General features: G+C 40.7%; 1 pseudogene; it reads left to right on the plus strand.

Annotated features, from left to right (window-relative positions):
* The first annotated feature begins 9933 nt into the window (after positions 1-9933).
* Positions 9934-47726, plus strand: LOC116328594 (annotated as a pseudogene).
* The last annotated feature ends 24363 nt before the right edge of the window (positions 47727-72089 follow it).

Genomic DNA, 72089 nt, shown 5'->3' on the forward strand with positions numbered 1-72089 from the left:
AGCTTCCAGTTTGGATTCAGGAGACAGACACTATCTCTACATTCAAGATTAGGCTTCAAACTTTCCTTTTTGCTATAGTTAGGGCTGGAGTTATGCTAGTTATGCTTTAATTTCTATGTTGCCGGAGTGTTTCTTTTTCAGTCACCTTCTTCTCTCACTATGTATTTATACACCTCTCTGCATGTAATTCTTAATTATTATTAAAGACACAGCATGTCTTTGTCCTGTCCTGTGACAACAACCGGTCACAGCAGATAGCCACCACTCCTTAAGCCTGGTTCTAGAGGTTTCTTTCTGTTAAAAAGGAGTTTTTCCTTCCCACTGTCGTCAAAGCGCTTGCTCAAATTGAATTAAAACACTTTTCAACATTGTTTTTCAAGTTTGCATGATTAATAGGTCGGTTTTAACAGACAAACAAAAATCGTTTCTCTGCAAACAGCTGGACTGAAAATGAGTGAAAAAGTATTCAGTGTTGCTTAAGAACAGATTTTGAAAAATTACGAAAATTACCAGCTGCTTGGAAGCAAAACCCAAGACTTGCATCATACTGTTTGACGCTGTATGACACAGGTTTAAGATCCCATGCAATAAATACCTAAACCCCCCATCAGCTGTTCGACCTGCAGACGCCTTCACATTAGAGGTAATCATTGTGATTCAGAACATACTGATTAGTAATTAGTAATGACCGATTAATATAAGTTGAATAAGCTTAGGTTGTATTTTACCGACATGCCAAACAAGCAGATTTTCAGACAACTACGGGATGTTAAATGCGAAATAAAGTATCATGCTTACATTCGGCCCTTATACTTTTTCTATTACAAGATTTTCCATTGAGACACGTCATGTAGGTGACAATTCAATAAAACAGGAGCATAATAATCCTCTCATAATTTGTTGCACCATAATCCTGCTTAAGACAGTCTAAAGTGCTCTGTGTGACAGAAGTCGATTAGTATCAGCAGCCAATGTGAAACTTTCCTGAAGTCAGATTTATGGCTTAGATAAGGTCATATCTGATCAAACAACACATTTAGCGGTGACCAAAAAGGAATGTTGAAAAATTTCCTTGGGTGCTCGGTTCTCTGTGGTTTGACGACAGTCCCATGTCATCATTGGTCACAGTGATCACAATACAAGAAAAAAACAGCGTGGTCACCAGAGCTGTTTATCACCCTTCAGCAGACGGCTGGAGTCAATTCAGTTTTGAAACTTCTAACCACACACTCATTTGCACCACATGGGAAAGAAGAAGCAGAAGGTGATAAAAGATCTTCTGTTTTTTAGTTAGTTTTTTTCAAGCACCCGAACTGCAGAATGCGTTCACACCGATCGTTTTCACGCAGTTAAACAAAAGCCTGAACTATGGGTGAGTGAGCTGAGAGGTGAATTTCATTTTCTAAAGTGCATTTTTTAATTTAAGTGCAAATTTGTACATAACGCACGCACATTTTCCAGATGTGGGTGCCGATCAGATACATGTGTATGAATCAGGTTATCAATGTTTTTCTCTAATCTCACACAAAAACATGGATGATGCAGTTATAGTAGGATTGGGATTTTTACTTGGAGGCTCAATACTTCAAGAAAATCTATTTGGAATAAAACAATGTTTACATTTTTGTGTAGTGTCACATCTGTATGAGCAGCATCTGCATGAGCCTGAAAAGTTTTCACCACTGTTTTTATTTCTCCTCAAACACTCTGACATCCTGTGCTCCCCGTTGTCTTTTACTCGGTTCACCCCTTGTGTTGTCCATGTAAGCACGCGTGCCTGCCATCTGCACCTTCATTTAACATGTAAAATTCAAAACTGGCTAGGGTTTTGTATCCACCAGAGAGGTTTTTGCCTTTCACCAAACAAAACTTGGACCTTGATGACTTTTGTTGTTTAGGAAACAGATTCGTTGCTGAGGGTTTGCTTACAACATTTTCAAATGTCAGCCTGTAAACCGCTAGCAGTTTCAACCATCTGTGGGCATCTGTTTCATATGCAGTGTGGAGCTTACAGGCACAGTTATCCCCCTGAAAAGGAAAACTTTTCACCTTGGCATCAGATCTCCCACAGAGCCTCTCAGTAATTTCATTAGTATATAACTGATATAGTGTGTATTATGTCTTTGTCCCTAATGTAGGGAGCCAAATGTTACATATATCATGTATCATATCATATATCAGGAAAAATATAGATGAACTAATTCTAGGCCAGTAGTGATTGTTTAAAATCAATCCAGTCCAAGTCAGTCTGTGTAATGAAAATAAGCTTTCAGCTTGTTGTTGGTTTTGATGAATTTCCAGCCGAACATAAAAACAGAAACAATGTGTTTCCTTGACCATTTAAAAGGTGTTTCCTCCTTAATTAGTTTGTTTTTTTCCTGTAATTTGTCAGATTTTTCTCATTTTTGTTTCATAATCTTACTCCCCCCCCCTCCCTCCTTTTTTGTGTGTAAAACCTTCAATGGCCCTAAAACACCATTGTGATTTCCTGTTTTACTCCTTCATCGTGCAGAACAAGAAAAGAGCATCCGGTTTTTGTTCATATATTTTTCTTATATTTTTAAGACATATAAAGTGCATTTGTAATGATACAGTTAAATTATTCCTTCAGGCTATTTTTGCATTTGTTATCTCTCTGAAGGATTGATCTTTAAAATTCTCAGTATGTGTAATTAAAGATTAATTTCATACATTTCCAGTTACTTCACAAACACACACACAGAGTTGGGTTTCAGAGTGCTGTAAGGACTCACATTCATGGCTGTGGAGATTTGAACCACCGCTTGCTACATTTTAAGCTCCAACCCAGCTTCCATACTATAAATGAATGACATACCTTCTGGGGACCTTGTTTCTGTTCCCAGAAGAGTGACAGGCGCACAGAAGTGGACTGAAAAAAAAAAACCTACTTTATGTGCCCACAACACGAGTAATACATTTACACGCACATGCAAACACACACACGCTACCGTGGCTATCATCAAAGCTTGCTGAGGCTCCATTTTAGTCACAGAAACTGCAGACAAGTGTTAGCCTATTTCTCATTTCCAGCTCTTTATTAGACTCCACATTATGCTGCAGTCAGACGGGTTTACCTTTTCAGTGCATTCATACGTCTCGGGTCTGTTTGTGCCAGTATGTGTTGCTCTTTATAATCTCTGGTACTTGCATGTTTTTCAAAGAAAGCTTTGGTGGTTTTAGCACCCATCCGCAGAGGCATCTTTCTGTAAACACGTCTGAGCTGCAGCACGTGAGGCCACTCTGTTCCGGTAATGAGAGGAACCTACGAGTGTCTGCAAACATGTTTTTGGACAAATTGCCACATGCTGTTTCTTATGTATGTAGTATTAGCCATATTATTCACATATTAATTAATAGAGATGTTTGCTACTTTAATTGGACGGGTGAACTCATTAATCATAAATAAAAAGCCACAACAAGACAGTTTTACAGAGAAAACCCAGGTTTTGTCTGCATTGTCAAATTAATTTGCTCATATTTGAAAACTTTGGAATTCTGAACCAAACGACACCATCCATCTGTCCGACCTGTCTAACTTTAACTCTTCCCTTATAAACGTGATATCTGATGTCCTCCTCTTTACCTTAATGATGAATTTTGACACAGTAGTATATGTCAGTAAATATGTGGTGTGATGCCCATTACAATAGTTTCAAGGTTTTTCCAGGCTCACTGGCTTCTGATGCACACCCACTCATTTATTTTCTTAAAGGAGGCCTGAAGTATGAAGAGCTTCAAAGGTTACTTCTAACTGGCTTTCAATGGTAGTAGAATTAAAACAAAATGTATCCTTAAATTCAGCTTTACAGCCTGGAAAGCCGGGTTAGTCATTTCCACGTTAGCATGTTTTGTAAATATGAAAATGGCTGAAATGTACAATTCAAAAAAGGACTGAGAAACCAACAGGGTTTTTTTTCACATCTTGGTGGCCTTTACTTCCTGTGGCATACTTTTCTTTACTATTTCAAAGTATCATAACAAAAATAAGAGCCTGTTTGTTTTGATGTAAGAAGCAAAAAGTTGATTCAGTTTTCAGTTTCATTGAGCTCAGAGGACAAAACCAAACCAAAGTTGCTGACCTAATCAGAATTCTACTGATTGATTTCTGTTTATTCAGCCTCTTTTGCGCTGAGCTGTTGTTAAGCACAATTATCAAACACAACTCTCCAAAATACCTCGAGCTTTTAAAATCTCGAGGTCACGCTCGGTCTGTGGGCCGTTTTCTCACTTCCTACTTAGACTTAACTTCTTGTTTTTACTTGAGACTTTAATGTTTATTTTTTAGATGACAAACAAACAACAGATTTGATCTGACTTGGAACGTACATATTTTGTCTATTTTTAATAGTAATACCAAAAAATTGGTATTTCTACACTCACAAACATATGAATGTTCTCTTGCAAACGACAGATGGTTTTTCACTATGAATAAACCAAAACTGAAAGACACCATAAATATACCATTAAACAAAAGCACTCTTGGCTTTCTTTAAAGGCAGTAGTGAACAAAACATTCATTTTGTTTTCTTTATTCTTTAAAAGAAGTTCTACTTTAAGGTAGCATTCATTTTATAATAATGACACTTTCAATTACTATAGTACTTTCAATATATGTTGCTTATAGAGAGCATAATTGTAAGAATTACAACATCTATAATATCTGTCTCTCTCTTTCTCTCTCCCTCTCTCTCTCTCTATGTATAAATATAAATATATATATATATATATATTTATATTTATTATTAAAAACTTTTTGGAGATTCAGATTGAACATAATTCAGATTGAACTGTGAAGTACCAGGTGCATGTTTGTGTCTGTGTGTGTCTGTCTATGTGTCAGGTCAGGTCTTTGACTCCCCCAGGTGTGGGGGTCAATCCCCCCCACACACACACACACTCCCTGCCAGTGGCATTGGTGGTTCTCTGTGTTCAGTGCCGGGTGGTCAGGTGTACTGGCACACCTGCGGTTGCCTGCCCAGGGCCCCTGCTGGGGGTGGGGTGCCCTTGGGTCTCCGGTCTCTGGTGTGGACCACGGCAGAGCCTGTGGGCTCGATGTCACAGCCTCCTGTGGCCTCTGCACTGTGGCTGTTGCTTGTATTATTAGTACTGTGTGCTGTTCAGTAACATTAATTATTTATTATGATTTACTGTTATTTACGCACATGTTGTGGATTCTCTGCTGTGTTTTTTTTTCTTCAGCAGATTCTCAGTGTTTTTTCCTCTCTCCCTCTTTTTCTCCTCTATTTTTCTCCCCCTCTCCCCCTGTAAACGTTCTCCCTATCTTAAAAAATCAGCAGGTTGGATAACCTTCCTCCCTATTTCTTACGCCTGGCTGCAGGTCTTATAGCCCAACCAGTGTCACAAATTTGTAATATTTCCACTCAAACTAATACTGCTCCTGATGTTTGGAAAACAGCTTTGATACTACCCTTAGAAAAGGTGGCTATCCCACCTTAATAAATAACTATCAACTCAGAACTTGGGAAAAGGGCATTTTCTTACTATGCTCCTTAGACTTGGAACAAATTACAACAGGACTTGTAGTTGTGCGGCTTAATTGAACTGAAGGGTTTTAAATAAATTCTAAGGATATTGGAGAAAGCATCATTGTTCCTGTTTGTAATGTTTTATTTCTACTACCTTTTATTTTATTTTTAATTGTATTTTTCCAGTTAGTTGGTTTTATGAATTGTAATGACTACAGTGTGTTTTAACTAGAGATGGACCGATCTGATATTACGTATCGGTACTGACGTAAATTACTGGATCGGATATCGGCGAGAAATAAAAAATGTAATCGATCCATTAAATATCAAAAAAGCACCTCACAAAACTTGCGACACGGTGTAACTCGCCTCATAACCGTAGCATGTCGGAGCAGTGTGCTCACGTGATAGAGCGGCTGTGTGTATTTGTAGCCTCGCTACCAAACCAGCATTTCATCTCTGAGGAAGTTATCCCAGAGAGAAGTAAAGCAAGTGTGTAAGTTCATCTCTGAATGTTTGTAAAGCGTTCCCACGTTAAGCTTAACAACCGATATATGGAGCGACTGCCTCTCTCTCTCCCTCACCTTCCTGCGGCTACTTCAATCGTGAAACTGCTTAACGATCAGCTGATCGGCTTTTCTGTCGCGAGTCCGTCTCTCTTCTTTGTTTTTGGTCCACTTTGCACCAGAAAGAGGAAACCAGCGGAACAACAGCAGCACGTTTAAGCTTGATAAGCTGTTGTTAGAATGTATTTAATATTACTTTCTACACCAGGATCCTTTTCTACGTAGCTGACGGCTGGTAACTGTGCAGGGGCGGATCTAGCAAAGTTTAGCCAGGGGGGCCGATAGGGCATGAACAGGGAAAGGGGGCACAAAGACATACTTTTCTTTCTTATTCTCATTTAAAATATCTAGCTTTTAATAAATAATTATCTGAATCTTACACCCAAAGTTTTAATCTGATGTAAAATGTATAGAAGTCCATTACTGCATATAGTAACTCTTAAGTCTATATATACCCTAGTAAGCTATAGTACTTTTCCTTTGGGAAAGTACCATCTGTGCAGTCTGCAATTCTGTTGAAGAAAGATGTTGAATCTATTTAATTATTCTTGAAAAATAATTTATTTCTGTGCATTTTTTTCACCCTGCATCAAATTAAAGTTGATTACATCGATTAAGCATCATGAGGTGGAGGGTGGGGGTGGTTCCTATTTTTTTTGCTGGGAGTTTGCAACCCTATTAGTTAGGTTGCTTAATATTTCTGCTAAGTACTCTTTAAAATACCAGAATAGGAAGGATGGAGCAGGTTTAAGTTTATTAGATTGATCAGTGTTGCTGAACTATGAAATATTTTGGGTGCAGTATATTTTTTACATGCAGGTATAACAGAATAGTTTTAGTGTTGTTGTTTATTTAAACTTGAGTATGAACTTATACAAAATGCAGCAAGATATTTAAAAAACAGTTTTATTGATTAAAAAACACACTATATCCGATTCATATCGGTATCGGCAGATATCCAAATTTATGATATCGGTATCGGACATAAAAAAGTGGTATCGTGCCATCTCTAGTTTTAACACATTCTATGGATAAAACAGGCTGCTGTTGAAAATGACAGCTTGTGTTTCAGTGAGATTTACCTGTAAAAATAAAGGTGATATAAAAAAAATAAAGCAGCTGTTTTGACTTTGACTAACTGCTCTTATTGGGTCCATTTCACTGCTGCGTGTCATCTTTAGCCCACTCTTTGAAAACAGAGGATGAAGTGTACATTTCTTGTTGTAATACAGAGTTTTTACCACTAGATGTCAGCCTGATACAAAGTCTTAGATAACAGGACACTGTAAAGCTTACAGGTACAGAGCTGACGAAAGTTAAACATATTTAATATAATCTAAGTCCCCTTTTTGATTTCATACAGTGAGACAAGAGTAAGTCGGATCTCACCTCCACACTGACCATCTCTGAGTCTGTCTTGGTTTTAAAAAAGTCATAGAAACGAAGCATTTAGTACTTTTGTCTGTAGCAGGTATGAGTAATAAATGCACAGATTTTGAAGGAACACTTGTTTGGTGTGTTTTTGGTGCCAAAAGGCTCTAAAATTTTGGTGGAAGAAAAACCCCAAAGCTGTTTCTGGGCTTGTATCTGCAAATACACAATAAATAAACAAGCATTTATGACTCTCAGTTGTTGTAAAACTGCTCTGTGATGCTGAGGATCAACACATCCAGATGTTTATGCTGCCAACCTGAACCACAAAGCACCTGACCCCAGTGCCTGTCCTCACAGGTGGTGGGACCACTGCTAAGGACCAGTGGAATCACCGCTTTAAAGTCTCCTTCCTCAATTCAAATTTTCAATCCATTTACCTGCTGTTTTCTATAAAAAATGCATTTTTTATTTTTAATTCAAAAATGTTTTTTATTATTTTTAATGAGTGTTTAATGTTTTGTCTGTAAACCATTGTCTGTACTGTTGATTGATGGATTATTTGTTAATTTAGAAAGATTTATTTAAAATAATAATTTACTTTAATAATGTAAAAATAAATAGAAGGAAATAAATGATTTGTAAATAAATGTATTCATGAATTTTGTCTTACACACTCATTAACTCATAAAATGCTTTATATTGATTTAAATAAGTAGCAGCCTGTAACGTCTGTGGCTTTAAATTACACATCACGTCAGTGTTTATGATTTTAAGGTTTATGTATTGTTTGAGTTTTCCATAAAAGTTAAAAATAATAATAATTATTATTTTATTGTTGCTCCTCAGGATGTGGTGGTCGTGAAGCTCTGTCAGTACAGATGTTTGAAAATGTGGTGTTTAAGAATAGTTTGACCTCCTAAGAGGCATTTTCTCATTATTTCTGTTTTTGATTTCAAACAATGCAAGTCACAAGACATGAATGGATTTAGTGTCATAATTTGACAGACAAAGAAACATTTTTTGTAGTTAATCAAAATCTGATCAAAGTGCAGACTTTGAGCTTTAATTTGAGGGTTGTGTTTTTTTGTTGTTGTTGTTTGTTTTTTACAAAAAAAAAATCACATGAATTCAAGAATTAGATGCATTTTTATGCACTGAAAACAATTTTAAATGTAAGAGACAGAATTGTTTTTAATACTTGGATGAAGACAATGAGTGCCTGCAGTCTTGAACCTGTCACTGTCACCAAATGCTGTAGTAAAGCAGCTCCCTTCTGTTCATTGCAGACAAGGATATGTTTACCTCCATAAAAGTCTTCTGGATGTGGTTACATGTTATATTACTGTTTTTCTTGACCATGGCAATAACTCGGTCATCCTGCTCTTTGGTTGTCTTCTGTAGTCCAGCCTTTGGTGATGCTGAGGAGGCCGGTGCCTTCATCTTATTTAAGAATATGCCAGATTCTTGATTTGGCTACTCCTAAAGTTTGTGCTTTATTCTGGGTCTTTGGTCTGAGGATGTTTTTCCTGCACTGGCCCTGATATCTCTTTGGACCTTATCCTAAGCGTTCCATTATCTGTCAAAAGAATACTTCAATAATATTGAAGTCTGTGCTCTGAGGAGGCCAATCCATGACTGATAGAGTTTCATTGTGTTTTTCTATGCTTTTACTGCTCTCGCAATATGTTTGATAGACTGCTTGTCTACAGTTGCACTTTTCATTTCATGTGTCTGAGGAGGAGAATAGCGATGCAGTCTACATGGAAGGATGTGAACATAACTTTTATCCTTTTGCACAAAAGGGCGAGAGCAGTTGTGGTAAATGGTACACTGCATCCAGGAGCAAAACAGCCACATCATGCTGCTAACATCACTTTGGCTCTTTGCAAGCATGTAAATTCAATTCAATTTTATTTATATAGCACCAAATCACAACAGCAGTTGCCTTGGGGCAGTTTATATTGTAAGGTAGACCCTACAACAATACATACAGAGAAAAACCCAACAATCATATGATAATGTAATTTCTTTAATTTTTTCTTGAAATGCTCCTTTAATTTATTCATTATTCTTTGTTTAAGCTATTCTGTTGCTCTGGTTGAGTTTAATGTTTTCACTGTAGCACAGCAATCTCATTTTTTCTAAGATATTAGTAGCTGTTGATCATATTTTTGTAAACGAGTTTCTCTTTAAAAGTAAAAAATGTGGTTTTCAGAATGTACTTCTTTGCATTTATCAACAAAAGTTACAATTTTGAGGGATATTTTTTTAGATATTGTTTGGCTTTTCCTGGTTCAGCACACTTGAACTTGACTGAGTGTCATGTGGCCTATGAACTAAAATGAGTCTGACACACCTGCTGTGAAAGCTCCTGTGGTCAGGTGCAGCCTGAATAGGGAGGCATTAGGACCCAGAGTGCTCTGTGCTATTAGAACTAATGCCACTGCTGCCTTCAGTTTCTCTCCTGTCGGATACACAGAGTGGCTGCCTGCCGGGTCTCTGCCTTTCCTCTTTTTTCCCCTCTTTTTGTTTACTCTGGATATGGAGTTCAGAGGTCCACCGACTACCAGCATCCAGCAGCAGATGAAGAACCTCCACAGATCACCTGGTGCTTCAGCTGAGTGTGCTTACCTGCAGCAGCTTTGAGAGTAGTTTCCTCCTGAGTTTCCTCCACACCAAAGTCTGCCTATATTTTGCTGTTTATCTTTTTCTGTTGATTTTTTTCCTGTTGTTATTTCAGCCTGCTGTTCAGCAGTTGCCTCAGGCTCTGAAGTCTCCCTCCTCCCCATTTACCTCTGTCACTCGCTCAGCTGTCAGTCCGTCCGTCCCTGTCAGGATATCCCCTTCCCTCTTTCTAGGGTTTCATAATACACTAGGATCTGAGCCAGGTCTGAGCTGTCATTCAGAGGCTGGGGTGGATTTCATTCTTCTGTTTGTCAGAAAACTGAAAGCTGACAAGTAATGAATGTAAACCAACACAGAGGAGTTGTGGAGATAATGGAAGACCACAAGCTACACAGAGCCTAACTTTGGATGACCAGATAGACCCACATTTTATTCTTTTTGAGACTCTGGCAGTGACTGCTTTTTGAGTTTTGTGCATATGTGTGCTTTTTGGATCTATTGGATTGACAGTCATGGGGAATGCAGCTGGAAGCCTTGAGGTTTCTCAGGGAAAGGATGGCAAGCCATCCGGCCCGGGGTCCACGGGGCCCCAGAGACAAACCGCTGGTGCGAAACTCCCAATGCCACCTGAAGAAGAGCTGGAGGAGCGCTTCAACGCCGTGCTGGTGAGTCGTGAATGCATGACTTCGTGCTGCAAGTGGAAAAAACAAGAGTGCCACAATAGAAAGAAACAAAGAATGTGGAATATGTTGAAAATGTGCACGTCCTCGGGACAAGCTTATCGTTGTGCCAGGTACACAAAGCTGCTGTGGAAAGATACATAAGAGCTCCTTTATGCTCAGGCTTACCGCAGCTTTAGGCTCACTGCTCCCTGTTAGAGAAAGAATGAACGAGGAAGTCAGATCTGTTTACAGCTTAGTAAAAGGTGCCTCTATTCTTTACTGCTCTAAGTACTTATACTAGTACTTAATAAATCACTCATGTAAAGTTTTACCAATGAGAGAAGATTAAGTTGCCAAAAATACCCCTGGGTATTGGGAAAGAGACAATGTAGATAAGGTCATATGCTGCATCACCTTCGTTGCTTGATTTTATATTTAGTGAAATACTTCCACTTCTTAAAGTCATTACTTTATTATTCCTGTAGGGGGCGCTTATCAAATCAAGAGAACAAACAAAAGTAAACGTTAAGCTCTGAAGAAGAAGCTCAAAGGAGAGGAGGGTAGCTGTAAGAGAAAGCAAATCAGACAGATAATAATTCAGAAGCTACGTCACTAAAATCTAACGACACTGTGATATTAAATGGATATAGACCATATCATTACAGAGGCAATAAATATATTCTGTCATTGTGTGTTTTTTAGTCCTTTAGATACTCAGGTGTTTTAGGATATCATAAATGATTTTCTTGTGATTTATTTGGTATCACAGAACTCGCCGACAACAACGTTTGTTTTTGGTGTTGGGCTCATAAAAGTTACTCCCTTTGAAAACAGGTCATTCCTCATTACTTTACCTAGCAGTCAACAGTCTAACACTAAGCTCGTCACCTGCCCACATATCTGCCTAAATCATCAAATCTAGAATCTAGAAACAGAAAGTAAACTGAAATGAGCAAAACAAATAAATCCATCTGAAACAGCAGCATTATCGCTCTGATCAAAACTGGTCATGGCACGATGGTAAATACTGAACAGTAAACAGATGAATGTTGGGATTTTTTCCACGTGCAACATAGATACAGTCAGCCGAAGCATGAAGTATCGACATGCAGACATGTGCCTTTGTTTCTTAACTTTTGATTTGCAAAAAAGATGGTCACGCATTGTCCTCTCCATATGCGCTACTGCCTTTCTTTGGACAACACCCATTTTTTTGTTTATCCACACTTAAATTGTGCCTCATTTGTTGCATGGTGAACTTAACATGTCTTAACTGTTGGAAAACATCCTCCTTGAGTTTTCAGCATTATAAACCCCAGCTAGTTCAGATAATAAGAAAGCGGTTACAGGTTAGGACTGGGAGTCGTCCTCAACATCTGCACAGCTTTTATTTTGGAATAGTTCTTTTACCCAAGACCAGATACTGAACGCAAAGATTTAAAATGATTAAAGCACCTCTGCTGATAACATTACTTTGACATTTGCTCCAGAGCAGGTCACGCTTGTGCCCCGACCTCACTACTGCTCATGAGCTTGAGGTGGAGCAAATTCCTGCAGCAAAACCTTAGTGGGAAGACAGAAACCAGAAGGTAGAAGCCTGTTGTTGTGGTGTTTCTTCAACTTCAGCAGCACACTGTGTTTTCATTCCACACCACCCAGTGGGGTGGATGACAGAATCATTAAGTCTTCAAAGCGTTGCTTGAGTGCAACTCCAGCCGTCACTGAGCTGTTATATGTGCAGCAACAGTGACTGAACTCGTGTCTACACAGTGACAGCTAAAGTGAAAGAGAGACAGCAGCTATGATCAATATGTGGTCGGACAGCTTCCTCTATGATTAACCGCATTCCTCTTTTCTTTGAGTCCTATCACAATGATGGGCTGCACACTGAAGAGTTGATAGTGTGAAACACAGCTAACAGGCCCCAGACGTGCTGTCAGTGAGCATACTTAGCAAAACTGGCTCCTAAAGGTGAAAGGCAATCAGTTAACGCCCTGATAAGTGCTGCTCCCTTCCAAGTGAAGCACTTCAGTCAGTGTGTGTGAGCAGAAAATGCTGCCTGGCAGAGTTGTAATTACCTCTGCTGAGGAGATAATGTTTTATTTTCCTTCAGTGGGATATCTCCAAACCACTTCAGCTGATTTCTTTGATATTTAGTGGACAGACGGGATGAAATTCATTTAGCAGAATCATATGAACTGCAGCCCTGAGAGAGTCCAATTAATTTACCTTCAATTCTGAAGTGATGTCAGGGTGTAACAACAGCTCAGAGCAGAGCCATAAGCACTGTTCAAGCAATGCTTTCAAAAGTTTTGACCGAAATCACGAATCTTAAGCTTCAAAATGTGAGTTCACAAACTAATGGGTGAAGCCAGGGGCGTCTGGCAAGCAGGAAAATCCTAAAATCTGATGTAGTATTGTAATGTGGAGAAAGGAAAGACGTCATATGATCATTTCTTTGTGGGCTCCAGTAGATTTGTTTATAGGTAGTGATCAGCTGACCTGCCCTGCTGGTGTGAGATTATCTGGATTTAACCAGTTTATTCAGAAGTTTCATGGCTCTGAATCTAATCAGCATCCGTTTAAATTTAAAGTGTTGTCCAGTCCCCTTGATGTAACTTAACACTGACCCGAATAACACAGTTCACCCTTTACCAGTCCAACATGACGCATTACCATATACTTCACCACAATCCTGCAAACTAGTTTCGCCAGTTTGCATACTACCCTGTATTTTCAGATAGTTTTCGGCACAAAATGATAATAATTCAGTTTATTTTTTAAGATGTTTCACAAAAAAATATTACAGGGTCCCCACCTTTGAAATTATCCAGGTAAACCAACAGCTGTGTGTTTATCTCGCCGACAGATGTGGATCCAGACTGCACTGAAACAGTTTGTGTGTTTGCTGTTGATTTGGTTAAAGTGTTGCCATTGATAAAACGTTTGTGGTTCTAGACTAAATGGCAACATTGTGGGATGACATTACTTTCTGATTTGTTGAGCGAGTATCTCCACAGCATCAGCTGAAAACATCACCGGCCTGCTGCACACAAAATATTACTTCGTTTGATATTATCATCCAAACTAAACTGGTCAGGTAGTTACTTGTTGCCAGTTAACTCCTGGTGATACCATTATGACTGTCTGGGTTTTTTTTTACACATTAAAAACACTGAAATGATGAAAATTCACAAATAGAAAACTTAGACTCTATCTCTCTTTAGAGTCCACACATTTCTTTTAATGGATATCTTCACATCATCAGAGACCCCACAGGCTCCCATGTTGAAATAACCTGATAAACAGGGGTGCACATAAGTGGTCCGCAGGTGCGCATTCGCTGTCAAAATAAAAGACGCGCACCAGATAAGAAGTTGCAACGCGCGTTTGCATACATAAGATTTTCTGGAGGAGGACAGACATTTGTTTGGAACTCATAAAGATGTCGAAGAAGCAAGCTCCTTTAAGCAATTACTTTGGTGTTCCTCCTCCTCCAAAGAAATGTCAGGAGGAGTCCGAACCGCAAAAGAAGCGCGTATTCTCGGAAAAGTGGTTGCAGGAGGAGAGCTGGCTTCAAACAAATGATGAATGCACAGAGATGTGGTGCAGAATATGCCGTGAAAATCCCACTCTAGCAGACAAAAACACTGCCTTTTATATGTACACAAACGCATGTTGCAATTTCTTATCTGGTGCGCGTCTTTTATTTTGACAGCGAATGCGCACCTGCGGACCACTTATGTGCACCCCTGCTAAAAAACCTGTTTATAGCCTGGAATAAAAACATCTTCATAAAAACGGCACATCGGGTGACCTTTTTTGATTAATACTATTTTTCTGTCTGCATCAGTGGGGTCAGGACTGCTTTGAGAGACAGCAGACATTAAGCAATCTATTTATCACTATAGATAATTTGAGTCACTCAACATCACCTCTCAATAGCATTTGTAGTGGTGGCACCTTTTGGCGTGAAATGCTGATATTTTATTAACACTAATTAGCAAGCATCTTTTTCTGTATGATGCACTCGTACCACCAGCAGCTTTAAAAAACCTGTTAGCATTACCTAATAACCTCTTGTATGTTTTTTTCAGTCCTTGTATCTTTTATATACAGTCTATATTGATAACTCATCACCTTAATAAAACTAACCCTGGAGCACTGACATTTCCTTTAATCTGTGAGTCTTTTTGTCTCTTTACATGCAGAATATAATAACAACATAATAATAACACTCCAATTATCAAATAAGTCATGTTGAATCACAAATCTTTTTTTCATTATTCGAATATCTTTATCTAAGCTTAAACTGCGTCTTTGCAGTCTTTGCTTTCATTTGAATGTGTTTACAGTATCAGAGTAAACTCAGCCAGTGTTGCAGTGGAAGGATTTGTGTTAAGATACAGCAATGAATTAATGTGCCAGCAGCAAGCATCTTGTGCCAACTGCTGCAGGCGTCACTGATCACGGAGCTGCAGCACTTTGTATGAATGTTCAGGTGTCTCCATAAAAATAACAGCCTCAATCCTGCAGCAGCTTCTGCCCCCAATCGCTCTGTCTTTTTGCTACATCACCTCTCTATTCTACCAAATATAGATTATCTCTCCCACCCTTATGTCTTCTGCTGAGTGTGCATAATAAATTAAATCTCCTGTGCTCAGTGTTGAAGATACTCTGTCTGCATGCAAACCAGTTTCTGCCTGTCGGTGTGCAAAGCGCTGCTGGTTTCCTTCTGCAGTGGCTCAGAAGGACGAGTGGAGAGAGTGTGTCAGAGGGCTTGGAGATGGGTGGATAATGCTCTGTGTGTTCAGCACATGTGCACATTTGCATGTATTTGTTTGTAAAATGAGCCAGCAGGTTTGTTTGTGAGCAGCATTTATCGATATTTTACTCTCGTTTTGATGCTTTGATGTGAATCCGCAATAAAAGAATCAATGCTAAAGCTGCAGAAACCTGCAGAGAACACAGAGCACAGAATGACTCTGACAAACTGACTGCACAAAGGGTTCAGTCACGTCCAAATTTACAGTGAGTACTTTTCCCTTCAGTGTTTTACATAACACTTTGCATATTTCTCAACAGGGAATGCGGCAGGTGGGTGGATTTGTAAATGTACATCTGCGGATTTGTGTACTGTACTTACAAACTGATGCACCAAATCAGGAAGAAGCAGAGAGAAGAACATTCAGTTTCTTTTTTAGATGGTCTGTACTTTTTTGCAGGATTATAAGTTATAAGTTTTGGTTTCTTGTAAGCATTGATGGGCATTAACTTCAGGGTCTGAGGCTTCAGCTCCAGTGTCAGGCACTTCAATTTTTTAGCAGTAAGTTTCAGTTCTGGACAATTAATCACATTTTAACTCGGGGCACACCATCATCAAAACAATATAGTTAAGATAAAATAGTTATTGTGATGCACTGCTCATTTCACCTTTCAGCACATCCATGTGCTGTATTTTTGCCCTTCTATAAAAGTGTGAATTTTCTTTTTTCCTCATCATTATAATTAAAGCCCAAGTAAAGTTATTAAAAAACAGCAGCTTTTTTGTAACTCCAATAAATCTGAAAAAAATGTTTTAGAATCATTATCTCTCTACTGACCAAAATACAAAGATGCTGTGCCTAGCAATCCGCGTGAAATCCCAGAATAACGAAGATTATCATGGTGGATTCAGTAGTGTTGTGAACTCAACAATTCATAATCACATTTTGGATAAAAAAAACTTGCCAGTATCAATCTATTGTTTCTTATCTGAGCAGCGTTATAGGATAACCAGCTTCTTTTCTTTAATTATTGGTGGGTTTTTTGTCGTTGTTTCTCTTTCTTCATCATCTATCTCTTCTGTAACCCCACTGATATCTATACCCATGATCCCCTGTCAGTTTCAAACAAAATATAGACGACATGGTGGATTTCCATGAGACATTTGTGGAAGTAAATTAAAAGCAGAGCAGATGTGGATGCAATTCACTGCAGCTTGGGATGTCATGCACTTTGCAGAACATTATCAACATCATGCACACTAGCCTAGTTTCCCCATCATCCTGTTATTGTGTGATTATTATATCCTTACAATCAGTTATTTTAAATAACCATGTCTGCTTTGGATGCAACAGGTGCTGAGTCCTTATCCCGGACAAGCCCCCAAATATGTTACAATCACTAAATTCATGACTCCGAGGAACACAGCATATAAGAGGCCATATAGTTGCTCAATTTTTAATTAACCTCCTAGGACCTGGCGTCCACATATGTGGACATCACATTTTGGGTTGTCTAGACCAAAATACTAAATTTTGCTCTACAAGAGCCTGGTATCCACTTACGAAGACATTACACTGCCTCTGTTTTATCAAAATTTAAAATGAATATCCTCATATGTGGCTCTCATTTTTCTTAGAAACAAAAATCGGGTAAAAAAAAAAATCTGGTGATACTTTGTTTTTATATTCATCGGGTCCCAATATGCCCAAATATCAAAGAGAAATTAAAAATGCATGCCATGGAAGAGTTCGGGTCTTAGGAGGTTAATATAAAACAGTTGTTTTAAAAAAAAAGCACTAGGCAGGCTTTTCTTCTAAAATTAGGTTTATAAACCAAACTAATGAAACATGACTACTGGTAACTCCCATATAAACTAATGACTAAAAAATCAAATCTACAAGAATGATGGAAAAAAAGTGTACTTTTCACCAAAACAATCAAGATAAATGATGCATGAGGAAGAGAGAACAGGTTAATAAAGACATGAAAAAGAAATATCATTTGAAGGGATATGTGCTACTACACTGAGACAGGTGAAAAATATTTTAAAGTCTGCATTTATCCATAAACATAATTGTAGTGGTCGCAAGGTAATGTGAAGGAGACCAGATGGGGTGGGGTGGGGGGGACACCACACGAGCTTCTAGTTGTTTTTCAGAGCTCTGATTATTATTTCTTTTACAAGTACAGAGTTCTAACACTCTCACTAACTACACATCTAGAGATGAACAACCCAGCCCCCCAAAAACCCTCCTTAAATAGGCACCGGTCATACCAACACCAATATAATTTAAAAGATTTCCCCCATACAGTCCAGCTACAAATAAACATATAGAGTGAAATACTGCAGTTATTTTAACACACCTCACATATATCGGACTACAAACACACCCCAGCCAAATAATATACAAACTAATTAAATCAAATCAAACTGATGATTCAGCCCACTCCCACCCTCAACTCTCATCTGATGGTTTACCCCACTAACAGTGGATAATTGGGGAACTCCATTCAGGTGAACATCGTTAGGCCGTAATCATGTGTGCACTCCGTGAGTCAGGCCTTCAGGAAGTTGACCTCAAAAGAGGGAATGGTTAGTGGACTTCAAAATAAAAGCATAACAACATCAAAACTCAGTGAGGGAGATGCTTCCCACAACAATTCTCGTATTGCATGTTGTAATTTTTCTCAAACATCTTGACATTTAGGAACTGTGAACAAATCATAAAGTGACAATATTGCAGCAGGTAGTTGATAACAGAATGAAAACAGAATATCAGGAAGTTGTAGGTCAAAAAATACAAATCATCTGAATATGTGATCTTGAACTTTGGAAAATTATTTGGGGTATTTTTTGCCATATTCTACTTTTCTAATCAGTTATTTTGGGGGCAACTTAAAGGTAGATTAGTGAGCAGTGAAGATTGCCTTTAGCATAAGATGAAAGCATATACATCCAGTAGGAAAAGATAGGAAAAGCACAGAATCATGAGTAATTATTCATTTTTCTGTGAACATAATAATTTCACTGATCCATCCTTCTGGGACAATCAGAACCATCAGGGATTCAGGAAGTCAGCATCATGCATCATTTAGCTTTACTCTGCTTGTAGAAATGATACCCTGTCCTCCGTCTCTGCTGCTACTTTGAGCCTCTGACTCTCACCACTTCTCTGGTGGTGTAGTGGCACTTGTAAAGGTCACTGATTTTATTGTGTAACGCCACTTAATTTTAAAACATAGCCGGGGGGATTCGTGAGCCTACAAAGTATTGAGGCAGTTATCGTGCAGGTTGCCATGGAGATTGCCACATGCCTTCACACTTAGCGGGTCTTAAAAAATAAAAATGAGCCGTAGAGGGCACACAGCCAAGAGCAAGCTCGAGATGAAAATTAAACTCATTAACAAGTGAAGCCTGATGACTGCAGCGCCTCACAGATTGAGTTTTATGTTACTGTCACATGTGCAACTCCCTGCTGACCTGATGTTAGAGAAGATCGGGCCTTTAATGGCACACAGGGGAAGTGATTATATGATCAGATGCTAGCACAGAATATTTCTTTGTGCATGCGAACATACTCAGTGGGAAAAAAAGATGATCTTAATTTAGAGAGCATTTAAACATATATGGGGCTTCCTGACAACCTTAAGACTTTCTAGTCTTTTGGCAAACAAGCTGTGCAGCATGCCAGCTTCATTGTTTCTGGCCAAATTGGAGCACACATGTCGAGTAATATTCTTGGTATTATAACTAAATCACATATAAATAATAATTTCGTCCTACTAAGAGAAAAAGTGAACATATACAGCGACAAGCACACATTTGGCACTGTCACAACAGAGAGTTCATGACAAGAATTAACAAAGAAAAAAGCTCCAAGAGTGCCAGGAGTGATACAATAAATACATTAATTCATTTAAATTTAAATTATTTTTTAGAAATTTATTATAAATTAGCAAAAAATATCACAAGGAAGTGTTCTAAACTGAAAAAAGTTAAAAACCGGTTTAAAAAAAATTGAACTGATTTAAAAGAAAAAAAAAGAAAAAGCAAGAAATAAAATACAAGGAGCAAAAAAATAAAAGATATGTAAGCCATAGCGGAGTTAGTTTCATCAGATAATTGAACTTTAACAGCACCTCCTGCTATGCAAAATTTTCAAAAATAGCCAAAATAATAATTGTTTTGTTAATCTAAGGGATTAAAAAGAGGAAACAGGTTACAAAAGCTCTAAAAAAGTATCAAACGGAAATATACAAGAAACCTAAAAATAAAATAATTGTTATAATTTATTTTGGGGTTTATGTTACGTGTAAAACAAGTTCATCCTGTCTGTTGCTGTTTGTTGAAAGGGGAATTTTTATCTCTGGCACCTGAATCTCTCATCAACAAGACTGCCTGTGTCCTCCTGCAGAAGAAAAGGTCTACAGTTACACACTATGTCTGTTTATTAATCTTCCTAGACTATCAGAAGATTTCCATACAGGTTATAATGGCTCATTTATGTAAAGTATTTTTATAGCCTCTCCCTGCTTCCACGTTTAGCACTGCAGGCTGCCTGTTTTCAGTTTATGTTATTAGTTGGGGGCAATGGCTTTAAAGATTTAAAAGCATTTCATAGCTGAACCAGCTGTTATGGAAAAGCAGCTGTATGAATACAGAGGTTAGCATTTTATAGGAATATTATTATTTTACTGCAACAAAATCAATACATAACAACCTCACTCGTGTTTTTTGTGCATGTACGTACAGGGAGTGCAGAATTATTAGGCAAGTTGTATTTTTGAGGAATAATTTTATTATTGAACAACAACCATGTTCTCAGTGAACCCAAAAAACTCATTAATATCAAAGCTGAATGTTTTTGGAAGTAGTTTTTAGTTTGTGTTTAGTTTTAGCTATTTTAGGGGGATATCTGTGTGTGCAGGTGACTATTACTGTGCATAATTATTAGGCAACTTAACAAAAAACTAATATATACCCATTTCAATTATTTATTTTTACCAGTGAAACCAATATAACATCTCCACATTCACAAATATACATTTCTGACATTCAAAAACAAAACAAAACAAATCAGCGACCAATATAGCCACCTTTCTTTGCAAGGACACTCAAAAGCCTGCCATCCATGGATTCTGTCAGTGTTTTGATCTGTTCACCATCAACATTGCGTGCAGCAGCAACCACAGCCTCCCAGACACTGTTCAGAGAGGTGTACTGTTTTCCCTCCTTGTAAATCTCACATTTGATGATGGACCACAGGTTCTCAATGGGGTTCAGATCAGGTGAACAAGGAGGCCATGTCATTAGTTTTTCTTCTTTTATACCCTTTCTTGCCAGCCACGCTGTGGAGTACTTGGACGTGTGTGATGGAGCATTGTCCTGCATGAAAATCATGTTTTCTTTGAAGGATGCAGACTTCTTCCTGTACCACTGCTTGAAGAAGGTGTCTTCCAGAAACTGGCAGTAGGACTGGGAGTTGAGCTTGACTCCATCCTCAACCCGAAAAGGCCCCACAAGCTCATCTTTGATGATACCAGCCCAAACCAGTACTCCACCCCACCTTGCTGGCGTCTGAGTGGGACTGGAGCTCTCTGCCCTTTACCAATCCAGCCACGGGCCCATCCATCTGGCCCATCAAGACTCACGCTCATTTCATCAGTCCATAAAACCTTAGAAAAATCAGTCTTGAGATATTTCTTGGCCCAGTCTTGACGTTTCAGCTTGTGTGTCTTGTTCAGTGGTGGTCGTCTTTCAGCCTTTCTTACCTTGGCCATGTCTCTGAGTATTGCACACCTTGTGCTTTTGGGCACTCCAGTGATGTTGCAGCTCTGAAATATGGCCAAACTGGTGGCAAGTGGCATCTTGGCAGCTGCACGCTTGACTTTTCTCAGTTCATGGGCAGTTATTTTGCGCCTTGGTTTTTCCACACGCTTCTTGCGACCCTGTTGACTATTTTGAATGAAACGCTTGATTGTTCGATGATCACGCTTCAGAAGCTTTGCAATTTTAAGACTGCTGCATCCCTCTGCAACATATCTCACTATTTTTGACTTTTCTGAGCCTGTCAAGTCCTTCTTTTGACCCATTTTGCCAAAGGAAAGGAAGTTGCCTAATAATTATGCACACCTGATATAGGGTGTTGATGTCATTAGACCACACCCCTTCTCATTACAGAGATGCACATCACCTAATATGCTTAATTGGTAGTAGGCTTTCGAGCCCATACAGCTTCGAGTAAGACAACATGCATGAAGAGGATGATGTGGACAAAATACTCATTTGCCTAATAATTCTGCACTCCCTGTATGTGTAGGTGCACATCTGCAGTAGCCTCTGCTAGTGCTTAGTGTTTAGATGAGAGGATCGAATGAAGTTCTAAGCTAGCTCTTCCAAGCTGTGCTCCAAGCTGCTTTCATTAGCTGTTGTCTTTTTCAACTCTTGGGGTCATGGTTTGCCGGACACCAAATATATAAATGCTGCAGATAAGAGTGGGCATGAGACTTTTTCATAGTGAGTAATCCAAACCACACAGCAGCGTACTGACTGACCCTGTGTTGTTGATGGATTGTCTCAGGTCTTCTCTGGACTGAAGTTTGCTTCGTTTTCAGCATCTTTTCAGCATCTTTTCTCTGATTGCATTCGTCTCTGATTGTATTCGTCTCTTTTACACCCTCGCACTGATTTTTGTTGAGGGATAAAAGTCTAAAATTCATCCTCCATCTTTGCTTTCCTATATTATCCTAATCATAGGTCTGTAGGCAGCCACCTAGTAGCACATTAGGTGGTTATGTGCTAGCTAGCTCATCTTCAATAACCCCACAAACATGGCTGCTGTTTAGCTTTCTGTCTTCATTTATGAAGCAATACAGCTGCACATTTCAGTTCTTTATAAATCTCCCAGTCATAATGTGGGATTTCATCCTTAGATGGAAACTAACAAGCCAACTTCCCACTAACTTCTATGTCAGTTTAACCTCTAAATCATTTTTTCATCACTGCCATGTTGTAGAACTTCAGTGAGACACCTGAGAGAGAAGCCACACTCACCATTTTATTGAAGATGAAAGAATTTGGGCCATTTTTAGCTCTCAGTCATGTTTGAGCTTTGAAATCGAAGAAGAGTTTAGACCCGGAAATGGCTGATCACATCACACAGAGATGGATAGAATTTTACTAGTTTTACTGGTCTGATTAATTAACCACAACAATCCACAGAATCCAGAAAAGCACAAGCACAGTGAGCTGTGATGACACACCTGTCAGTGAACTGCAGTTTTTATGCTCTCTAGTTGGCATGAAATTTCAACCACATAGTTTGCAGCCCTCATGCAAAACATCTGGTGATTGTATTGCATGATGGTGGAGAATAAAACACATTAAACCCCTTGCATATTGCTTTAGAAAACAAGTACTGCATGCAGTTTAGGATGATAATCAAATAGGCTGGACTTCCTTCAGAACAGGGCTGGGATTTTGTCTCAGACTGACTATAAGTTTGAACCGTGTCAGGCATTTTCGACTGGTTCATCCGATGTGGTAGATTATTCAGTAGAGACTGAGAAGAGATGACAAAAGGGCAAAAAACCCCACATAATATGATTTAAAGTCTGATAACTTACAAGGCTTTGTGTTTTTGGGTCACATAGGTCACACGCGGGTCTGTGTGATGTTACTATATTGGAGCCAAAGCCGTGTCGTGTCCTGCTGATGTTGTATTTTAAACCCAACACTGGAAAATACCAGTGCTATTTTTCTCTTTCAGTTTCCATCCGGCCACACATAACCAGCACGTATTGACCCACCAGCTTCATTCATTAGGCTTGATTTATCAGATGCACATCCAGCATTGATCTACTGACCCATTTTCCGGATTGGCATGCCTGACAGCAGCTCTCCGCATCTTTTAGCATTTAGCAGGATTCGGCCTCTACTTCTGAATGAATAAAAAGCTGTAACTTACATTTTTGAAAAGTTCCAATTCATACAGTGGTGTGAATTTGTTTGTTGGCGACAGAATAGGGACATTCCTGAGCAGATTGAGTCAGTGTCACTGACACCGCGCTGAGGTTGTGATGCCCGAGTCGCTAAGATACGAGGAGCTGTGTGTCATGCTTGAGCGGGATTCTCCTGTCGACTAACCTAGTTTCACAAGTCTGTGGGTTTTAGTCGGTACCGCTCATGTGTCTGTGTTTGTTGTTTGGGACACCACCCAGTTGTGAAAATGGGAGGAATGTGGTGACAATCTTTTATCTTTACTTCTCAGCAACTTTTACAATCTGATATCAGTTATCATAAACAAAAGAAAGTGTCTGGTTGACAGTATCTGACTCATCTGTCAAACAGCTGACATCAGGAGTATGGAACGAGCAGCATCCTGACTTGCACTTTATCAGAAGGGAGGATCAGCACACAGCTAAAATCACGCTCTGAGACGTAGGTTAGATGTGAGTAAACTGATTGCGACACTGAAGTGTAACATGACAGCATACAGCTGATAATTACAAAGACCTGTGACTCTCAGAGTGACTCACTGCCAGACTTATAACAGGGCCTGCGGCAGAGTCTTTAATTATTGAAGATGTCGTCAGGGGGGCTTGAGAGGACCCTGTGACTGTGACCATGTTGGTTCCTGGAAGATCTCCATATTCACACATTCACATGAGTGTTTTTCAGCACAGAATGTATCTGTAAATAATTCAGAGCACAGAGAGATCAATGAGAATATAGGTTACTGTGGCAGCATGGTCTGATGCCGTTTAAAAATGAGAAATAACGCAGAGTAGCCCTTATTTAACATGCCTCTTTAAGAAAGAGCTACAAGGTAGCATGGTACAATTATTTTTATGGGTATTAGAGCCATTGTAGATAAAAAATAAATACATTATAGACCAGGGGATGTGGGTAATCGACTGTGTAAAAAACAAGATAGAAGAGCAACGTGGGGCTACAGATATCTGCTGTTTAGTGAATAGAATAGAATGCCTTTATCGTCACTATACAGTTGTACAATGAGATACAGAGCATCTCCTACTCAGTGTAAACATGCTGGGGGGTACAGTTCTGCAGCGCTATATACATATGGACAGTATTAACATATGGAAGAAGATGTGTATATATATATATAAAATGTACAATTTACAAGCCGTAAGTAATATGTAATAAATAGTGTTATGTATGTACAGTTGAGTTATTGTACATAGAATTGGTATTGCACCGTGGTGGTCCATAGAGGAAGTGGGAAGTGGGGGGCTGTGTTATCGGTGCATGTGTGAGTTCAGGGTGGTTATGGCTTTGGGGAAGAAACTGTTTTTGAGTCTGTGGGTTTTTGTGTTGATGCACCTGTAGCGCTTCCCTGAGGGAAGCAGGCTGAACATGTTGAAGCCAGGGTGGGAGCTGTCCTTGATAATGTTTGCTGCTCTGCTGAGGCAGCGGGAGGAATAAATGTCCATCAGGGAGGGGAGAGGGCAGCCGATGATCTTTTGTGCTGTCTTGACTACACTCTGAAGCCTCACTCTATCCGCCTTGGTGCAGCTGCCGTACCATACCGTGATGCAGTAGGTTAGCAGGCTCTCAATGGACGAGTGGTAGAAGGTCAGCAGCAGGTTGGAGTTCAGCTTGTACTTCCTGAGGACTCTCAGGAAGTGCAGCCGCTGTTGGGCCTTCTTGATGACCGCTGAGATGTTTTCCGTCCAGGAGATGTCAGCAGAGATGAGGACACCAAGGAACCGGAAAGTGTGGACCCTCTCCACACACTCCCCGTTGATGTAGAGGGGGGCCAAATCGATGTTGTGTCTCCTGAAGTCGACAATGAGCTCTTTGGTTTTCTTAGTGTTCAGTGCCAGGTTGTTTTCTGAACACCAGGCTGCCAGCTTCAGGACTTCCTCTCTGTAGTCTGCCTCGTCTCCCTTTGAGATGAGTCCGACTACCGTGGTGCTGAGTAACAGACCGATAAAATACTAGAATTTGGATGGTTTGTACTACACAATAGTGCTGTTTTTTTAATATGTCTTTTAAAAGCCCACACACAGTGGAGAGGTCCAGTTTAGTGACTCCAGCTAGCGGCAGTGAAGCGTAGTACACACTGACCAATTACAACGGCCTGTGATAAACGAGTGCATTTAAAGTCTCCACATTCTCACACAATAAACGCTTCAGTTACTCCAACATCCAACCAGACGACTACAGAGAGCAGTCTCACCGCACCTTGCATGTATGTGAGCCATCAGCATAATGATCAATATGACAATATTAATCTTAAATAGCATTTCTTTAAAAAGGTCAAATTGTCCTTTTGTACTTAATAGAACATGCACAGAACTATTTTATTTAATTTAATTTATTTTTTTTGTGGTAAATGCTGTTGCATCATGTTAATAGGCAAAGTATATGAACTGTAACTTGTTTGTGTTGAGCAACATTTACCTCGTTTGTACTTGTAATTGTACACTAAGAATGCTGAATTATTGTAAGTTATAAGCAATCTCATGGTAGATTTCAGTGGTGCAGCAGCTCCGACACACCTTTGTTCAAAATACAAATTAACATTTGACTACCAAAATGGGTGATTTCAAAAGGACCTGAGTGTAATTAAACTGTAAATGTGGAACATTTATCTGACTCTAATGATTGTAGTGTATGCATATAAATGTCCATAAGTACTCTTTCCTCTGTAACGGGGTAAATCCCAGTTCTTTTGAGTTTCCTGTGTGTTATTTTCATTTCATAGTTCCCCTGTGGATATCATGTTACAGCCTCCGTTTGCGTTTGTTTCACATGTCATATTCAACATAAGTGCCTGTACATAAGTGAACCATCAACAGCGTTTGTATCTCTGATGGAACTTTCTTTGACTTACCTCTAAATAAAAAGTGAACAATGTGAAAAAGCTCTGCAGGTTTTTGCTTCCAATCGACAGATTTGACTTTTTAACGTTTATTTAATGTGTTTCTGCTTCCAGAACACGATGAATCTTCCTCCAGACAAGGTCAAGATCCTCAGCCAGTACGACAGTGAGAAGAAGTGGGACCTGATCTGTGACCAGGTAGACTTTTAATATTCTGTTCAGGACTTAATTATTAACTGAGTTTTTCTGTTGTAATGGTGTGAGCTGCAAAAAACAAATAAGGCCTACGAGGAGAAGTCGATAAGGCTTAAGAAAATACACGTTTTGGAGACAATAGAAAAAAACTGAAATAAAGATGTTCCTAAAAATTATTATTATATAGCCATAACAGTGAAAGACAAAGACTTTAAAAACCTACAGACCCTCCTACTACAGTACCTGCACACTGGGGTTTATGGGCTTTTACATGAACGCACTGCTCAGCAGGCAGTGATACAGCACAAATTACCACAGCAATGTAAACACTGACAAATGTGAAGTTTCCTCGCTAAGCAAGAAATTCTGCTTTGTAGTAAAGTACATGTTAATAGGCTTGGAGTGTAAACAAACATGAGAAGCAGTTAAAGTTAAATAAAAGAAGAAACGCTAAAGGACGGTTTTAATTAATTAATCAAATTCAACATCTTGTAGATGGCTGAATACCAAACTTAGGATACCAATACAGACTTACGTATACACTAACACAAGGAAGCTCATCAATATTGTACACCACCATGGCAACTACAGGAGAGTCCATAACAACCTGTGTGTTGATGCGAGAGCGATAGAGAAACCCGTCGCTGTCATACAGCTTCTCAAGTAAACAGTTAGGCACATTTCAGAAACTGTTGGTTTTTTGGTTTAATTAAAGGCCGTGAACAGAGAAAAGCTTAACTGCATGTGTGAACGTAGCCGCTGCATGGCAGTCGAATCATTTCAACCATTTGCATAATGGAGTCGGTGTAATCAGACTGCCTGTGCTTGTGAGACCCCGGCTGAGCTCTGCCCTGCCTTCCCCATCGCTGCAGCGCTGCAATCAAACATAATTAGAGGTCTGAATGTTTCTTTCCTCCATCTTTAGGAGCGCTTTCAAGTGAAGAATCCACCATCTGCTTACTTGGAGAAGCTGAAAAGCTTTGTGGATCATGGAGGAGTCAGTCGAAAGGTACATCGGAGCAAACTCAAATCAAACATTTCAATTTCAAGCTTCTCTTTGTTTTCGAAAAAAAAAAAAACATTAACTTTTTGAAAAGGCCTCAATGATTTTTGACCCTTTGATAAAATTCTTGATCTTTTTGAGGCAGGAAATAGAGAAGCACCACAAATATTTTACTGTAAGAAATATTTGTGGGATGAAGTTGGCCCCATGTGTTCAGGCAGAGTTACTTTGTGTGCTGTGATAACTGTTCTGTAGTTATTACTGGATAAGCCAATAGATATATAATAGCCATAGACTATAGAGCCTTGGCTATATGTTTAGAATAACTGAAATGTTTCTATTTAATTCTATAAAAATAATAAATGAAAACCTCCAAACTACCCTGGCTAGTCACTAGGTATACACTGACACATCTCCAGCTAAGCCTTGTGGCAATATACAGACTTTTTTCATCACCTGTAATCTAAAAGTATTTGAAACATTGGTATTTCAGCTGATTTATCTAACAAACTAAGTGCAAACCAAATCCAGTCCTGAGCTTTGTGCATTCAGCTCTGCATGCAACTCAAAGACCACTCGATGGCTCAGCAGCTTGCAGAACCACATTTAACTTTAGTAATTGTTGTTTTTTTGTTTGTTTGTTTTGAATTATCAGTTTCCCGAACCTAAATGACTAAAAATGGATTGCTTGAAAAGGACGAAGAGCGGAGAGGCACATAATGATCAATTACTTAATATATTGATTTGTTAATGAGCATAATAAGATGTCTTTAAGTATTTTTTGACCTCATGCTCACCTTGTATACGCTTTATCAGTTTAGGAGACGCGTCCAGGAATCCACACAGATCCTGAGAGAGCTGGAGATTTCCCTGAGGACCAATCACATTGGGTGAGTCTCTCCCATGTGGGTACAATATGATTTTACCATTGATGCAGATAAGAAGCTGATTACATCACAGAAATTACACCGGAGCATGAAATACAAATGTGAATTCTCCAACCACCTGCAACACATTTAATGAAATATTGTGTCTATTAGCAAAATTGTGACTTTTAACTTATGTAAGTGTTTTTAAAACACTTGTTTACTAACTTTTCTTTCCATGCTCTGCCTAAGAGTTACATTTATTTTGTGTTGTCCTGCTAAAGCTGGGCTCAGGAGTTCTTAAATGAGGAGAACCAGGGTTTGGACGTTCTTGTGGATTATCTGTCTGTCGCCCACAGCGCTGTCACGTAGGTATCAGCTTAAAAGATATCTCAGAGCAGTCACTGCTGAACTGTCTCAGCCACACAGTCACTCACTTAAACACGCTAGTCCAAGAAGGTCACAAAACTTAATCAACAATACTTTTAATGGTGAAACTCACAGATATGAGGTGGAGACTGTGGACAATGGCACGCTGCCCACAGACAAAGGCAAAACTACTGACAAACCAGGGGAAGATCTGAAAAGAAGTGCCAGCAACTCACCCACACACAGCGCCTTGAAGGGCGGCAGGGCCTTCACAGTCAGGTACAGTATGACAAACGCCAAAACCATGGAGATAGATGTATGGGCTACTTTGATTTATTTGACTGATATTACATTAAAATTACTTACTGATGTTATTGATACTCTGAAAAGTGAGAAAAGTAAAATGTTAAACTGACCCTAATCACTAAGTGTTTATCCAAAAACATGCAAAAATAGACACACAGCCGAGGGTATATCGACAGGACGCCCATCCTCCATATCTCACTGCAAAATTTGTTAAGGATTTCTTGAAGCTGGCTGCAGGGACCTATTTCCATTCAGCTGATGTAATCGTAGGAGCTCGCTCTCAACCCAGGGGACTCAATTAGTACCACTTTAAAAAGCTGCCGATGTGGCTAATTTACACATAAAGTGTCCTTTGGAGTGTGTGCTGTGATGCACTGGTTTAATGCATAAGTGAGAGTGATTGGTCACTCCTAACAGGTCGTTTGGGAATGAGCACGTTATGTGAAAAAATCCAAATCCGGGGACTCAAGGTTGGTTTACACACAGACTAATGAAGAAGGACGATAAAGCAGGCTTTGCTGTGGGCACACTGGTTTGGACGTCCCACAGCAGCTGCAGACACGTCCTTCTTATCTTTCTGATGGGAAGTGGCTGCATTCCTCTCATAGCGAGTACGCCTCCATACGTAGGTGTTTGGGGTCTTTTCGTTCAGACGCCGTGTGCTTAGGTGTGAATGTGAGACATGTCGCTAAGTGATGCAAAATACCATTATGAGAGCATGCGCTCAGTGGTTTTGTTTTCATCTGGTGAATGATGGCTGGCATGAGTATTATTTGAAGTATTTACTGCAGAAGTTTTTCAGCTTCTCAAAACTGAGTCTGCAGTTTCTGACGATGGACTTTAAATAAATAAATTATTTCTAAATGAATTCGTTAAGAATCAGTTGGCATATTCTTCCTAAAAAGTGGGTAAATGGCTTTATTTTCAGTGCTATTGTAGGTCTTATTAAAGCTCTTCAGTTAAGCCTGAGTTAAACCTGGCTGATTAACCTCTCTGAAACAGGAAAGCCTTGAGGAACTCGCGTGTTGTGAGCCAGAAAGATGATGTTCATCTCTGCATCATGTGTCTGCGTGCCATAATGAACTACCAGGTACTTAAAACCACTTACACACTTTATATATCTATGTATTATTTATTGATTGATCTTTGGAGTTTAACTTTTATGTATTTCCCATCAGTCATTTTCTAAAGGTAGCAGAAAAAGTCAGATTAGGTAATATAATGTTTTCATGTTGAAATTCAAAATTCAAACTTATTCACTTATTATACACTTGTCCTTTTAAATTCATATTAAGAAAAAGATGCCATATGTAAGGTCAGAGTTCAGTTCAATTTTAAAGTATTATTTCATGTCAGCAGTTCATATTGTTTTCTGGTTCGCACAAGAGCCACTTAATCCAGTCACGTTTCATTTCATTCTTTAATCTTATTTGGAGAACTGCTGGCAGATTTTTGTGTTTTTTTACTTAGTCGGGGTTTAACCAAGTGATGAAGCATCCCTCCTGCGTGAACGAGATCACGCTCAGCCTCAACGACAGAAACCCGAGGTAAACACCACGCACAACCTGAACATGAAACTATATTAAACTATAAGCTGAAAAATGTTATGTTAATTATCTAGTAGGGTTCAGGAGGGACTTTAAAGTAGTTGCTGGGCATTGCACAGTGCATAAACGTCAATCGTCTTTTCAGGACTAAAGCTCTGGTGCTGGAGCTGCTGGCGGCCGTGTGTTTGGTGAGAGGAGGTCATGACATCATCCTCGCCGCCTTTGACAACTTCAAAGAGGTCAGTAGAGTCATTGCAGTGGCTGACAGTCATTTCATCTATTTTTCAGGCGTGTCATTGGTAGCTGCTACTTTAAGAGATCCCTGCTTTCTGTGTGAACATTAATTAACTGAATTAATTTGAGCTTCTGATTGATTTAATCAACATCGGTGAACAAGAAGATGACCAGAAATAAGCTGAGACAGCTTCTAATAGTAATATCAAAACATGCCTGTTAGATTTAAGCTGGGCGCTTGCTGTAAAGGGGATTTCTCCACAAGTTTCTCATTTAGAGCACGAAAGGTTTCGGATTTTTAAGACCAATATGGACATTTAGTGATTTTAAAATGACTATTTTTTATTCACATTCATTATATGTAGTTTTTATGAGTTCTTACCAAAATAATATGAACATATAATTTAAAATATAATGGAAAATATCAGTTAATCCGCTGAGATCTGGCTGAAATTGAAGGTTTAAGTCATAGAGTAAATAATTTGTGCTATTTGAGCTGCAAAGATCTGCCTTGTTTTCCAGTTTTCTGAACCACTTATCCAGTTCAGAGGTCTAGGGTCTGCCTTGTCATTAGGATACATCTTGAATGGACTGCTTGTCCATCACAGGTCTAACATACCTATAGCCAATTTAGAATCATAGATTATCCTAAAAACAGGTCTTTGGACTGATTAGAATACCCAGAGAAACCCCCACAGGAACAAAGAGATCGTGCAAAGCCAGCGATGGTGTTCAGCATTGATGACTCATCTCACATTCACACATTTTTTAAGTGATCAGAAGCTTAACATAGATCCATGGCACAGCACTCACATACCAGCAGGTTATGGGGGAACCCCAGGTCAAGCTGCCCACCGTCAGCTGCTCAGTCCAGCTGTTCCTCCACCAAACAACACTGACCAAAGAGGCATAAGTATGTGAAACACTTGCTGAGCGGCCTCTCACCTCTCCTTGGCCTTCTCCTGTCTTTGATCGAAAAAGCAGCACCTGTTGCTTCCTGTGGCTGTGGAGACAGAAGCATAAACCTGAACCAGGAGAAAACATTCAGGAAGTTAAAAGCTGCTCTGCAACAAGCAGAAATCCATTCAGCTTCTTTCAGTTACTTTCAGTGAGCTAAACCGACTCCTCTTATTAAATTGCTTCTTTGGTCACTGTTATGTTAATTTAAATATTAAAATTTTAGCACATTTCACATTTGAGCTCATCTTAAATAATGCATTTACCCTGGAGGAGTACAAAACACAGAACAATTTTATTTCAATTTATACTTAAAGAGGATCTTTTCTCTATTTCTTGCTCTGTATTTTCATTAAAGGATCTGACTAGGGTAGCTTTGTATCATTCACAGTTTAAAATAATCCCTATTTCTCTTATACTGGGTTTGATTTGTCTTCTGCTTTTAAAAAAAGCTGTCTTAATTCACTCCGTTCGCCAAACATGTGAGTCCCAGTGATCACAGAGGCTATGTTGTCCGGGGCTTTCCGCACTGTCTCCCAAGGCAGATTAGTCCTGGGTGAAGGGGCAAATGAAGAGTCATTCAGATGATGACATGAAAAACAAAGAATCCAGGGTCCAGTTTACCCTGCCTGGCATAGAGTAACTGGGGCACCACCCTGGAGCCAGGCCTGGGGAGTGGGCAAGGGAGAGTGCCTAGTGGCAAAGCCTTAGCCCATGGGGCCTGCAGGGCACAGCCTGAAGAGGAGACATGGGTCTGTCCTCCTCTGAATGGATGGATGGATGGTATTCAGAGATCTTTAGAGTGCTCTGAAATTTCACCTACCATGCAATATCCCTGGGAATTGGTTGGTTGGCTGGTTGTTAAGTCGTTAAGGCAGAAAATAAGATTTCTCTGCGTGTTCATGTCAATCCCATTCTTTTATGTTTTGGTGTTTGTGGAGTTTTTTAAATAAGACTTTTATATCCATGTAAAAAAAATGTGATGAATTAAACACCCATCCATTTGTAAGCCCTCTGGCTGCATCAGCTTTAACCCGTTTGATTAATGTGGCATCGATTATCAGAGCTGTGACTCGAGTGTCACCGTGAGCGGCGCTTGTCGTCGGTGCCGCAGCAGTATCGGCATGTGTGTGTGGGCGAGAGCTGGAGGAAGATGGGGAGAGCGATAGAGGCGGGCGGGCGCAGGGCCAGGAGCTGGCTCATGTGTCCCTCAGCAGCAGAACATGGGCTTTGTTTAGGGTTGTGCTGGCTGTTCGATTGGCCTGCTGCATTATTCAGCGGACATGAGTGGGCAAGAACGGGGCAGGCAGATTACCACACAGCAACGGATGAGACAGGGAACCTGCTGACATGCCAGCAGTTAGGAAAACACAGTCATAAAGAAGCCACGTTTTCACTGCCAGGCAATCATGTGGCACACAAACACCGGGGATTGTTTGCACCTGCAGAGCGAGCTGCAATCATCCCGCGCTGGTTTTATTACAACCATTATTTCTGTTTGTCCCTGAAATGAGCTGAAATTCTCCACAAACAGCAGCCGACAGAGCCTCCTGTCTCTCAACGCTGCGCTGTTATATTAGACCGCATGTTTGCTGAAATCCTGATGCGTCGTTACGGCTGTAACAATGTTTCTGTGTGAGCACACTGCCCCCATGTGTGCACACACGGGGAAGGCAGCAAGCTCCAAATCTCCACGGACGTCACCTATAAACCTGCAATGAGCACAATAAAAAGAATAAGAGGGTTGTATACTCAGCTGTTGTTTGATCTGATGTTTATTATTATTATTATTTTCAGGTTTGTGGGGAGAAAAACCGATTCGAGAAGCTCATTGAGTATTTTCACAATGAAGAAAGCAACATCGACTTCATGGTAAAGCAGCAATTGCATTCAAATACATGCATGCAAAACTCTCTTTTCAGGTTCACAATGTAATGACAACATATGAAAATTTATTTGTAGAGTAGAAAACATCAATATAAAAAAGAAAAGTGCACAGATAACAAAAGAACAGGAGATAAAAACATGACATAGAACCAGAAAAAGAGTGTGATTAATTTGGAAGATGACCAGATTTAAACATCAGGTAAGTCTATAATGTGAGAGCAAGGCCGTGCAAGACTTCAAAGTAACAAATGTTTGTTATTCTAAACCTGCTTTACAAGCTGTGAAGTTTTAATGCGATGAGCTGGAAAGTCTAAAACGATTCAGCAGATCCATAAAAATACGTCACATTTGTCTTTTTGGCAAATGTTCAGTTTTTTGTCTAACAAGCAAAAGATCCCAGGTTTATTCCCAGGAGGAGACACAGATCCCTTTGCGGCTGTGTTAGGAAGAGCATCTGGCATAAAAACTGCCAAATCCAACATGTGGAGCTGCCAGATGTGGAGTCCCCTTAAGCAATCGACAGAGGCAGACAAACCTGTCAGCAGGAATGACGTTTGTGATCTAACTGGTCAGTCTCTGGCCTCTTAATGAGTTTCGATCTTATCCTCAGGTTGAATAAGGCCAGCTCTAAACTGACATTACTACAGTTTAATTTTTGAATCCCTCCAGGTTGATGCTTTGTCAGCGTTATTTCAGAATTAACATTTTATTTGAATTATGCTTTTCTTTTTCAAAGAAATGTATAATCATCAGGGATGTGAAATTCCCTTGGAAATTGTTTGTGTTTATAACACCTGTGATTTAACAATCTCTCCTCATGTCTGTACAGCTGCAGCAGATTATTGTAAATCATTATTGTAAATCATTATTGTAAATCATTTGTTGATTGATTAAGTGTAGATCTGAGATGGAGCTTCAGTTGGAGTTGACTGGTGGTGTTTTTCTAATACTGGTAACTGCCAGAAAAAATGAATAAATCTATTATTTATCTGCACATTTTGCTCTCGCACACAAAAAGTCTGCCTCTGAAAAAAAACCTCCTTTGTGTGAGAATTTACAAAAACAAGCTAAAATAATAAAGAATAGGGGTAATTAGTTTTTATAATTGAAAGCTTTCAGGCTGAGCCTTTCGTAAAATGACAGCTTTTCTTTTAATTAGACAGATTGTGTGCAATTATATATAATATGCAGAGTGCTGTGAATAAGCCCGGCTTGTGTATTTCTAAAAGTTTGTTCTCCACTTTGTTTTAAACAAGATCAGAGCTGTAAGTAGAACAGCTGAGGACGGTAATCCAAAGTCTGCCGCGAATTCAGAATTTAATTTAATGGTGTCGTAAATTTGCAGGAGAGGAGTTTATTTAAGGTTACTTTTGGAGACGGGAGGAAAAAAAACTCCTCGACTAATCAAAGAATCGATCAGGAAACAAAAAAGAAAAATGCTAACTGCAGCTTCCCGGAGCCCGAGATAACAATCTAATAACTAAAGTTAATGAGTTTGTAGTAACAAAAGGAAACGCAACACAATCTCACCCCTGAGAAGTGATTATTGCTGCAGTTGTTTATTGGAGAAAAAAGAACAATTAGCGAGTTTAGTTTTAAAGGTTTTCAGTGTTTCCTCAGTCAGCTGTAGGAGCGGCTGCCAGCTGTCTGGGGCTGCGTTTGAGTCGGCTTGAAATCTGCAGAACTTTTAATTGGCCTCTTTAAACTTAAACTCAAAGTGGGAAACTCTGGACAATTAACAACAACTTCACTGAGAAGCAGATGGTCTGAGGTCACAAAATATGCCTTCCACCAAAGTGAACATTACCAAGCCTGTGTGAAACATTTTATGTCAGCGGTACTTGTTCACATGTCGTGTTCTGAAGCTCGTGTCTAATATTGTGCAGCAGCTGCTCGTGTCAGCAGTTTGGCCTCCTCGCTTTCAATAGCTCTACTGACGTTCTGCTCTCTGTAAGCAGACTTTCTTTATGTTGTGAATGTAAACTTTTAAACTTGTAGCCACTGTGATGTCACCTATTGGTTTGTCAAGTCTTTTTTGAAGCCATTTTGGTTGCTGCAATCCTCAGAATCCTAATCCTAATCTGGTGATGGTGTCGGACACTGGTCTGAGTAGGCGAGGCTGGTTCATGTTGTATAAATTCATTCTTTTTGCCCACCAGGTTGCCTGTATGCAGTTCATCAACATTGTGGTCCACTCAGTGGAAAACATGAACTTCAGAGTCCACCTCCAGTACGAGTTCACGCAGCATGGCCTGGATGATTACCTGGAGGCAAGTGTAACCTTGTATGCTAAATTAACAGCTTTAAACTTATCTTAGACTCAGAGTCACAGCTTTCAGTTAAAATGTGTTGATTATTTTTCACTCTGGTCTTTTTTCTTTGTAGAAATTGAAGTTCACAGAGAGCGACAGACTGCTGGTGCAGATTCAGGCCTACCTGGACAACATCTTCGATGTGGGCGCTTTGCTGGAAGACGCTGAGACCAAGAACGCATTGCTAGAACACATGGAGGAACTGCAGGAACACAACGCGCAGGTCTGGATGTAAATGCATTAAATACAAACTAACCTTAAAGACAGTCTGTATCATAATATTATCACCATGATTTCCATCATTCTGGCCAGAACAGGTTTTCAAATAATCCTGTGAGTGTGGATGAACACGCTCACAGGTGCAATGGTCACATGGACTTCCTCATGCAGTGTCGTTGTCAGAGCCGATATTTATTCACCTTTCAAAAAACACTACAGAATAACAGGAAATACATCAGGCTGAAATAAACCTGAATATTTTCCAACTTTATTGATTTAAAGCAAAACTGCAATTGTTTCTTTTATTAAATACAGCTAGCTTATTAGATAACCCAAATCTAAGTCTAATTGAGACATTTCCTCCATTTTTGTGTTTAAGAAATTAAATAATTTCATGGCTGCCACATTATATCACACAAATGAAGCAGCAGCTGAATCTGTTGAATGATGCAGTTAACAGGAAGCCGATAGACTCATGGCTCTAAAGCTAACTAGCTTAGCATAGCTTATTCGTGTTAGCTTCCTTCTCTAGTAAAATGCATATTTTTTTTAATTAAGCTACCAAAGAAAAAATCATACTATGTGTTAAACTCTCCAGCAGAAACATGCGGTTGCTATTGAGATTATCTATACAGAAAAATGTTTGGGTGAAATTTCATGACCTTGATTAGTGGTAATGAAAACTTTAAACATCACTGTGATATTAATCATGTAGGAATTATGTCAGTTTTTTTGTAAACTCAAAATTACACAAGCAGTACATACATGAGAGAAAATGTAATACATTATAAATCCACTTTACTGTTAGTTTTCTTCTATGTTTGCTGCTCTCTGTGTAAAAATACATTTCCCCATTACCCATGACCACTCTGATGTCACAGCTAAGCAGCAGACTTCAGGAGACCGAGACTGAGGCGATGGAGAAAGCCTCCGAGCTTGAGAAGAAGCTCATTCAGACCACCAAAGAAGTGGAGCTCCTGAAGGTAGAGAACAGCGAGTTCATGCTTACATGTTTTTCCTACAGAAACACAGACAGTGCCAAGCAGTCAGATGGTAACAGAAACATCAGAGCCAACATATCAAACATGAATCCACATCGTGTCACCATGTGACAGATAAATGTTCCTAGCATAAGGTAAATGGGTGAACGTGGCTTGTAATGTAAACGCTTAGTAACAGAAAAAAAGGGCTATATGAAGACATATTAATCCACTTCATGTTTCTGTGCTTTTATTTGTGTGTCTTCTCTTAAACACCAGCAGAGAAATAGTTCATAAGTAATCCCCTTTTTTAAGAGTACAGTACATTTATGGTTTTTACTGTCTCCAAATTAGTTCCACATTAAAAAAAAAGAAAGTATTTGAACTCCTTTGTTTTTAAATTGTGCGAAAGATAAAGTAAAAAAAAAAAGTGCAGTTTTGCAAAATTTAATAATAGACTGAAATAACTGATCAGCTTTTCTAGAACTGATAACTCGGTGTTTATGGTTAAACTCAGAGTTGCTTGAACCTGTTTTTTAGATCAGGGCTCAGTTCAAATCCATTTACTGATAAAGACTTAAAAAAAACCACTCAATTCTGCCTTATAGAGTTTTTGCTGCTTGATATTTTTGTTTGTGGTTCCAACACGAGGAAGGATAAAAGCTCGGCCAGTGATCTTTGTCTTTTTGTTTGTTTTACAGAGAGGAAAAAAATCAATCGCTCAGCTCTGCCAGTATCTTAATAACCTGTAGCCATTCGTTCTTTTCCATCAGGGTCCAATTAAATTTCCCCTGTTTTGCTGTCCCAAAGCTGTGACCCACTATGACGAACACGATAACTACAGTATGCAGAAACCTCACACCTGCACCACATGTCCTCCACATGGAAGAGATGTGATTTGATTTTTAAGCACCTTTCTGCATAAATTTGAATGCTAACGAGGAAAGAAATGCTTCCTGAGATGCTGAATTCTCTTTCTCACTTCAGGCTGATGAGTTCAAATTAATATCAGACATGTAGCGTGCAGAGACAAACGTGTTGGCATTGAAGTACAGCTTTGAAAATGGAGGAACTAATTGGCTTAATTAGGGAGAGACTGATTGTTCTTGTGAACGTTAGTCAAGAAAAAGCACATAGCAGCTCTCTCACCGCAGGTACTCCACCTGGTGACTGTGATCTGATTAGATTTTAGTGTTGCAGCTGCATAAATCTGCATATTAATGAGCCAAAGTGCTGTGAGCACGCATGTTCTTTTGCCATGAAGATCACACCAGATCACATATTTCTTTCTTTCTTTTTTTTAAAGCTGACAGAACAGGTCCAGCCTGATTAAAGTTCTGTATACGACACATCTGCTTCTGTGTCACAGGAGAGTCTGCGGGAGTCTCGCTCGCAGGTGATTCTGCTGCAGCTGCGAGAGCAAGAACAGGAGCTCAGGCAGGAGAGAGAACAAGACACCCAGGCCCTGAAGGAGCTCGAGGTCAAAGTTCAGGCTCTGGTGGATCAGGGTCTTGTCCAAATGGGGCGCTCTTCCTCTGGACACCTAGATGTTCAGGTGGTGCAGCAGAACATGAAGCAGAAAGGTCGGCACTGTTTTATCACACCTTCCTAAATCCTCAGTAACCACACACACACTCACAGCGTGAACAATTCAGGTTTGAGTTTTATGAGCTGGATTCAGAAGTTCCCTTTTTTAGTGACCAGATACCTGTGCTACATCTATCCAGGTAACTGCAGGGTCAACTCTGGGTTTACAGCATTACAAAGGTGATGCAGTGGTGGCACATTTTCATGGTAACTTACCTGCACATAGACTAGGCCTACCTTTGATTTCTGTTTTTATAACTCAAGATAGGAGATCAAAAGATCTGAAACCGCCATCGAGTCTGAAAACTGCATCGTCAGTTCGAGATGATACTTCAGACCTTGGTGTGCGGATAATAAGAAGCTCTTTGTATTTCCCTGATGGGCACCATTATGGGATATTGATTCTTGTAATCAGATTTATTCCTTAATTTTCCTTAATTACAGCTACACTGTAACTGCGAGTTAATATGTAGACTATTTCCTGACAGCTGCAGATCAGGTCGATACAGGAAACAACCTTCAGGCCGTTCCTACAACAGAAGCTCCTCCACAGTCGGAGTCGGTACAAGCTCCTCCTCCTCCTCCTCCACTTCCAGCTCCGTCCTCAACCACAGCTCCACCCCCACCTCCTCCACCACCAGCAGCTCTCCTGCCTTCTGGAGGCGGAAGGACGCAGGCGTCAGCAGATGCGACTGCGGGGACCTCAAGTGAGTCCACAATCAGAGCAAAGTGAAGGTCTTAAAGACTTACTAGTCTTTAAAAACAATCAAAGGTTTAACAATTTTGGTTCATATTTTATTTTCTTGTGCTTTATATCTTAAAGAAAAGACTTTTTTTTTACATCAAATTTGAAAATGAGGAATGATTACAACAAGCAAAAACCTGCTGGAGGTGTCCTGGAGTTTTTCCAGCTTTTATCGAACTGATTGTAGAGATTTAAAAATTGTTAAACTTTATATAAAATCAAGAACTATGACAGAGAGCAAGGTTATTATCGTTAACGAAAACTAACGAAATAACGAATAAAAAACAGTTTCGTTAACGGAAATAAAAATAAAAACGAGACTTTGCAATAAAAGGAAAACTAACTAAAACTGAAATGACCGTTCACAAAACTAACTAAAATTAACTGAATTTATAGAGAAAATGTGTTTAGTTTTCGTTGATGTGTATGTGTCATACGTTAGTCAAGGGTGAGAATGAAGTGTATTTTCCAGGTTATGTTCTTGCTGTGCCTTATTATGCCAGCAGGTGGCAAGTACCTCAGTCGGGTCGTCTGTGTTGCTGCTCCGTCCACGCGTAGCATCATGTCAACAAAAGTCGGGAGAAAGCGTCAGAGTCCAATTTGGGATTACTTTGAATATGACTGTGTTTTGGATAAAGCAAGTGTCTTGTAGTGGAACGAGACAAATTATGAGGACATTTCTAAAGGGAAAGAAATCCCACAAACCTTAAAGTGCACTTGAAAAGCTCACACAAGAAGGCTAACCTAGCTTACCTGGAGAAGGTAAGGGAGCACGCCCAACCCTCATCCCCAGAAACAGAAGCTAACACCAGGCAAGGCAGCGTGATGCATCCCGAGACAACAGGACTGGGATATCTACATAACTGTGTGAGTCAATTGCCTTCAAAAAGTTTATCAATTCACTTGGACCAAAATTACGAACACCCGGTGCTGCAAGAGTTAATAGTCTCATTGGGGCCAAGATATACATTTTATAGTTGCCTGGTATCAATGGTTGTTCATCTGCCTTTATTTATTTATTTAAAAAACCCATAGGTGGGAATGTGAGTTGTCTGTCTCTGCGTGTTAGCCCTGCGACAGACAGGCGACCTGTGCAGGGTGCAGGGTATGGTAGCTGGAATAGCAACATACCCAAGGATAAGCAGAAGAGAATGACTGATATGATGATTTTGTTACACTTTATTGCAAACACAACTAAAACTATAACTGAAACTAATCAAAACTAAACTGAAACTAAGGATTTTCAAAAAATAAAACTAAACTAAACTAGCAAACAATTGGTAAAAACTAATTAAAACTAATATAAAATTGAAAATCTGAAGTCAAAACTAAATAAAAATAAAAACTAATGAAAATTGCAAAACTATTAAAACCCTGACAGAGAGTGGAGACAAGTTGGAGAAACCAAAGTTTACCTGATTCCTGCCTTGATAATCATTTTCCAGATCCACTTTGGGAACTTTTAGTAAACATTTCAGTGTCTTTTCTTGTGAAACTAACAAACGGCAGCTTCCCCGATGCAGTGTTTGGGAAGATATCTCTGTTACAAGACAAACATTTCTCTTACAGACTGTAAAAAGAAGAAGGCCATTCAAACCAAATACCGCATGCCGCTGTTCAACTGGCAGGCCCTCAAATCCAACCAGGTGGCAGGAACAATCTTCAGCGAGCTGGACGACGAGCGCATCTTAGAGGTTTGTTCATGTTTCCTCTGCTGTCCCATAAACATCTGGACCTGGCCTCCTGCATAGACAGTATTTAAAAGATGCATGCAGCCAAAATGACCACACCTGCTGGTTTTGGTCATTGCATTTTGGAGGCTTAATTTGGAGTGAGAGGGTGCTGTGCTAAGTTTTCACGTAGGTTTAGCTAGTCTGGTTAGGAAAAGCTGCACACAGACAAAGCTAATTAGTAAGTAACAGACTAATTATGCTCGAAAAAGTGACTAAAGTGGGAAAACAAAGTTCTTGAAAAGTCATTTTGTCAAATAATTTATTAAACATCCAACAAAAGGCACCACAAACACTGGGCAGATGAATTATTAAAAAAACAACCAAACAAATAAACAAACAAATAAACCCTCACCTCCTGAGGGTTTATCTGAAGGTGGAACAGTTCCACCTTCAACTCCTGAACAGCTGAAGGTGGAAACCACCCGTAGAGACCCAAACAGTGTTTTATGCCAGGCTGTCAACACACTCTGCAATGCTGCTGGACATTTTAACATGAGAGTCTATGGGGATGACCACAGGTTTGGAGTCAGCCTCCAGTGGCCATTAGTGGAACTACAGTTGTTTTGGTATTTCTGCACTGGCTTCATTTTTGGATGTGGAGGTGGTGGGTTGGGTTTTAATCCAAATGTGGTGCAAATTGTTTAGCAGAAAACAACAACAACATGCTTTTCTTCTATATTCGTGCAATCAGTCCTATTAAGACAGATAATGTATTATCATGGGAACTTGCATGTATTCTGCATCACTTGAATCCATGGATATTCTCCCATGCTTTTCTCTATTTGCAAAATTCTGTGAGTATTTTAAAAAGAACAAAACTAAATTGAAAATAATCTTTAGAACAATTTTTCCAGTTATTTCTTTTCAGCAATCATGAAGAGTTTAGTCTGTAATAAGCTGCTATGTGACTTACAGTAAAAAAAAAAAGAAAGTGAAAGTTTAATCTGAGTGTTAAAAAAATCTTAATGGTCTATGTTTCTGTATTTGAACTCTGTTATTAGGAGCTAAACATGGCTGCCTTTGAGGAGCAGTTTAAGACCAAAGCCCAGTCGACCCCTGTAGATCTGGGAACCCTAAAGAAGAAAATGGCCCACAAGAGTCCCAGTAAAGTGTCTCTAATGGAGCCCAACAGGGCCAAAAACCTGGCCATCACCCTGCGTAAAGAAGGAATGGCTGCCTCTGATATCTGCTGTGTCATTGAGACGTATGTGTTAAAACCTGTTTGTGCATCAGCTGAATAATACGGCAATAAAAAGAAAATCTGAATATATTGCAAAGACACTTTATATTCAGAATGTGCGCCGTCCCTGCAGGTACAACCTGAAAGCTCTGAGCCTGGACTTCCTCGAGCTGCTGGAGCGTTTCATCCCACCGAGTATGAAATGAAGCTCATCCACAACTACGAGTGCGAGGGCAGGCCCTGGACGAGCTCAGCGAGGAGGACCGCTCATGGTGCGCTTCAGCAAGATCCCACGGCTTTCCCAGCGCATCAGCACTCTCACCTTCATGGGCAATTTCCCTGAGAGCGTCCAGCTGATACAGCCTGTGAGTCCACGGTTGGACACCAGTTGAACTGTATTTAAGGAAAGAGAATGAAGCAAAGTTTACAATAGGGGATTTCACAGTCATGCCGAGGAAAAGGCAGTCATTTTGTTAGAGTTTATTCCTAGAAGTGGGCTGAATAAAAGCCCACTTCTAGGAATAAAAGGCATTTATTCTGGTAATGAGGGTTAGCGCGGGGAAATTTCTCCTTATCAGCACTCTGGCTTTATATTTACTGTGGAATCACTCTTGACATCTGACTCTGAGAATTACAAAAAGTAGAACTAGTCCTTTAAAATAAAATGTTAGTGTATACTGTAATGTCCAACACTGATCTCTGCATTACTTCTTACAGCAACTGAATGCCATCATCGCAGCCTCGATGTCCATCAAATCTTCCACTAAGCTGAAGAAAATTCTTGAGGTGATTCTTACTTTTATTTGAAGTGTCAAAGAGCTCCAGTTCATGACTGAATAATAAACTTTACTGGTCAGGCCTGCTTCTCTGTGAGTTCCTGTGAATCCTCAGCAACACCAAAATGGAATCAAAGTCACTGACCTCCTAATTAGCATTAAAAATTACAATAAAATCCTGGCATAAAACTTTTTTTATTGTTCTTCTAATTTGATTTTAAAATCCAGGTTGCTGGGGGCTCTCAGCAAAACAAAGGAAACACATTCACTGTAAATATTCAACCAAGATTTCACATAAACTGTAAATAAATGATGGACCATCCGTTTGTAATGGAGCCTCAACGTTAGCATTTTGTGGTGTTTTTTGTTCCCAGAAGTGACCATATTTAGATGAAGGTGCAGTGGTAAGATGTCAAGTAACACTAGTTTGGTTAGTGCAGGCTTGGCCAACTCCAGGCCTCGAGGGCCGGTGTCCCTGCAGGTTTTAGATCTCACCCTGGGTCAGCACACCTGAATTAAATGGTTAGTTCATTACCAGGTCTCTGGAGAACTTCAAGACATGCTGAGGAGGTCATTTAACCATTCAAATCAGCTGTGGTGGATCAAGGACACATCTAAAACCTGCAGGACACTGGCCCTTGAGGCCTGGAGTTAGACAGCACTGGGTTAGTGAGCTGTATCAGTGCACTGTATACATGCAATACAAGGACACTGATACTAGTTAATTAGTTAGTGGCAGAAACCTAGAACACTAGAAAAACAGAGCCTTATAATTTGTCTCACAGACTGGTACTTATACACTGCTTTCTGCTATAAGCCTCATTCACCCATTCACATTGTTCTGTGCCTTTAGCCTTTGCTAACAATCACTTGTACTAACACTGATGGATCCACCAGTGGCAATTTAACATCTTGCTCAAGGAAACTTTGACATGTAAAAGAAAGGAGTCAGGAGTCAAGCATGAGCCAGTTAGCAGAGGTGAGGCCTAGCAGGTAGTAATGGGCCACAACTTCCTGTTTCCAACACCTGTTAATTAAGGCAACTATGCCCATATTTTCAATTGGATGTTCATCCACTGTGCAGTTATTATGAAGGGAAAACTTCTCATAACAGGAAAAATGTGTTTTATACATTAGAGGAACTTCCTTTTGCTCGCCTTTGATTCTTTTTACCAGCAGAAATCGCCACTTTATGTGCATTTCAAGTATTTTGTGGTATTTTGTGGTGTACTGTAGTTTGTGAAAAGAGTGTTTTTAGGCTTTGATGGGAGTAATTTCAGGTCCAGTTCAGCAGTTCTGGGAAAGTAGCCTCCTGCTGTAATATGAGACCAAACATGCTGTGTCTTTAACCCTGAGGAATTTGTCTCGCTTTTTTCCTTCAACTTTGGTTGTTGCTTTTTCCTAAATTTCAAGTGGCATAAAAACAGCAGTGAGTTGTTTCTGGAAAGGAGAGTTTTGTTTTAACTCTGTGGCAGATTTCAAGTTTTGTTTTTCACTGCAGGTTTATTTTTGAGTCGGTGTGGGCTGTATATCACACATGTTGTCACTTTGTGTCACATCTGACAACATAGTTTTCTGTCTGTTTCTGATGTAAAGATCATCTTGGCATTTGGAAACTACATGAACAGCAGCAAGCGAGGAGCAGCATATGGCTTCCGTCTGCAAAGCTTAGACTTGGTGAGAAAATGAATGTAGTTTTTTCTGCAGCTACAGATGGCTTTTTGCTTCAGTTGCTATTTCTGTAGATAATCCAAGAGTATTTAGTTCAACCTGTTGTTTTTATCAATCTAATGTCAGACTTTTCATTCTTTGCTGACTCTTCCAAGCTGTTGGACACCAAATCTACAGACCGTAAACAGACGCTTATGCACTTCATCGTCAACATCATCCAGGAGAAATACCCAGAGCTGCAATCCTTCCACACAGAGCTGCACTTCCTGGATAAGGCGTCACTTGGTAAGCACATCCTCACAGGTGTACAGTAATTATTGATGGCTGAACTCCCGTCACAGTTTACAAAGGTCCAAGATCCAAGAGGACTCAGTACTTCCCTCCCAAATAGATTAACTCAACTATGTAAAAAAGCTGCAAATAAATAAAGAAATAAAGCACAGTTTTTTTGGAGTGGTAGAGTATAATTCCTGACAGGTGGTGATATAATCCTAACTGTGAAGAAATGCTGGCCAATCAAAAGACGGGGTGTAGTCAAAGGAGGTAAGGCACATAACTTTGATCTTACGAGACAAAATCGCATTTTTCATCTCCATGTGTAAATGCAGCTGAGTTTCTGAAAATCTTCATCTGGCAGGAGTTTGAAAACTTTGTTTTTAGTGACTCTCAGGACCAAAGGCCAAAATGCACAGAAAAATCTGTGTTTAACAAAATATCCGTGTACATGTGGATGTAGCCTGAATCTCCCTTGTAAACCACACGCGATCAAAGCAAGCTGCTAGAAACCAAAGCAGTCATGGGGCGTTTTCAGGGCAGCATCGTGTTTTCACCTTGTAACTGACACGAAACTACTGCAACAACTCATCAACCATTGGAGAAAAACCAGAAGTTGCTATGGAGATGCTGACTGGGGTGTCTGAGATGACCATATTAGGAAATCCCAAGAGGATAAAACCTGTGAAAGCCAGAGTTATTGGCTATACTTTCAAAAGTTTGACCATGTTTAACAGTAATAATAACATTTAAATAGCGTACATTTTACTTAAAACTAATACCACAGATTGTAAATACACTGATGATGAAATGGCAAATGCTCACGAGGAGTTACGACAGCAGTAGAATCACTTTATTCATGCAACACCTTCAGTCTTCTAAAGTACATCATAATCTAATTGCTGTTTGATAAGCAATGATATGAATGTTAATTTGAAGCTCTAACTTCACCTTGAAGTCTTTGTCTCTTTTAGTTTCTGTGGACAGTATCCTGCAGGACCTTCGGGCTCTGGAGAGAGGCATGGAGGGACGAAGAGGGAGTTCTCCATAGAAAAGACAATCCTGTGCTGCAGAGTTTTCTCAACAGCAACATGGAGCTGCTCAACTGTCTCATAGCCGATGGAAAGACTGCGCAGGTCGGATTTAATTATCAAAATCAGAATACTTTATTAATCCCTAAGGAAATTATCCAAAATTTGTCTCTGTCGACATTAGGAACAGGAAGTACTGGTCAGTTCATGGCTGATCATGATCATGACCTGATATTTTTACCTTCTCTTGCAGGATGCTTATGACTCAGCTGTGGAGTACTTCGGAGAAAACCCCAAAACAACGCTGCCCTCTATGTTCTTCCCTATTTTGATCAGATTCATCAAAGCGTACAAGGTCAGATAACAGACAGCTGCTTCACCGATATGCACCAAGAGCTTTTACATTACACCTGCAGCCATCAGTGACTGTTTATAACCTGACCTCAGAAACATTGTTTTTGTGTTTGACAGCAAGCAGAGCTGGACATCGAGCAGAGAAACAAGCAACACGAGGCTCCTTTAACTCCTCCTAAACCTGAAGTCATGGGGAACAAGGTGGGAACGATAAACAGTCGGTGCAGGAAAAGTACTTTCAAGTGTGTCTAGAAACTTTCCAAGCGCATAAAGAGGATTTTCTCCTGAATAATTAGACCATTTCACTGTGTCATTTTGCAACAACACCTTAAAATCTTGCAGTAGACCTCAGACTTTATCTGTCGGTCCTTTCTTTTCGATTTTTAAAAGTGGCATTCAGCAAGTACTTCTTCTCAGTGAAGAGACATTAACTATCTCAGTTTAGAGGAAAACTGCTTTGCCTTTAGAGAAATGTGTAGGTACAAAGACTGATGCCATTAAAAGCTCAAAGTATCAACAAAAAACTTGTGCGATGCTCCCGGTCAGCCATCTCAACTACCCACAACTAGTCCAAAGACAGATAAACTACCATAAAGTATACACAGTACTGCATCTGGAACACACCTGGAGCTGGAATGGCCTGCTTGAAGTCCAGATCTCCACCCACTAAAGACATTTGGTGCCTATAGTCCTCTATCAGACCAGAACAAGACAACATTCCTGTCCCAAAGTCCAGAGCCGCTCTCCTCAGTTCCCAGTCATATATGAACTGTTATTAAAGAAGGTGGTAAACATGGTCTGCACTGCCATCAAATTCAAAATAAGACAATATTTTTCTTTCTTAAAATGGCCAATTTTTTTTGTTTTAGTTAGTTTTAATTTTTCGAATTGAAACATTTGATCGGTTTTCTGTGTTCTGCTGACTGTGTGTATTTCTTCACCTATCAGACTTCCAAAATGTAAAACACATGAAGGAAATTGCTTGAGATTATAACTTTTATACATAAAAACAACCAGACTATTGGACATGAAAAGAACAACTAAAACTCTCAAAGCATGTTATAAAAATATTCAACTAAATCTGATTTTTGTTTCAGGGTCCCATGATGCCGAGAGCGCCCAGATGGACCTGATAGCAGAGCTGAAGAAGAGGCAGATGTCTCCTCTGGTGAGGGAGGGAAAGACGGAGCCATCGAGGACATTATCACAGGTACACAACAACCTGTATGTTTTTGTGTCTGTGTTGTGAACCGTTATCAACAATTTTCAGGAGGGGTTAATTACAAAGTTAGAGAAAGAGTTCACGCTGCCAAGGCAACAGAAAGAGGCAACTATGCAGTTACAGGTTAGTGTGGTGCTAAAGCTACACTGTGACAACTAAATCAAACATTGTATCAAGTGAAGTCTAGCTGCTAACATAGCAACACTTAGACACTAATGCTTTCTAATTAACTAGGTAACAACTAAACTGATCACTTTTTATAAATTAGAACTCGATTTTTAATTTGTTTTGTTTTGTTTGTTTTGTCTACAAACTTTAAAGGCAGCAGCTAAATCAACATAAGCCACAAACTGTTTCTCTGCACTTGTTTGTGTTGTGTTCCAACCAGAGATGGGCACGTAATGCGTTACTGTAATCAGATTACATTTTTCAAGTAACGAGTAAAGTAAGGGATTACTATTGCAAAAACGGTAATTAGATTACTGTTACTTTCCTGTAGGAACGCTGCGCTACTGCGTTACTAAAACCGTGATTTGTTTGCAAGAGTGTCTCATGACAGTGACGTAAGCGAGTGCGACATTCGTGACAACAGCTGTGTGCAGATCAACAATGGATAATATATCGAGTGCAGAGAGAGTATGAGCGTGCAGTTTAAAGCGTGGAAGTACTGACCTTACTTTGAGTTTGATTCTGTAAAAGTGACAAAACATTAGCATCCGCTGTTCACTGCGTGGGAAGAAAACTTCTTTTACAGCGAAAAACCCCTTAACTTCCGAGCAAGCACCGAGTGCGCTACCACGGAATGAGAAATTCACAGAGAAACTCATGGATTCTTCCACTGACCGCTGCGGCACACCTGCACCAGGGCAAACATCCGCCTGCTATACAGGTGAAAATAGAGCAACAGGTCCGCTGAGAATTTGATTTTATTTATTTTCTGCTGTGTTTCACTTGCATTTATTTGAAAGACTGAGTGTAAACACAAAAAAATATTTTATTTTATGTGCTGGAATGTGGAGAAAATAGGTTTAAATGTTAAACAAATTTCTTCCAGTCAGACAATGTTGCATATAATTTAATTTTTGCTTGATGCATAAAGTTAAAAGATTAAAACTAATAAAACCAAGTTTTAAAAAGAGACTTTTCCATTTGATTACATTTTGTATGATGGATTATGCAGAAAAAGTAGAATTGGGCTGAAAGATCTATCGCTTTATCACCTATTCAGGTTGTAAATCGTGTTTTAAAAAGTAACTAAGTAACTAGGTAATTAATTACTTTTGAAAATAAGTAATCAGTAAAGTAACGGGATTACTTTTTGGGGGGAGTAATCAGTAATTAGTTACTGATTACTTTTTTCAAGTAGCTTGACCAACACTGGTTCCAACAACCACTCCCCAACCGATTGGGGAGTACAGATTTTTCCCAACAGCAAGAACTCGTCACTGAGCACTGATTCCAGTTCTTATGCTAAGATAAGCCGACTATCTCCTGATTTCCAGCTGTAGTTTTGATGGACACTCTAGTCCATGATTTTTTTTTTTCTGTACCTTCTGCTGTCACACACTTTTTCACACTAATCTTCCTCAGTGTTTTTACTTTCTTATCTAAGCAGCTGTTAATCTCACATCTGCACTTATTAACATTTTCTCCTATTTCCTCTCCAGCAGTGCTCTTTTTAAAATTTCTTTAGTTCAACAAACTTTCACTAGTTTCTCCTTCTAAGGCTTACGTCCCTCTCCTGTGCCCTTGTTTGTCCCTCCTCTCTTCCTGTCCCTGTTGTTTTTTCTCTTCTGTCTTCAGCTCTTAAATCCGCGCCCTTCACGGCTCGCTCTGCCAAACGTTCCTCTCGTCTCTTCTGCGACTCCGTCTTCAGTGAAGAGGTGATGTCTTCAAATCTGCTCCTGCTGATCATGACACTGTCTTTGTATTTATAACCAGGAAGACATGGTGGATACAGAGTGTAGAGGTCACTTATAATCCTTTGGGCCCAGCTTCTATTTGTGCTCCAGTCATGGACATGAGACAAACTCAACAGTGAATAACAATAATAATAACACAAAAATATTAGAAACACATTATAATGTACTAAAACTGCATAGAAATTGTCCTGCTCTGCCTTCTGTAATGTAACTGTATCCCAGACAGTCTGCCCTTGAAGGAATATTTTGGGTGCTGTTTATTGGATTTATGCCTCGTGACTGAGTTCTCTCCAGAGGTTTTCTGACACACTTTAAACGGCTTTCAAAGAGAAGGAGAGCAGCTCAAACTAAAACACAAGAATATGCTGTAGATAGCTCCTCTTGGATTTAAAGGTTAAAGGAGATCTATTATGTTTTCCTTGTTTCCTTTCACATGTACTGTTAGAGTGCTCGGATAATAAAGATATATTCGATGTATTAAAGGGCACTAAAGTAAAGGACATTTAGCATTGTTGCCTCATTTGTTAGTGGGTCCTGGTTTCAGAGCCACACAACATCCAGCTGTTGGAGTTTTGAATTGTAATTAATCTTGCCGATGTAGGCCCGCAGCACAAGAGACTCTTAATCTCAAGAGTTTCACAGGCTTGTTAAATAACATCATTTAATGTCTTAGAGGCTGAATTTAAATTGCACAAACAACAGTAATGGAGATATAGGCTAATTCTTAGACTGATAACGGTGATTTTAAACTCATTTACTCACCCAAAACTGTCAAAGCTCTTCTTTTTTTATTTCAATCTGTGGTGCAAGACTGAACGGCATCTCTGTACTACGCTATGCTGTCCAAAAGTATACTTCTATTAGTCGTTTGAAAAGTGTAGGAAGGTTCATGTGGTCAGTGTATGTATCAGTCATCACAAGCCCACCCTACCCACCTACTGGTCAAACATTCTGTGTAGCCAATCAGAAAAGAGAAAGCTTAAATGATGGAGGAGCTGCAGTATAGCTTTGGATGAGCTGAAGGGTTGCACCAAGGACGAGTACAATAAAAGATGATACTCAGATTATGTAAGGCTAAATCCAGGAGGACTGAGTATGGCACTGAAAAGCAGAATGGATCCCTTTAATGTCCGAGTAGGTACATGATCCTCACTCAGTATTGGGATGATTGTGTTATCTTACTGACAAGATGAATAAAAATATGGATCTGGAATTGAGCGTAATAGGTCTGTGAGAACAGGACGATGGAAGGACATAAGAAAACCACCTCAAAAAACACAAAATACAGCAAGAAAGTTTCCCAAAGTGACCAGCCTAAAAATCACAGTACATTCATATAGTTCTTTACAGCATTCACAGCTCATAATAATGATTTTAAAGTTACTCCTGTAATGTCCAAGAACAAAAACACGGTTGGAAATCAGCATAATAGATTCCTTTTAAGATTAACCGTACATCACATCACACCTGTGAAGAGACGAAGGTGAGAAAGACGCAGAAAAAGGTTTAAAGGTTTTTAAAAAAGACGGGAGACACAGCAAAGATTCACACACCCATAAAGATGTGCAAAAGTACCACAAAGACATGAAAAACAACTGAGAGACAGAAAGTGAAATGCAAAAGAACACGCTGGTGCCTTCTGTGGGTCTTTTAAAAGCTTATGCTGAGGGGCTCATTGTCCCACACTCTATCCATGTCTGACACAGATTCTAATTAAGATTTTATAAGAGCCAGGATGGGTTGGCAGTGACTCTTTCATACCAGACGCTCTACACATTTTCCTGTTTGTTTGTTTTTGTGTTTTTTTCATGGCCAATTTGATGAGTAGAAATATGTATTTTATGGCTCAGTAAATGAAACCCCATAGGCCCGTAGTTCGCCTTTGACATCTTTCAGCGAGCTGTTCCGAAGCCTCTCGTCTCAGGTGGATTATTCGTGTTTGTTCTCTGTCCTCAGATCTGAGGAATCAGCCGTACAGACGGGGGACGGCGGCCGACGCAGCGCCAAGTGGAAACCAGGGCAACAGCTGCAGGTATCCTCAGACATCTCCTCTGAAGCACAACAGCACGGACTGGACTCATCATCATGGCTTTACAAGCACAACGTATTTGACTCACTATGGTGACAGTCTTATCACTCTCAAGCATGTGGACGAATGCAGGGTTGGAAATGCATGCAAGAAGATCCCCAAAGAGACAAAAACATAAGCTAACACACACACACACACACACACACACACACACTGCTGCTTTACAGCGCCTCTCTGGATAAACTTCAAACTGACTGTAGAAATGTTCTGTGATTTGAGTAATTAAATGTTAAAGAGGGCGAATTATTAGCTGTGCTCAGCGCTAATGACACTGGATGCCATACGAGGTAATCAAGACAATTACATGGAAGAGCGAGCCACTTGGCTGAGAGGTAACACGAGCGCTTCATTACTGCCGCTAAGACATCACAGCCTCGCCGGAAAATTCATCTTCAAAGGCAAGAAACTGATAGACAAACCACTCATGGATCGTTTTGATATTTTTTTTATTAGTTTTAGTTTAAACAGAATTTTAATTGCAGCGTCCCATCACTCTTTCCGTGTCTGTAGTAGATCTCAAAAATTATGGGAAAGATTTATAATATATTTAAATTATTTTTATTACTGTGTAAGTACAAAAACAAGCTTCTACTTTGCTTCTGCATTTCAACAAATAAAACATTTTATACTGTTTTGGGGTTTTTTGTCTGTTTTATTCTGTTTAGTTTTTATTTGTTTGTTTTTTTATCCTAAAATTAGAATGTAATAAAAATATGTAATTGGGTTTTTCTCTTAATATTCACCTAAAGAAATAATGTTTAGGTCTGGGTTCTCAGGAGGTCAATCTACCACCAACAGAGTTACTTTGTATGTGTTTCTATCCAAATATGCTTCTACTGCATTATCAGTGTGTTTGGGATCATTATCATGCTGGAAAATGAAGTTGTTGCCAGATTTTCCAGATAGTATCACATGCTGGATCAACTTCTCAAAGTTTGCCATTCCATCAACTTTGACAAGTTCTTCAACAGCACCGGCTGAAATGCAGACACAAACCACGACAGAGCCTCCACCGAGTTTTACAGATGAAATAGGAGGTGCCTAAAGACTTTAGCACAGCACTGTGTGTGTGCTGTTTTTACAAATACATTTAAAATTGACAAAACATGAAACATTTCATTGAAGATTACAAGGAAATTTGTCTAAATAATGACATACTTGAGCATGAATATAAAACACATAATATATATAATATGAATGTGATTTGAAGTCAGATTTTTATAACAGTAAAAGTAATTATAAGACTCCAAAATCCTGTAACACTTATTTAATAAACACAGTGTATGTAAGAAACAGATTTTATTACCCGCACTCCTCGCAAACACAAGAAAATCAAGATCTGATTTTCCTGAATCGTTAAAGCAGAAAATTAAAACCATTCGCAGTTCTAAGTTAGATGTATTAAATTTGTCCAGTGTTTGACAAAATGTTGTTTCACCACCAGCTTCAGCTTTTTCATCTTTTATTTTATAGTTTAAAATAAAAGTAAATTGAAAATTTTGATGTAATAATTTGGTAACTTTGAAGAATTAATGATCAGAGAATCACCCACAGTTACAGTCATAGTATGGATTACGATCTTGGTTTGTTAAAGATTTATATATTAAGACATAATAGAACATTATCTGACCTAATTAAATTTAACCTTAGATAAACAATAACACATATTATGGACCATTATTTATTTATAAAAGCAAGCTAAAATGCAGAATCGCATTGATTTACCAGAAATGGAGAGCACTCAAACAGAAGTAGGTGAAGCAAAGCCTGCGTCTTAGAGGAGGAGGCAGGAAGTGGAGGAGCGAGGTCAGGACAGACAATCAGATACTGTTTCTGTTTCAGTTTGAATCAGCACATGAAGATGAATATTTAACACACCAGATGAAGAAAAACTGAAATATGTTGGATTTTGAGATTTCGTCAGTGAACATCAAATACAAGTAAACGCAGCAATAATACAATAAAATATTGGAAAAAGTAATTGGTGATAGTAGAACCTGCAAAATGTATTTAAAGTATACTTGTCCTATGTCACTGATAATGTTACTGATGTGTTAGGCAGCATCTGGCGCACTGGCGCCACCGGTCAGAGGGCCTCGCCTCTGTCAGTGCGCCCAGGGTGGCTGTGGCTACAATGTAGCTTGCCATCAGGAGTGTATGAATGTGTGTGTGAATGGTTGGATGACTGGATGTGTAAAGCGCTTTGGGGTCCTTAGGGACTAGTAAAGCGCTATACAAATACAGGCCATTTACCATTTTAGTTTAGCCTCTGTTATGGTCTATTAGTGCTTCGTTCTTCAACTCTTCATTTACGATCATAGTTAAATAAATTTTGATTTTTATCTTAAGTTATCACAACTTGTATTAATAATTTAATGTAAGGTAAAAAGTCCTTCTGGACCTTACTCAGCACTCACTACTTGATTTTGATGTTATCAGCACTGCATGTAATCTGCTATTAGACTCACTCGGCTTCTCTCAAAATGTAAACTTTAATCACATTCTGGATCTTGTTCTGACATACGGCACAGAAACTGAACATTTAACAGTATTCCCCATTAAACCCATTGTTTGTCTGATTATTTCAATATTTAAATTCACAATAATGGATTACACTGCTCTTAGACAGACATCTACTGTAATGAAATGTATTCGTCAAAGTGCTCCAAGTTTAGGGATATATTTCCTCCTCTTTTCCATCTTCAATGCCATGAGCTTGTACAGTACAGCACAACTACCTCAACTCTACTCCCTCAGAGGTTGACAATAAATGGACACACATGCTGGAGTTGCAGCAAGTTGCCGTAAGCTGCAGTACCAGCAGAGGGAGATATTTTATTTCAAGCAAACATGAAAATCATCATGTTCAAAAATGTTTAAAGAGACGTTCCTAACACTGGGATAGAAGGAGCCTGAATTAGAGACTTTATACCTTCCTTGGTCACTAACGAGTTCTTAACTTTGATATATTTTTATATTATATATATTTAATGTGTGTCCATTTCACCCAATGGAGAGGCAAAGCATAACATCCCATCATGTTACACACTTTGTTGTGATTGGGCTGAATAGTGTCATCTCTTCAATCAGTTTGACCCTGGATACTGTGGCTGCTGTGCTTGGCTGCCTTGTATAACTCACAAACACACACCTTAAAACACATAATTCATAGGTTGGTGAGGAAATAGCATCTTACTAATTTTGAAGGGCTTCATTAAGCCTTTAAAGACTTTTAAAGTGCCTGTTGCTCTATATTAAAGGACTCTGTAAAGCTGGGTTATCTTAATATTCATCAGGTTTCTTTTCAGCACAACCAATGGTTGAAATAAAATGGTTAGAGAAAAAAATTATTCACATCTGTCACAGATGTTGCTGCACGTTATATATTATAACGTACAGCAACTCCTAATCTTTCTGAGTTATCGAGGGAACAGTTTACCCTGCCCGGGATAGGGTTACCGGGCCCCCCCCCCCGGAGTTAAGCCCGGGGAGGGTGCCCGAGGGCTTAGGGCCTTAGTCCATGGGGCCCGGCCGGGCACAGCCCGAAAAAGGGACATGGGCCCATCCTCCTGCAGCCACCGCAGGAGGTGCCGTAGGGGTCTGGTGCATTGTGTGCTGGGCGGCAGTCAGGAGCAGAGGCCCTGGCGGACTGATCCCCGCTACCAAGACTGGCAATTGGGACATGGAATGTCACCTCTCTGTGGGGAAGGAGCCTGAGTTAGTGCGTGAGGTTGAGAGGTACCGGCTAGATATAGTCGGGCTCACCTCTACGCATGGCTTAGGCTCTGGAACCAGTCTCCTGGAGAGGGGCTGGACTCTGTCTCAGTCTGGAGTTGCCCCTGGTGAGAGGTGGCAGGCTGGGGTGGGTATTCTAACATCCCCTCGGCTTGCTGCCTGTACATTGGGGTTCTTCCCAGTGGATAAGAGGGTTTGTTCCCTGCGCCTTAGGGTCGGAAACGGGTCCTGACTGTCATCTGTGCTTATGCGCAGAGTGGCAGTTCAGAGTACCCAGCCTTCTTAGAGTCCCTGGGTGGGTACTGGAAGGTGCTCCACCTTGAGACTCTGTTGTCCTACTGGGAGACTTCAATGCTCACATGGGTAACGACAGTGAGACCTGGAGGGGCGTGATTGGGAGGAACGACCTCCCTGATCTGAACCCGAGCGGTGTTTTGTTATTGGACTTCTGTGCAAATCACAGTTTGGCAACAGCAAACACCTTGTTCGAACATAAGAGTGTCCATAAGTGCACGTGGCACCAGGACGCTCTAGGCTGCAGGTCGATGATCGATTTTGTAATTGTATCGCCAGACCTGCAACCATATGTTCATGACACTTGGGTAAAGAGAGGGGCTGAGCTGTCAACTGATCACCACCTGGTGGTGAGTTGGATCAGGTGGCAGGGGAGGACGCTGAACAGACCCAGTGTAAATGCGTAGTGAGGGTGTGCTGGGAACGCCTAGCAGAGGCCCCAGTCCGTGAGATATTTAACGCACACCTCCAGCAGAGCATGAAAAAACATTCCGAGGGGACATTGAGTCCGAATGGACCATGTTCAGCATCTCCATTGCCGAAGCTGCTGCATTGAGGTTCGGCCGCAACACCAATTTCCGGGGGCGAGGTCACTGAGGCAGTTAAACAACTCCTTGGTGGCAGAGCCCCTGGTGTGGATGAGGTCCGCCCCGAGTTCCAGATGACTCTGGACATTGTAGGGCTGTCCTGGTTGACACGCCTCTACAATGTTGCGTGGAGATCAGGGGCAGTACCCCTGGACTGGCAGACCGGGGTGGTGGTCCCCATTTTTAAAGAAGGGGGACCGGAGGGTGTGTTCCAACTACAGTGGGATCACACTCCTCAGCCTCCCTGGGAAAGTCTATGCCAGGGTGCTGGAAAGGAGAGTTCGCTTTTTCCTCCTGTATCTGAGGTTCGACTAGCGGATAGTTTTCGTCCTGGTCGCGAACACTGGACCAGCTCTTTATCCTCTCAAGGATACTTGAGGGCGTATGGGAGTTTGCCCAACCAGTCTACATGTGTTTTGTGGACTTGGAGAAGGCATTCAACCGTGTTCCTCGGGGTGTCCTGTGGAAGGTGCTACGGGAGTATGGGGTGTCTGCCCCATTGCTACGGGCCATTCGATCCCTATACAACCGTTGCAAGAGCTTGGTTCGCATTAAGTCAGACTCGTTCCGGGCGGGGGATGGGGTCCGCCCGGGCTGCCCTTTGTCACCGATTCTGTTAATAATAATTTTTATGGACAGGATTTCTAGGTGCAGCCAAGTGAAAGACCCTCCGCCATCATTTTTTATCAGTGATGGCGCCGGTGTGTGTGGCTTGCCGTCTTTCTCTGTCAATTTTGTTTTTGTTTGTTTTGTTTTTTACAATTTGTGCCACCCAAATCAACTCGCGACTGGTATATGAACGCCAAAAACTTTTTGATCTTCAATATTTTCTGACATCGTCGCAGACGCCGCGGTAAACGTGCCGGTTGGCTAGTGAAGCTTAAAGCTTGCCTTGCTTTTTCTCTAGCGGCTGCTCCAGTGGATTATAGTCTGTTCCATCGCATCCCAAGGCGTCTCCTGGATCATGTTGCCCCTTGTCTGGTTCCTGTCGTAGGCTCGGGTGGACGTGAGCCTGCTCGCCGATGTTTTTCACGTCTTGGGCGTCGTGGAATAAACTTTGTGAATTTGCGCCCATTAATTTGGGCTTCACAGACAACTTCTGCCCAGACTCCAGTTCCACCGAGGATGGCTTTAATAAATGCCCGGTCCATAGCAAGTAAAACGTTTGTCATTAACGATTTCTTTTCTTCAAATGGTTTGGATCTCCTTTTATTGACTGAGACATGGATGAAAATTGGTGAGGCTAGCTTCATTTCTGAACTATTGCCCTCCAACTGCTCATTTTTAAATGCTCCAAGGATGTCGGGTAGAGGAGGAGGAATATTGACAGTTTTTAAAAATAACTTTAATTGCAAGCAACTCCATGTACCGGTTCCCCCCTCCAGTTTTGAACTTTTGATGTTTGAACTGGGGCGTCTTCAACCGGTTTTGTGTGCAGTAATCTACCGACCACCGAAGTTTAACAAACACTTTTTAAATGACTTTTCATGTTTCTTGGCTGACATTGTGCCTAAATATGATCGGATTTTAATAGTTGGTGATTTTAATATTCATGTCTGTTGCTCTGATGGACTGCTTGTTCAGGAGTTTTTAAATCTTATTCAGTCTTTTAACTTTGTACAGTCTGTACAAGGCCCGACACACCAGCAGGGGCACACTCTTGACCTGGTGTTATCGTGTGGTTTATCTGTTTTTAATTTGGAAATTGGGGATTCCGTGTTTTCTGATCACAAACCTGTTTTATTTGACATTTCTCTTGTGCATGAGTTTAAAGCTCGTGTACTCGTATTATAAATAGCAGTATTACTTCCAGTGTGGTTCCTGATGGTTTTAAACATGCAATTGTTAGCCCTTTATTACAAAAACCTGGCCTTGACCCTTTAGTTTGCTCAAATTTTAGCCCTATTTCGAGGCTTCCATTCCTTTCAAAGTTATTGGAAAAAATTGTTTTTACCCAATTGAATGCATTTTTAGATGCTAATGGCATCATGGAACTTTTTCAGTCTGGTTTTAAACATCTACACTCCACTGAAACAGCACTTTTACGTGTTTTTAACGATATCTTTTTAGCTACTGATTGTGGAAGTTCCGTGATCCTTGTGCTTTTAGATCTTACTGCAGCGTTTGACACTGTTGACCACAATATTCTTATCTCGTTTGGAACACCTTGTTGGGATCAAAGGTGCAGCACTGGATTGGCTTCATTCATATTTGAGTTGCAGAACGCTTAGTGTTAAAGTTGAAAATTTTGAGTCCACCTCAACCCCCTTTCTTGTGGGGTGCCCCAGGGCTCAATCCTTGGCCCTCTTCTTTTTTCATTGTACCTGCTCCCTTTGGGGTCTATTTATAGAAAACATGAAATATCCTTTCACTGTTACGCAGACGACTGCCAAATTTATTTGCCTTTAGCATCAAATGGCCCAGGCTCCATCCAAATCCTTTTAAACTGCCTTGAAGATGTCAAAGCTTGGATGGCTCTGAACTTTTGAGTTTCAATGAGAGTAAACGGAGGTGATTGTATTTAGACCTAATAATATTTCATGCAACCCGCTCAGAAATTGTGGTTGGCTAGGGTCTTATATCAAGCAGCATGTGACAAACCTGGGAGTCATTATGGACTCAGATTTTAAATTGAACAAACATATTAATTCGGTGTTGCAAAAAAGCTTTTTCCACCTGAGGCAAATAACAAAGCTGAAGCCAGTTTTGTCAAGACGTGACATGGAGAAGGTAATACATGTCTTTATTTCAACACGGCTTGACTATTGCAATGCACTTTATGTTGGAGTCAGCCAAGGGTCTATTGCTCGTCTTCAGCTTGTTCAAAATGCTGCTGCCCGCCTCTTAACTGGTACCCACAGGAATGAACATGTAACACCTATCCTGTCTTCTCTTCACTGGCTTCCTGTTCATCACAGAATTAATTTCAAAGTCTTAACACTGGTTTATAAATGCCTTAATGGTCTCGCTCCCCCATACCTTTCCGAGTTACTTCAGCCTTATATTCCTTCACGGACCCTCAGATCAGCTGACCAGCTGCTGTTGGTTGTCCCAAAATCAAGGCTCAAATGCAGAGGAGAACGAGCCTTTTCAGTTATGGCCCCAAAACTTTGGAATACGCTGCCTTTAAATATTAGACAGGCATCTTTGTTTCCTGTTTTATAACGCTTTTGAAAACACACCTTTTTCAATAGCATTCAGACTGGCGTGAGTTGATATTTGTATGTGTTGTGTTTATATTGATAGTTTATGTGTTTTATTATGTTTTATGTAAGTGTCAGTGGTTTTATCTTGTGTTTTACACTTTGTTTTTGTACAGCACTTTGGGCAAACCTTTTGTTTTTAAATGTGCTATATAAATAAATTGGATTTGGATTTAGGTGGCCTCAGAATCTCATCTCTGCTTTTCGTGGATGATGTGGTTCTGTTGGCTTCATCGGGTGATGGCCTCCAGCTCGCACTGGAACGGCTCGCAGCCGAGTGTGAAGCAGCGGGAATGAGGATCAGCACCTCCAAATCTGAAGCCCTGGTTCTCAGCCGGAAAATGGTGGAGTGCCCACTCCGGGTCGGGGATGAGTTTGTGGTCGCAAATTTTGAAGCCATCCTGATAACCTTCTCCCACCAACGATGTGGAGATCCAAATCCAATTAAAACCAAGACACTCAAAAAGATGCTCTGGGGGGGGCTTGGGGTTCGGGGGTGCTTCGTCTCCGTGATGGGGCTCTGGCTGGGCCTTGGGGGCTTCGGTCCTCGCCGGTGTGTCGCCGAGGTTGTGGGCGGGTGGGTGCACGGGGCTCAGCCCTGGCGCAGGGGCCTCTGGTGCATCGACCTAACTGGGGACTCTTCAACTGGCAGGGAGGTTGTTCCATCCTTGCAGAAGTCCATTCTGCAGGTGGGGGAGAGACACAGGAGAGGTGGAGAATAAACCTAACCTGGGTGTCTGTTGTCTTGTGTAGTCTGGAGATGATTGAATGTTGGGGTGGGTATAGTTTCCTCTGCGGTGGGTGGGGTGGGCTTCCCCAGGTCCTGTGGGGCTTAGCGGTGCTGCTGCCATAGGCCCCGGTCTGGATGGGCCTGGGCTCCCTTGCCTTGGTGGGTACTAGAGGACGGGGTGCCTACTGGGGTCAGTCGGGAGTTGGCCCTAAGGAGGGGCATCTTGCCCTCCTTCTTTTCCTCCCCATCCCCGGCTGCCTCCCTCTTCCCGCCTCCACCACACCCACCCACCCACACAGGTAGGGCCTTGGGGTGCGGGTGTGTCACCAGGGTGCAGGGAGGCATTCCCCCTCTGTCCCCTTCTGGCCACCTGTGCCTCAATTTTATTTCACAACTTAGACATCCACATTATTCACACTCTCATAACACACACACACATATACATATATATATAGGGCCTTGAGGGTGACCACGTTAACGGCGTCCAGAGGACAGTCTGTGTATTCAACCCTACCTCTGGCGACGGTGCCCACCTCCATCCATCCATTCGCTTCCGCTAATCCTTTTCAGGGTCGCGGGGGGCGCTGGAGCCTATCCCAGCTGTCATAGGGCGAGAGGCGGGGTACACCCTGGACAGGTCGCCAGTCTGTCGCAGGGCCAACACACAGGGACGGACAACCATTCGCACTCACATTCACTCGCACATTTACACCTAGTGGCAATTTGGATTATCCAATTAACCTATCCCCACAAGCTGCATGTCTTTGGACGGTGGGAGGAAGCCGGAGTACCCGGAGAGAACCCACGCAAACACGGGGAGAACATGCAAACTCCACACAGAAAGACCCCGGCCTGATGGTGGAATTGAACTCAGGACCTTCTTGCTGTGCGGCAACAGTGCTGACCACCGTGCCACCGTGCTGCTCTCAATTTTAAATCCATGTAGACATTGAGGGTTCTCGGGAGGGGCCGTGCTAACACCTGCTGCTCTCTGGCAGCAGCACCATGCCCTCCCTTGTTTTAAATGCACTTTAGAACAACACGCAGCAACACTACACATGAGCGGGAGGAGGGAGGTATGGGGTCTTCACACACCCCCGCTCTCTACTAGCCATCGGGGCGGGGGCTGGGAGGAGGTGTTGGCTGTCCGATTGGCCTCCCTGCTGCTGCGGAGCCTGGGGCGGTCTGCTTGCCTCCACCCCGGGGAAAGGGTCACATCTCTTGGGTCTGGTGCCGCTTTCCCCCTGGGGGCGAGGGTACCTGGACCCAGGGCATAGAGTATGTTTGGGGAGTATGATTGTGTGTACATGTCTATGTATGTCTATCCCTCGTTGGGTGAGTGCTGAGTGTTTGTATATGTGTGCATGAGGGTGGGAAAGCATGTTTATGTCTGTGTGTGCCTGTTTGTCTGTGTCCATATGTCAGGTCGGGTCTTAGACTCCACCTCCCTGGGTACTCCCAGGCCCTCCAAGTGTGGAGGCTCATCTCCCCTCACCACACTCCCTGCTGGTAACTGATGCCCTCAGGGGTTGGTGCATTAGTGGTTCTTGGTGTCCAGGGCTGGGCGCTCAGGTATGCACCAGCTCACTCCCGGTGGCTACTTGGCGGGGCCTGGTGCCTGTCGCCGGTCAGGCCTCTTCCGGGGCAAAGGGGCCCTCGGCCTCCGGCCTCGGGCCTGCAACTCGGTTCACTCTGGCACAGCTGGCTGCCGGCAGAGCCGGCGGGCACGCCGGTGCAGCCCCCTCTGGCTTCTGCCCGTGGCTACTGGGTGTCCCCTCGTCTGGGGATCTCCTCAGCCCTTCCCAGGAAGGTGGCACGGATGCCCCTCCGTGGTACTCCTTGGGCTCTCGCACTCTGCGGCCTCTGGATGTCTGGAGCCTGGATCTCCTCCATGCCTGCTTCATGCCCTGGGGACGGGGCTATGGGCCTCCACACCCTCTAGCAGACCGTTACATGGGGAAACCTTTGTATACAAGCGCGTTGATCCACACAGGTGTGCACACGGGTGTTCACTGTTCGTAGACATAAACTACACCTTTCTTAGCTGCTACTTCAAAGCACATTGTGCGCTGTCTGTCCTGCGTGCTGCACAACAACTTTCAATATTTAGTATTTACTGCTGTTCACACTCAGCTAGATTAACGTGATGGTGTTGTGTTTAGTATGTTGCTTTGTTTTTGTTTGGTTTTTTTTTTGCTTGTCTTCTCTTCTTTTCTCTCAACAGGTGATCCAGGAGATTTTTTTTCTTTCTCTTTGTCTTTGTAAGTGCCCTTTCTCACTGTCCCTTTTCCTTCTGTTTTTCTTTTCCTTCCTCTCTTTCTTTCTCCCTTTCCTATCCCCCAGTCATGTCTGTCCCATCTGCAACAACTGAAAATAAAATAAATAATAACAACAAAGTTTGATCAAATGGACCAATACGGCAATGCCATGATGATCCATTTGGCAAAATAAATCCATTTGGTATCCTTGTTGGTCTTCAGACAACAATTCTGATGGCTTAAGAACCAAATGGGACAGACAAAAAAAAACAAAAACAAAAAAACAAAACAAAACAAAAAAATAACCCAGAGAAGACTCCATTACTGTGCACAATAATATGATCTAGTTGCAAATTCTATGACTTGAAACAACTTAATAAAACTCACATTTATTTGTTGTTAGTGCTTTCATGACTAAAATCTGAAATATTAGGTTGAACATGAAACTTCAACACAAAGTTTGAATATGAAACTTCTGGTGGTTCTGAAACCACCAGAAGTAACAACTTTCAAAAACAAAACATAATTGTATATTTGTATTTTGGGCATGTTGATTGTCTTTACATTTAATATAAATGTAAAATGTTAATTTTGTTGTAGGAACAGGTGCAGATAAATATATTTTGTCTTTAGTGTAAGTGTAAGCCCATTACTGAGAAGCAACTTTTTGAAAAACATGAAAGGCAGACTGAAGACTGATGAGTCAAAGCCAGAGAATTGAAAAGTCGTTTGCATACAACATACTTTAAACATACTCTGCTATCATGTATCGAAAGGGCTACATAAGATCTAACACTAGAACATGCTGAAGAGTCATGTAGCATAAGCTAAATTCTAGCTAGCTGGCTAACTATGGCTTTCGTGTTTGCTAATATTATTAGTAGCAAAATTATAAACAATTGCAAATGCTTATTGGACAGCTTCTCATATTATTTCACCAGCTGATGTGATCCATGATAATTTATATTAAATGGCATATAACAAAGAAGCAAAAAATTTAACCTTTAAAGTGAGGTAAATTTATGTATGTATTTGGCTAATGGGTTGTTAATCGCAGGTCATTATCCAATGAGAGTGAGATAGTTCTGTTAGGAAAAGCAGAGGAGCTTCTTCAAACTATGAACAGTCATTTGGAGATTACAGTGATCTTTGAAGAAAAGTAGACTAGTTCCCAGTGAATATTGATTATAACTTTTCTTGGAATAATTGCTGATTATTTATTTCGGTGGGCAATGACAATGCTAGATCAGCTAGCTGTAACTTGGCTATGCAGCATTCATCAGGTCCAATCACTTTGTACTCGGGGATAAAGCAGGGGCATTTCGAGAGCAGGTAGCAATGCCACATACGTTTTTAGGCCTCAGTCACGTAGGCCTAAAACCCTCATGCAACCACCAGTACTGAGGGGGGAAAGGGTATTCCCAGAATAGTAATGAGTGGTTGCGGGAGGTTGCTAGTTTCAAACAAAGACGCATACAGTGCTGTCCTGAGAACCTCCTTACGATTGCTGGGGTCAACAGTAGTTTGCATGGAAGATGCTAATTTGTCTATAAACACTTATTTCTAGTATCTATATTTAATGTACATCACTCACTAATAATTAGGGCATCTCATTAAGACCTGTTGTTATTGCATATTGAATTTTATTGTTTTAATTAATTTAATTTAAGTTAGTATTAGTAGTTCCACACTACACGAAGAGTTACGTGCAAGCCACTAATCAAAGAAATGTATCTGCTTAAAATAATTAAATGGGGAATATGCAGGATTTTCTGGCTTTAAATGGATCTTGTGGGCGGAAGCGTGACGTTGTGCATAAGTACCATAGTTAAGACACATTGTTAAGGCAGAGAGTGTGTTTCCTGTTTTTCTAAGCATTCAATACACAGTGACGTATTTTTGGATGATTTCCTTTAGTTGAAGGTCATACCCTCTTGTAGAGCTGCCACAATTCTGTATGCATGAAAAAAACCAGTGGATGGTGAATGCTCATATTAAATATACAAACCTGTCAGACTGCTCCAAACACTTTATTACACTTTGATTCTTGGCTCTGTATGACACCATGAAGAAGGGATATCCCAGGCACACTACGCTGTCTGTGAGCCAAGACGCCCATCAATCTGCTGTTCAGATCTTCCACTTGTGAGGTGCAGGAAATCAAACATGATCTTAAGGGGAGGAGCTAAAAAGGTTGTTTCAGACAGAGAATGAACTCTTCTAAATTGTGAATCCAGCAAAAGCTGCTATAGTAGAGTCCATAAAGGACATATGAAGCTAGAACTGAGCACAAAAGTTTCCCTTTAAATACGTACATACATAATTTAAAAATCACCACAAACACAATTTTTCTGTGAAAGTGTTCTTTATTATTGTGTTACAGGCAGCTTTATCTGCACAGCACCTATCACGCAGTTTCATGCAGCTGAAAGTCTTTCACGGATGACTGAACATCTTAAAAACACTGATGAAGAACGTCTGTAGGTGACAAAGATTGACTCATAAAACACATGTGAGGGTTTAGAAAAAACTATCTGTAACCTTCCCACACATCAAATAAACCACTGCAGACTACTACACTGTAGGAGGTACTCAGAGGACACAAATAGATAGTGAGCATCGGAAACAGCGTGCAAAACGAACACACATTTACCAAAAAACATCACAAAATCAGTGTGTTGTACTATCCACCCATCGTTACATTTAGATAAAGGTAGAAGCAGCTCAATAGCTGCCAGTTTGCATATCTCATGTTTTGTGGTTTTGCACCCTTCTCCTCAGCGGAAGAGCCTCCTTTCTTTTAAAATGAGCGCACAGTTTAATTCTTTTGTAGGTCCCACCAAGAACTACCAAGTAGTCCGCAGCAGCACTAAGCATCGTCATGATTCGGAGCCCTGGGTGTCCTGGTGTTCTACTTACCTAACAGAACTGCTATCATAGAGAATACTGTAGTGTTCAAATGTAAAATTGGCTTTATGTGTGCTGAAACACTCCCTAGTTCTACATTAGCGGCACCTTCAGTTTTATTTATATAGCACCAAATCACAAACAGTTGCCTAAAGGTGCTTTATATCTTAAGGTAAAGACCGTAAAATAATACAAAGAAAACAAAGGAAATCTCAACAATCATATGACCCCCCTTAAGCAAACGCTTTGGTGACAGTGGGAACGAAAAACCCCCTTTAAATAGGAAGAAACCTCCAGCAGAACCAGTCTCAGGGAGGGTCGGGCATCTGCTGCGACCGGTTGGAGTCGAGGTTGGGAAGACAGGACAAAGACATGCTGTGGAAGAGAGGCAGAGATGAATAATAGCCAATATTTAAATGCAGAGAGGTGTATAAACACATAGTGAGTGACAAAAGGTGAGTGAAGAAGAGGAACACAATGCATCATGGGAATCCCACAGCAGTGTAACTAAGGGTCACCTGATCCAGCCCTAACTATATGCTTTATCAAAAAAGAAAAACAAGTAAGCTTACAATCTGAGAGCGAAGTGCTCTAATGGGGTGATACAGTACTATAAGGTCATAAACATAAGATGGGGTCTGATTGTTCAAGAAAAATTGAGGAATCTTATAATAAATATTGAAACACAAACAGCAGATTTTGTCATGTAGACTTCAGTTTCAGTAAACAAATTCACAAATTCTTCATCTGGCCAGTTGGGACAACAAATTTGAGTAAATAAGAAATTTCCTATACATTTTCATTTTATTGTAAAGTTAGTTTCTTTCTTAATGTCAAATGTTTGCTTTGTTTTTGTTTTTGTTTTGTCATTTTGGGGAACAAATGTCTTTTCACACCTTAGTTTAGTTTTAGTTTACTATAATAGCCTTACTAGTTTCAACTTGCCGAACAGAATCAGAATCAGAATCAGAAAGGGTTTTATTGCCAAATGTTGAGCAGGTTTACAACATTAGGAAACTGCTGCGGTACTTAGTGCAAACATAATGTTATACAACTCTTAAATAGACATAAAAATAAGAATTAAAAGTGCTAAGAGGATAGATATGTACATGAGTGCAGGTGGTGATCAGTGCCAAACATGGAATGATGCAGTGAACACAGTGTAGGGTCATGTGTTAGTGGTGGGTCGCGGGGGGCGCTGGAGCCTATCCCAGCTGTCATAGGGCGAGAGGCGGGGTACACCCTGGACAGGTCGCCAGTCTGTCGCAGGGCCAACACACAGGGACGGACAACCATTCGCACTCACATTCACTCGCACATTTACACCTAGTGGCAATTTGGATTATCCAATTAACCTATCCCCACAAGCTGCATGTCTTTGGACGGTGGGAGGAAGCCGGAGTACCGGAGAGAACCCACGCAAACACGGGAGAACATGCAACTCCACACAGAAAGACCCCGGCCTGATGGTGGAATTGAACTCAGGACCTTCTTGCTGTGCGGCAACAGTGCTGACCACCGTGCCACCGTGTTGCCCACCGTGATGCTCTCAATTTTAAATCCATGTAGACATTGAGGGTTCTCGGGAGGGGCGGTGCTAACACCTGCTGCTCTCTGGCAGCAGCACCATGCCCTCCCTTGTTTTAAATGCACTTTAGAACAACACGCAGCAACACTACACATGAGCGGGAGGAGGAGGTATGGGGTCTTCACACACCCCGCTTCTCTACTAGCCATCGGGCGGGGGCTGGGAGGAGGTGTTGGCCGTCCGATTGGCCTCCCTGCTGCTGCGGAGCCTGGGGCGGTCTGCTTGCCTCCACCCCGGCGGAAAGGGTCACATCTCTTGGGTCTAGGTGCCGTTTCCCCCTCTGGGGGCGAGGGTACCTGGACCCAGGGCATAGAGTATGTTTGGGGAGTATGATTGTGTGTACATGTCTATGTATGTCTATCCCTACGTTGGGTGAGTGCTGAGTGTTTGTATATGTGTGCATGAGGGTGGGAAAGCATGTTTATGTCTGTGTGTGCCTGTTTGTCTGTGTCTATATGTCAGGTCGGGTCTTAGACTCCACCTCCTGGTACTCCCAGGCCCTCCAAGTGTGGAGGCCTATCTCCCCTCACCACACTCCCTGCTGGTAACTGATGCCCTCAGGGGTTGGTGCATTGGTGGTTCTTGGTGTCCGGAGCTGGGCGCTCAGGTATGCACCAGCTCACTCCCGGTGGCTACTTGGCGGGCCTGGTGCCTGTCGCCGGTCAGGCCTCTTCCGGGGGGGCCCTCGGCCTCCGGCCTCGGGCCTGCAACTCGGTTCACTCTGGCACAGCTGGCTGCCGGCAGAGCCGGCGGGCACGCCGGTGCAGCCCCTCTGGCTTCTGCTCCGTGGCTACTGGGTGTCCCCTGCCTGGGGATCTCCTCAGCCCTTCCCAGGAAGGTGGCACGGATGCCCCTCCGTGGTACTCCTTGGGCTCTCGCACTCTGCGGCCTCTGGATGTCTGGAGCCTGGATCTCCTCCATGCCTGCTTCATGCCCTGGGGATCGGGGCTATGGGCCTCCACACCCTCTAGCAAAAGGGTGTGGAGGCCTCGGGGCCTGCAACTCGGTTCACTCTGGCACAGCTGGCTGCCGGCAGAGCCGGCGGGCACGCCGGTGCAGCCCCTCTGGCTTCTGCCCGTGGCTACTGGGTGTCCCCTCGTCTGGGGATCTCCTCAGCCCTTCCCAGGAAGGTGGCACGGATGCCCCTCCGGTGGTACTCCTTGGGCTCTCGCACTCTGCGGCCTCTGGATGTCTGGAGCCTGGATCTCCTCCATGCCTGCTTCATGCCCTGGGGACGGGGCTATGGGCCTCCACGCCCTCTAGCAGACCGTTACATGGGGAAACCTTTTTGTATACAAGCGCTTGATCCACACAGGTGTGCACACGGGTGTTCACTGTTCGTAGACATAAACTACACCTTTCTTAGCTGCTACTTCAAAGCACATTGTGCGCTGTCTGTCCCATGCGTGCTGCACAACAACTTTCAATATTTAGTATTTACTGCTGTTCACACTCAGCTAGATTAACGTGATGGTGTTGTGTTTAGTATGTTGCTTTGTTTTTGTTTGGTTTTTTTTTGCTTGTCTTCTTCTTTTTCTCTCAACAGGTGATCCAGGAGATTTTTTTTCTTTCTCTTTGTCTTTGTAAGTGCCCTTTCTCACTGTCCCTTTTCCTTCTGTTTTCTTTTTCCTTCCTCTCTTTCTTTCTCCCTTTCCTATTCCCCAGTCATGTCTGTCCCATCTGTAACAACTGAAAATAAAATAAATAATAACAACAAAGTTTGATCAAATGGACCAATACGGCAATGCCATGATGATCCATTTGGCAAAATAAATCCATTTGGTATCCTTGTTGGTCTTCAGACAACAATTCTGACGGCTTAAGAACCAAATGGGACAGGCAAAAAAAAACAAAAACAAAAAACAAAACAAAACAAAAAAATAACCCAGAGAAGACTCCATTACTGTGCACAATAATATGATCTAGTTGCAAATTCTATGACCTGAAACAACTTAATAAAACTCACATTTATTTGTTGTTAGTGCTTTCATGACTAAAATCTGAAATATTAGGTTGAACATGAAACTTCAACACAAAGTTTGAATATGAAACTTCTGGTGGTTCTGAAACCACCAGAAGTAACAACTTTCAAAAAACAAAACATAATTGTATATTTGTATTTTGGGCATGTTGATTGTCTTTACATTTAATATAAATGTAAAATGTTAATTTTGTTGTAGGAACGGGTGCAGATAAATATATTTTGTCTTTAGTGTAAGTGTAAGCCCATTACTGAGAAGCAACTTTTGAAAAACATGAAAGGCAGACTGAAGACTGATGAGTCAAAGCCAGAGAATTGAAAAGTCGTTTGCATACAACATACTTTAAACATACTCTGCTATCATGTATCGAAAGGGCTACATAAGATCTAACACTAGAACATGCTGAAGAGTCATGTAGCATAAGCTAAATTCTAGCTAGCTGGCTAACTATGGCTTTCGTGTTTGCTAATATTATTAGTAGCAAAATTATAAACAATTGCAAATGCTTATTGGACAGCTTCTCATATTATTTCACCAGCTGATGTGATCCATGATAATTTATATTAAATGGCATATAACAAAGAAGCAAAAAATTTAACCTTTAAAGTGAGGTAAATTTATGTGGCGTATTTGGCTAATGGGTTGTTAATCGCAGGTCATTATCCAATGAGAATGAGATAGTTCTGTTAGGAAAAGCAGAGGAGCTTCTTCGAAACTATGAACAGTCATTTGGAGATTACAGTGATCTTTGAAGAAAAGTAGACTAGTTCCCAGTGAATATTGATTATAACTTTTTCTTGGAATAATTGCTGATTATTTATTTCGTGGGCAATGACAATGCTAGATCAGCTAGCTGTAACTTGGCTATGCAGCATTCATCAGGTCCAATCACTTTGTACTGGGGGATAAAGCAGGGCATTTCCAGAGCAGGTAGCAATGCCACATACGTTTTTAGGCCTCAGTCACGTAGGGCCTAAAACCCTCATGCAACCACCAGTACTGAGGGGGAAAGGGTATTCCCAGAATAGTAATGAGTGGTTGCGGGAGGTTGCTAGTTTCAAACAAAGACGCATACAGTGCTGTCCTGAGAACCTCCTTACGATTGCTGGGGTCAACAATAGTTTGCATGGAAGATGCTAATTTGTCTATAAACACTTATTTCTAGTATCTATATTTAATGTACATCACTCACTAATAATTAGGGCATCTCATTAAGACCTGTTGTTATTGCATATTGAATTTTATTGTTTTAATTAATTTAATTTAAGTTAGTATTAGTAGTTCCACACTACACGAAGAGTTACGCGTGCAAGCCACTAATCAAAGAAATGTATCTGCTTAAAATAATTAAATGGGGAATATGCAGGATTTTCTGGCTTTAAATGGATCTTGTGGGCGGAGGTGTGACGTTGTGCATAAGTACCATAGTTAAGACACATTGTTAAGGCCGTCATATGGTTATTGTTCATGAGTCCAACAGCAGAGGGGAAGAAACTGTTCTTGTGGCGAGAGGTTCTGGTGCGAATGGAATGGTGCGAACATTTGACACATTCGCACCTTATATGTGCTATATAAACCTGAACAACATGAAAGGAAATGTCACAATGCAGTACATATAACCCGTGTGTGTGTGTCTGTTGCAGCAGCGTGCACATGAACATATAAACAGCTGTGCATAGAAAATGATGTAGTGCAAGAAATAAATGGAAAATATTTTTCAGGTTTGCTGTAAACATGTGTGCACAGACTTTTATAAAGTCACCATGTGATGTTTTGAGGTCAGAGGTGAGAAATGATCTATTGAGTTGAACAATGAAATCCTTTAAAGAGTGTGAACAGAATTAAGAGTAGTTTCTGTGCTGTGTACAAGTTAAAAGGCATCATTGCATTATGTGCCACTTCATTATGTACAGTTTACTGAAACGATGATTCAGCTGGACAGAGGAAGCTATCCGAGGATAAAACATCAGACTTTATTAGATGATCAAAATAAATAATCTCCAGATTAAATGATAAATAACATTACTCACAAAAAGAAATGCAAAGAGTAATCTGAATTACAGACAACAAGAAAATATAAAAAAAAACATTAAAAAAAACCTTTAAAAAGTTAGACACGAAACAACAATTATGACACCCAGAAGAACCTGCAGGACGAAGTCAGAACCTAAGACCCACGCTTTATCGCTCTTCTCACCTACTGATCCTTTTCTTAGTTTCAGAATTACGCTTCAGACCGAAGGCAGTTCAGCCTCACTGCATGGCTGTTTTTCAGCTGCAGCACTAAAATGTTAATTTTTAATAACTGATATCTGTGTTTCAGCAAGAGTGCATTTTTTTTCCATCAAGAGTGTATTTAGAAATACAATCAAAGTTTAATAATAAACATGCAAACCTAAAAGAGTCTGGGGAATTGACTCTGAGTTTGGTTTGAGAAAAAATGCTTGACTGAGTTCACAAGTTGAGAGACTTATGTGGCCAGGGTCCTCAAACGATCATAAACTCTCGAAACGAAGCAGGCAGAGGTTATGAACTGGTCCTGGCACCAGTATGCAGTCACGCCCCAAGATGAGGTTTGATACATTTGACCTGCCAGTTGAACCTACAGCAAAATGCATTGTATTATTCAAACTATAACAAGTACAAAGACAAATCTTGGGAAATAACCTGTATCTACAAATGCCAATTTGCATTATTTTTTTCTCTACTAACCTACTATCAGGATGATTCAACATGATCACCCACAGATTTTCAAAACAGAAGCTTCATTGAGCTTTTATATATTTTATTTTAATTTAGGGCTGAATGAGCATTTATTGAAATAAGCTGCATATATAAGTGAATAAAAGTGAACTAAAAGAAGCCACAGCATGGTAGGGAGTCAACTAGACTTTGTATGAGAGAACAAAAGCACTGATTGGCAAAAACCATTTTAATGATTTATCTTGATTGCATCGTTTTAATAAAGCCAAGGTACCATAAAGATCTATGTGAAT

This window comes from Oreochromis aureus, linkage group 8 (assembly GCF_013358895.1).
Source record: "Oreochromis aureus strain Israel breed Guangdong linkage group 8, ZZ_aureus, whole genome shotgun sequence".
Classification (NCBI taxonomy): Eukaryota; Metazoa; Chordata; class Actinopteri; order Cichliformes; family Cichlidae; genus Oreochromis; species Oreochromis aureus.